The sequence below is a fragment of the Gnatocerus cornutus genome, unplaced genomic scaffold (assembly GCF_029298725.1).
Source record: "Gnatocerus cornutus isolate USDA-ARS CGAHR unplaced genomic scaffold, icGnaCorn1.1 ctg00000037.1, whole genome shotgun sequence".
Classification (NCBI taxonomy): domain Eukaryota; kingdom Metazoa; phylum Arthropoda; class Insecta; order Coleoptera; family Tenebrionidae; genus Gnatocerus; species Gnatocerus cornutus.
This window is the reverse complement of record NW_028275386.1, coordinates 655,546-727,634: the sequence shown is the minus strand read 5'-3', so window position 1 is coordinate 727,634 and position 72,089 is coordinate 655,546. Positions and strand designations below refer to the sequence as shown.

General features: G+C 36.0%; 3 protein-coding genes and 6 long non-coding RNA genes across 9 annotated transcripts; all 9 read left to right on the top strand.

The window, feature by feature from the left end:
• Nucleotides 1-13,635: 13,635 nt before the first annotated feature.
• On the top strand, nt 13,636-43,814 carry LOC148165998 (uncharacterized). The gene is made up of 2 exons (XR_015771073.1): nt 13,636-13,999; nt 43,787-43,814. It is a non-coding gene; the product is annotated as an uncharacterized LOC148165998 (long non-coding RNA).
• LOC148166002 (uncharacterized) lies at nt 19,972-20,715 on the top strand. The gene is made up of 3 exons (XR_015771070.1): nt 19,972-20,355; nt 20,413-20,504; nt 20,558-20,715. It is a non-coding gene; the product is annotated as an uncharacterized LOC148166002 (long non-coding RNA).
• LOC148166001 (uncharacterized) lies at nt 21,472-22,269 on the top strand. Its single transcript, XR_015771072.1, has 4 exons — nt 21,472-21,496; nt 21,549-21,758; nt 21,809-22,046; nt 22,103-22,269. It is a non-coding gene; the product is annotated as an uncharacterized LOC148166001 (long non-coding RNA).
• On the top strand, nt 26,934-31,779 carry LOC148166000 (uncharacterized). The gene is made up of 3 exons (XM_088049524.1): nt 26,934-26,973; nt 27,215-31,584; nt 31,633-31,779. Exons 1-3 carry the CDS (start codon nt 26,934-26,936, stop codon nt 31,777-31,779), a joined length of 4,557 nt encoding a protein of 1,518 aa, XP_087905650.1.
• On the top strand, nt 33,736-34,829 carry LOC148165999 (uncharacterized). Its single transcript, XR_015771068.1, has 2 exons — nt 33,736-33,853; nt 33,914-34,829. It is a non-coding gene; the product is annotated as an uncharacterized LOC148165999 (long non-coding RNA).
• A 4,243-nt stretch (nt 43,815-48,057) lies between the features above and the next one.
• Nucleotides 48,058-48,606, top strand: LOC148165997 (uncharacterized). Its single transcript, XR_015771074.1, has 3 exons — nt 48,058-48,141; nt 48,192-48,381; nt 48,432-48,606. It is a non-coding gene; the product is annotated as an uncharacterized LOC148165997 (long non-coding RNA).
• Nucleotides 48,607-52,533: 3,927 nt separating this feature from the next.
• On the top strand, nt 52,534-56,392 carry LOC148165996 (uncharacterized). The gene is made up of 6 exons (XM_088049522.1): nt 52,534-52,849; nt 52,918-53,145; nt 53,179-53,211; nt 53,272-54,311; nt 54,342-56,305; nt 56,371-56,392. Exons 1-6 carry the CDS (start codon nt 52,534-52,536, stop codon nt 56,390-56,392), a joined length of 3,603 nt encoding a protein of 1,200 aa, XP_087905648.1.
• On the top strand, nt 56,384-57,766 carry LOC148165995 (ATP-dependent DNA helicase PIF1-like). Its single transcript, XM_088049520.1, has one exon. The coding sequence runs from the start codon at nt 56,394-56,396 to the stop codon at nt 57,687-57,689; it is 1,296 nt and encodes a 431-aa protein (XP_087905646.1). The 5' UTR covers nt 56,384-56,393; the 3' UTR covers nt 57,690-57,766.
• Nucleotides 57,767-59,775: 2,009 nt separating this feature from the next.
• Nucleotides 59,776-60,882, top strand: LOC148165994 (uncharacterized). Its single transcript, XR_015771069.1, has 2 exons — nt 59,776-59,899; nt 59,960-60,882. It is a non-coding gene; the product is annotated as an uncharacterized LOC148165994 (long non-coding RNA).
• The last annotated feature ends 11,207 nt before the right edge of the window (nt 60,883-72,089 follow it).

Genomic DNA, 72,089 nt, shown 5'->3' with positions numbered 1-72,089 from the left:
AAAAAATGCGAAAATGTTTTGAGAAATTTCATCAAAATCAAGGAGGTCCTAAATTTGACAGTTCTCATCGTCGACGCGAGAGTGACGTTTCTTCCAGAAAATTGGATTTATTTGAAAGAAAATGGGGCTCTGAGGACTCACTGTTGCTGCTTGCGTCTACGAGAGAAAGCCCCCTTCGTCTGGGAGTGTTTGATTCATCGAGACAAGTGAATTTTGAGACAACCATGAGCCTACCGTAATTGAGCAAAAAATGCATTCAAGTCTATGGATTAGAGGTAAATTCGACCTCTTTACAATGAAAAACATCATCAAGGCCCCTTTTTAGATGGTTTGGAGCAGATGCAGTGCCTGAAAAAGGAATAATTTTTTTCATGGTCATGATGAAGCGAGAGGTCGCCTTGAATTAATTCAATCTGCGCTCGGACTTTTGTGCATTATTTGTTTTGGGACTTCTGGAGTTTTTCAAGATACAAGAATGGTATAGGAGAATGCAGAGAAAAATTACAAAACCATCGATGCCCGTCAATGTGGTGCGAGACCCAGCATTTCGGTAAAAAATGAGAAAATGTTTTGAAAAATTTCATCAAAATCAAGGAGGTTCTAAATTTGACAGTTCCCATCGTCGACGCGCCAGTGACGTTTGCTCGAGAAAATTGGATTTATTTGGAGGAAAATGGGGCTTTGGAAGACCACCATCGTTGTTTACGCCGACGGCAGAAAGCCCCCCTTCAATTGTGAATGTTTGATTCATGGAGAAAGATTATTAAAAACTACAAAATCCCCTCTGAAGTTAGCCTGAGTAAGTTGGTAACTCTGTTAAATAAATCGATATCGATCGAAGTTTCGTTGGATTTGTGCGCCGACTGCTTTTCAAGCATTTCAAGAAGACAACCGATAAGTTCCCCATTAAATTCTTTCACTGGCAGTCAAGGAGAGTCAACAAAAAGTGAGGTTATGTCATGATAGTTACAAGAATGCAGGAACAAGACTCTGCAGAGTAAACAATGGGGCTCTTTTGCATGAGACTGTCTTATATCCAAGGTATTTATTATCACTCAAGTTCCATGCAAATAGTAACGACGCCATTTTGTAGAAAATTGAAAGAACAACACGAGCTTCTATAAAGAAATCAACATTGGAGGGGCAACCATCGGGCAGTTTTTTAGAGGAGCGTCAAGGACTTTCTTATGCAGTGCAAGAAAATTAAGGCCAAGGGTCCAATTGAGGAGCCCCAATAAAAACTGGAATGACAAAACGAGGAACTGAAGCTATGGAAGTAGCAGGTTTTTAAGTTCTTCAATGTTTCAAGCTGTCTTAAGGTACTATCCAAATTGTTTTATTATTGGAAAGATGGGGGTTGCCTTACAAACTCACTTTTTTGTTTAATAATGACTTGAGACAGCCCCCATTTCTGCCTACTGGGATAAAATATATTATTTTAGAAAGTAGGAAAACCGTTTCTTTTTAATTCGAATTTCCCCACCTCCCCATGTCAACTTTCAACTGTCATCATTTCGTCGGTAGACGAGAGTAGGTAAACTCAAATATAGGGAAGGTAGGACAAAGTGGATTTACAGATAAATGACATCGGTTGGACCTTCTTTTTTTCTTTACATTATTGTTATGTATTGGTTAATTCACAGTTAAAGTCCAATTTGAATTTTGCTAGGGGAGGACTGCATTCTCCAAAATATAAAAAACGGTACGAATTAACACTTTTTCTTTTTTAAATTATAAATTAAGAAAAATTGAACATGAGACCAATTTAATAAATAGCAGGGGAAAGTAAGACATTTACGATGAATTAAAAAAATAGGTATGGAAAGGTGGGTAAATAAAAATAGAAAATTTACAATTAAAGACGTGGAAACAAAAATTCGAAATTTTTTTATTTTACTTCAAAGCAAATAGTAGGAAAAAGTAGGGCAATTTCGGTAAATTGAAAAATTAGGTATGGAAAGGTGGATAAAAGTGAAAACTCTAAAATTAAAGACATGCAGGAATATAATTTAAACGCGTTTTTCCTTTTATTTTAAAACAATAAATAGGGGAAAGTAGAGCATTTTTGGTATATAAAACAATTAGGTATGGGAAGGTGGACAAAAAGGAAAACTCCAAAATTAAAGACATGTAGGAATAAAAATTCAAAACTTTTTTCTTTGCCTTTGAAACAATAGTCAGGGAAAGTCGGACATTTTTGGCAAATTTAAATGTTAGGTATGGAAAGGTGGGTAAAAATTTAAACTACAAAAGACATGTGGGAATAAACAATCAAAATTTTCTTTGACTTTAAAACAGTTGCAAAGGAGGGTTGATCATTTTCCACAAATTGAAAAATTTGGTATGGGAGAGTGGGTAAAATTGGAAAATCCAAAATTAAAGACGTGTTGGAATAAAAATTTTGAATCTTAGTTTCTTTAAAATAAAAACTTACAAACAAGCAAAAGTAAGTAATCTTTGAGCGATATCGGGAAAGGTAGGTCCTAATGGATTTTGAACAAATAAATAATAAACTAAATATTAATTGGTAATTTTTACTACGACAACAGGCAAATAAGGAGTAAATAATCAATTTTAGAATATGTAGGGGAAGGTGGAGAAAAATGTCTTTCAATAAGTTACAAAACTGAGACTTTAATTTTTTAATTTTATAACTCCATACCATGCAAATAAAAACGAAATAAAAATTTAATTTGAATTTTAATAGGGGAAGGTGGGGCAGGTTGAATTCTAAAGAAAACAATAAGAATTACAATTTTTTTTTCATTTTTAAATTAAACCACGTGAAAATACAATTTCTACATCTCTATTCCCCCGACTGTCTTAATTAACAAATGGACTGATCATGCGCTTATTACCCCGACTGTTTTTTTTATTTTCAAATCGACAAATTATGCACAAAAAAATAAAGGAAATAAAAAAACAAAAACATAAATTAAACATAAAATTAAATAGATGCATCATGCGCTTATTATCCCGACTGTCTTAATTAACAGTAAGACTGGTCATGCGCTTATTATCCCGACTGTCTTAATTAACAGTAAGACTGATCATGCGCTTATTATCCCGACTGCCTTAATTAACAGTAAGACTGATCATGCGCTTATTATCCCGACTGTCTTAATTAACAAATAGACGGATCATGCGCTTATTATCCCGACTGTCGTAATTAGCAAATAGACGGATCATGCGCTTATTATCCCGACTGTCTTAATTAACAGTAAGACTGATCATGCGCTTATTATCCCGACTGTCTTAATTAACAGTAAGACTGATCATGCGCTTATTATCCCGACTGTCTTAATTAACAGTAAGACTGATCATGCGCTTATTACCCCGACTGTCTTAATTAACAAATAGACAGATCATGCACTTATTATCCCGACTGTCTTAATTAACAGTAAGACTGATCATGCGCTTATTATCCCGACTGTTTTAATTAACAAATAGACGGATTATGCGCTTATTATCCCGACTGTCTTAATTAACAAATGGATGAATCATGTTTTCCCCCCGACTGACTTAATTCACAAATAGACAAATCATGCGCTTATTCCCCCGACTGTCTTAATTAAGAAATAGACGAACCAAGCGATATTAAAAAAAAAAAAAAAAAAAAGATAAGTATACTTAAAAAACAAGCGAGTGCTATTAATCAAGACGGGCTAGTTAACACTTACTAAAACGTGCTGGGTGACTCTCACTTGGATAGTTGAGAGTTCCGAGTTTTCGTTGGGGGTTCCTACTCCTTGAAAGGTGTGAGTTTGAGGTGGTTGGCGTTTGTTTTTTTGGATAGAGGATGTCGAATTATAGAGTTTAGGATTTTTTTCGTATTTTTACATGTCTTTGGGGCTGCATTATTAATTTTTTTCCGATCCGACTTTACGTCGACCCCGTCGATTTTTAACGTGAAGCAAAATCATGAAATGTCACTGAAATTTTCAAATGACAGGTGTAAATATTTTTCGATTTTTCTCAAATGTTAAAGCTTTTCCACTACTGCAAGTGTTGACAGGACATTCTCTGAAGAGTTTAGAATGTGTTTTTGTACCCACGTCTGGGTTTAAAATTCGTTAAATGGGTAGATTCTGCACTTTTCCATCATCATGTCAAAGCTTTGACGTCGCATGTAATTATTCAAACTGCGCTCGGACTTTTTGCACATCATTGGTTTTGAAACTATTAAAGCTTTTCGAGGTACAAAAGTGGTATTGGGGGATAGAGAAAAAAATTACAAATCGACCGATAACCATCAATCTGGGACAAGACCCAGAATTTTGGTAAAAAATGCGAAAATGTTTTGAGAAATTTCATCAAAATCAAGGAGGTTATAAATTTGACAGTTCTCATCGTCGACGCGAGAGTGAAGTTTCTTCCAGAAAATTGGATTTATTTCCAAAAAAATGGGGCTTTGGAGAGGCTACTATTGCTGCTTGCGTCTACGAGAGAAAGCCCCCATCGACTGGGAGTGTTTGATTCATCGAGACAAGTGAATTTTGAGACAACGATGATCCTACCGTGGTCGAGCGAAAAATGCGTTCAAATCTATGAATTAGAGGTAAATTCGAGCTCTTTACAATGAAAAACATCATCAAGGCCCCATTTTAGATGGTTTGGAGCAGATCCAGTGGGTGAAAAAGAAATAATTTTTTTCATGGTCATGATGAAGCGAGTCGTCGCTCTGAATTAATTCAATCTGCGCTCGGACTTTTGTGCATTATTTGTTTTGGGACTTCTGGAGCTTTGCGAACTACACAAGTGGTATTGGTAGAAAGAGGAGAAAATGACAAAACGATCGATACCCATCAATCAGGTATGAGACCTAGCATTTTGGTAAAAAATGCGAAAATGTTTTGAGAAATTTCATCAAAATCAAGGAGGTTCTAAATTTGACAGTTCTCATCGTCGACGCGAGAGTGAAGTTTCTTCCAGAAAATTGGATTTATTTGAAAGAAAATGGGGCTCTGAGGACTCACTGTTGCTGCTTGCGTCTACGAGAGAAAGCCCCCTTCGTCTGGGAGTGTTTGATTCATCGAGACAAGTGAATTTTGAGACAACGATGATCCTACCGTGGTCGAGCGAAAAATGCGTTCAAATCTATGAATTAGAGGTAAATTCGAGCTCTTTACAATGAAAAACATCATCAAGGCCCCTTTTTAGATGGTTTGGAGCAGATGCAGTGCCTGAAAAAGGAATAATTTTTTTCATGGTCATGATGAAGCGAGAGGTCGCACTGAATTAATTCAATCTGCGCTCGGACTTTTGTGCATTATTTGTTTTGGGACTTCTGGAGTCTTTCAAGATACAAGAATGGTATAGGAGAATGCAGAGAAAAATTACCAAACCATCGATGCCCGTCAATGTGGTGCGAGACCCAGCATTTCGGTAAAAAATGAGAAAATGTTTTGAAAAATTTCATCAAAATCAAGGAGGTTCTAAATTTGACAGTTCCCATCGTCGACGCGCCAGTGACGTTTGCTCGAGAAAATTGGATTTATTTGGAGGAAAATGGGGCTTTGGAAGACCACCATCGCTGTTTACGCCGACGGCAGAAAACCTCCCTTCAACAATTGTGAATGTTTGATTCATGGAGAAAGATTATTAAAAACTACAAAATCCCCTCTGAAGTTAGCGTGAGTGTAAGTTGGTAACTCTGTTAAATAAATCGATATCGATCGAAGTTTCGTTGGATTTGTGTGCCGACTGCTTTTCAAGCATTTCAAGAAGACAACCGGTGAGTCCCCTATTAAATTCTTTTACTGGCAGTCATGGAAAGTCCAAAAAGTGAGGTTATGTCATGATAGCTACAAGAATGCAGTGTTAACTACAGAATAAACAAGGGGGCCCTTTTGCATGAGACTGTCTTATATCTAAGGTATTTATTAGCACTCAAGTTCCATGCAAATAGTAACGACGCCATTTTGTAGAAAATTGTAGAAAAACAACACGAGCTTCTATAAAAGAAATCAACATTGGAGGTGTTACAAGTGTACGGTGCAACCATCGGACAGTTTCTGTCAAGAGGAGCGTCAAGGACTTTCTTATGCAGTAAAAGCAAAATTAAGGCCGAAGGCCCCATTGAGGAGCCCCTATAAAAACTGGAATGACAAAACTAGGAATTGAAGCTATGGAAGTGGCAGGTTTTTAAGTTCTTCACTTTTTCAAGCTGTCTTAAGGTACCATTCAAATTGTTTCATTGTTGGAAAGATGGGGGTTGCCTTACAAACTCACTTTTCTGTTCAGTTAATGACTTCAGGCAGCCCCCATCTCTGCTTACTGGGATTAAATATATTTTAGATAATAGGAAATTCGTTTCTTTTTAATTCGAATTTCTCCAACTCTCCATGTCAACTTTCAACTGTCATTATTTCGTCGAAAGATGAGATTAGGTAAACTCGGACATAGGGGAAGGTAGGACAAATTGGATTTACAGATAAAAAACATAGATTAGACCTTCTGCTTTTCATTTTTTTCTATTCATTACTGTTATGAACTGATTGATTAAAAGTTCAATTTGAATTTTGCTAGGGGAAAGTGGGAGAAATTAGATTTTCCAATAGATTAAAAACGGGACCAAATAAAATTTTTTTCTTATGAATTATAAATTAAGAAATTTTGAATATGAGATTAATTTTATAAATAATAGGGAAGAGTAGAGCATTTACGACAAATTTAAAAATTAGGTACGGAAAGTCGGCTCAAAATGAAAAGTCCAAAATTAAAGACATGCAGGAATGAAAGTTAAAACATTTTTTTCTTATACCTTAAACCAATAGCAAAGGAGAGTAGAGCAGTTTCAGTAAATTAAAAAATTATGTATGGGAAAGTGGATCAAAGTAGAAATTCTAAAATTAAAGACATGTAGGAAAGAAAATTCAAAATCTTATTTCCTTAAAATTAAAAACCTACAAACAAGCAGTGCGCTTATTATTCCGACTGTCTAAAAATCGAAGAACACACAAAATCAAGTTATTCTAAAACTTTCTTTGCTTAATGCTAAATAAACAAATACAATTAACTGGGTGGACCTCGGGTATCTGTGGACCTCGCTTTTTTCGTGGACCTAACTTTTTCGAGGCTTTCTTTGTTTAATAGTATAACGAATAAGCAATCTTAAATTAAAACCCAACGCCCCGGAAAAGCGAGGTTCACGAAAAAAGCGAGGTCTACTGATCTCCGAGGGCCACCTAGTTAATACTTACTAAAACGTGTAGGGTAACCCTCACTTTAACACTTGAGAGTTCCGACTTTTCGATGGGAAATGCTTCTTCTCGAAAGGTGTAAGGTTGAGGTGGTTGGAGTGTGTTTTTGCGGATAGAGGATATCGTTTTACAGCGCATAGGATTTTTTACCTATTTTTACATGTCTTTGGGGCTGCATTATTAATTTTTTTCCGATCCGACTTTACGTCGACCCCGTCGATTTTTAACGTGAAGCAAAATCATGAAATGTCACTGAAATTTTCAAATGACAGGTGTAAATATTTTTCCATTTTTCTCAAATGTTGAAGCTTTTCCACTACTGCAAGTGTTGACCGGACCTTCTCTGAAGAGTTTAGAATGTATTTTTGTACCAACATCTGGGTTTAAAATTCGTTAAATGGGTAGATTCTTCACTTTTCCATCATCATGTCGAAGCTTTGACGTCGCATGTAATTATTCAAACTGCGCTCGGACTTTTTGCACATCATCGCTTTTGGGACTATTAAAACTTTTCGAAGTACAAAAGTGGTATTTGTGGATAGAGAAAAAAATTACAAATCGATCGATACCCATCAATCTGGGACAAGACCCAGAATTTTGGTAAAAATTGCAAAAGAGTTTTTTTGATTTTTGGTAAAATCAAGGAGGTTCTAAATTTGACAGTTCTCATCGACGCGAGAGTGAAGTTTGTTCGAGAAAATTGCCTTTTATTTGAAGAAATTGGGGCTCTGGGGGCCCATTATCGCTGTCTACGTTGACGCCAGAAAGCCCCTCATCAATTGTGAGTGTTTGATTCATCGAAATCATCGAGACAAATGAATTTTGAGTGAATAACGATCCTACCGTGCTCGAGCGAAAAATGCGTTCAAATCTATTTATTAAAGGTAAATTGGAGTTATTTCTAATAGAAAACATCATCAAGGCCCCTTTTTAGATGGTTTAGAGCAGATCCAGTGCGTGAAAAATAAATAATTTTTTTCATGGTCATGATGAAGCAAGAGGTCGCGCTGAATTAATTCAATCTGCGCTCGGACTTTTGTGCATTATTTGTTTTGGGACTTCTGGAGCTTTGCGAACTACACAAGTGGTATTGGTAGAAAGAGGAGAAAATTACAAAACGGTCGATACCCATCAATCAGGTACGAGACCCAGCATTTTGGTAAAAAATGCGAAAATGTTTTGAGAAATTTCATCAAAATCAAGGAGATTCTAAATTTGACAGTTCTCATCGTCGACGCGAGAATGACGTTTCTTCCAGAAAATTGGATTTATTTCCAAGAAAATGGGGTTTTGGAGAGGCTACAATTGCTGCTTGCGTCTACGAGAGAAAGCCCCCATCGACTGGGAGTGTTTGATTCATTGAGACAAGTGAATTTTGAGACAACGATGATCCTACCGTAATCGAGCAAAAAATGCGTTCAAATCTATGGATAGAGGTAAATTTGAGCTCTTTACAATCAAAAACGTAATCAAGACCCCTTTTTAGATGGTTTGGGGTAGATGCAGCTGCAGAAAAATTGTTTTCTTTCGTCATGTTGCGCGGAATTAATTCAATCTGCGCTCGGACTTTTGTGCATTATTTGTTTTGGGACTTCTGGAGTTTTTCGAAATACAAGAATGGTATAGGAGGATGCAGAGAAAAATTACAAAACCATCGATGCCCGTCAATGTGGTGCGAGACCCAGCATTTCGGTAAAAAATGAGAAAATATTTTGAAAAATTTCATCAAAATCAAGGAGGTTCTAAATTTGACAGTTCCCATCGTCGACGCGCCAGTGACGTTTGCTCGAGAAAATTGGATTTATTTGGAGGAAAATGGGGCTTTGGAAGACCACCATCGTTGTTTACGCCGACGGCAGAAAGCCCCCCTTCAATTGTGAATGTTTGATTCATGGAGAAAGATTATTAAAAACTACAAAATCCCCTCTGAAGTTAGCCTGAGTAAGTTGGTATGTAACTCTGTTAAATAAATCGATATCGATCGAAGTTTCGTTGGATTTGTGCGCCGACTGCTTTTCAAGCATTTCAAGAAGACAACCGATGAGTTTCCCATTAAATTCTTTCACTGGCAGTCATGGAGAGTCAACAAAAAGTGAGGTTATGTCATGATAGTTACAAGAATGCAGGAACAAGACTCTGCAGAGTAAACAAGGGGGCCCTTTTGCATGAGACTGTTTTATATCTAAGGTATTTATTATCACTCAAGTTTCATGCAAATTAGTAACGACGCCATTTTGTAGAAAATTGAAAGAACAACACGAGCTTCTATAAAGAAATCAACATTGGAGGTGCAACCATCGGGCAGTCTCTTAGAGGAGCGTCAAGGACTTTCTTATGCAGTGCAAGAAAATTAAGGCCAAGGGCCCAATTGAGGAGCCCCAATAAAAACTGGAATGTCAAAACGAGGAACTGGAGCTATGGAAGTGGCAGGTTTTTAAGTTCTTGAATGTTTCAAGCTGTCTTAAGTTACTATCCAAATTGTTTCATTATTGGAAAGATGGGGGTTGCCTTACAAACTCACTTTTTTGTTTAATAATGACTTGAGACAGCCCCCATTTCTGCCTACTGGGATAAAATATATTATTTTAGAAAGTAGGAAAACCGTTTCTTTTTAATTCGAATTTCCCCACCTCTCCATGTCAACTTTCAACTGTCATCATTTCGTCGGTAGACGAGAGTAGGTAAACTCAGATATAGGGGAAGGTAGGACAAATTGGATTTACAGATAAATGACATCGGTTGGACCTTCTTTTTTTCTTTACATTATTGTTATGTATTGGTTGATTCACAGTTAAAGTCCAATTTGAATTTTGCTAGGGGAGGACTGCATTCTCCAAAATATAAAAAAAAAAGGTACGAATTAACAATTTTTCCATTTTAAATTATAAATTAAGAAAAATTGAACATGAGACCAATTTAATAAATAGCAGGGGAAAGTAAGACATTTACGATAAATTAAAAAAATAGGTATGGAAAGGTGGGTAAATAAAAATAGAAAATTTAAAATAAAAGACGTGGAAACAAAAATTCGAATTTTTTTTATTTTACTTCAAAGCAAATAGTAGGAAAAAGTAGGGCAATTTCGGTAAATTGAAAAATTAGGTATGGAAAGATGGATAAAAGTGAAAACTCTAAAATTAAAGACATGCAGGAATATAATTTAAAAGCGTTTTTTCTTTTATTTTAAAACAATAGTAGGGGAAAGTAGAGCATTTTTGGTATATAAAACAATTAGGTATTAGTATTAATTAGGTATTAGGGTGGACAAAAATGAAAACTCCAAAATTAAAGACATGTAGGAATAAAAATTCAAAACTTTTTTCTTTGCCTTTGAAACAATAGTCAGGGAAAGTCGGGCATTTTTGGCAAATTTAAATGTTAGGTATGGAAAGGTGGGTAAAAATTTAAACTCCAAAAGACATGTAGAAATAAACAATCAAAACTTTTTTTCTTTGACTTTAAAACAGTTGCAAAGGAGGATTGATCGTTTTCCACAAATTGAAAAATTTGGTATAGGAAAGTGGGTAAAATTGGAAAATCCAAAATTAAAGACATGTTGGAATAAAAATTTAGAATCTTAGTTTCTTTAAAATAAAAACTTACAAACAAGCAAAAGTAAGTAATCTTTGAGCGATATAGGGAAAGGTAGGTCCTAATGGATTTTGAACAAATAAATAATAAACTAAATATTAATTGGTAATTTTTACTACGACAACAAGCAAATAAGGAGTAAATAATCAATTTTAGAATATGTAGGGGAAGGTGGAGAAAAATTTCTTTCAATAAGTTACAAAGCTGAGACTTTAATTTTTTAATTTTATAACTTCATACCATGCAAATAAAAACTAAATAAAAATTTAATTTGAATTTTAATAGGGGAAGGTGGGGCAGGTTGAATTCTAAAGAAAACAAAAAGAATTACAATTTTTTTTTCATTTTTAAATTAAACCACGTGAAAATAAAATTTCTACATCTCTATTCCCCCGACTGTCTTAATTAACAAATGGACTGATCATGCGCTTATTACCCCGACTGTTTTTTTTATTTTCAAATCGACAAATTATGCACAAAAAAATAAAGGAAATAAAAAAACAAAAACATAAATTAAACATAAAATTAAATAGATGCATCATGCGCTTATTATCCCGACTGTCTTAATTAACAATAAGACTGATCATACACTTATTATCCCGACTGTCTTAATTAACAGTAAGACTGATCATGCGCTTATTATCCCGACTGTCTTAATTAACAGTAAGACTGATCATGCGCTTATTATCCCGACTGTCTTAATTAACAGTAAGACTGATCATGCGCTTATTATCCCGACTGTCTTAATTAACAGTAAGACTGATCATGCGCTTATTATCCCGACTGTCTTAATTAACAGTAAGACTGATCATGCGCTTATTATCCCGACTGTCTTAATTAACAGTAAGACTGATCATGCGCTTATTACCCCGACTGTCTTAATTAACAAATAGACAGATCATGCACTTATTATCCCGACTGTCTTAATTAACAGTAAGACTGATCATGAGCTTATTATCCCGACTGTCTTAATTAACAAATAGACGGATTATGCGCTTATTATCCCGACTGTCTTAATTAACAAATGGATGAATCATGTTTTCCCCCCGACTGTCTTAATTCACAAATAGACAAATCATGCGCTTATTCCCCCGACTGTCTTAATTAAGAAATAGACAAACCAAGCGATATTAAAAAAAAAAAAAAAGAAAAAAAGATAAGTATACTTAAAAAACAAGCGAGTGCTATTAATCAAGACGGGCTAGTTAATACTTACTAAAACGTGTAGGGTAACCCTCACTTTAACACTTGAGAGTTCCGAGTTTTCGATGGGAAATGCTTCTTCTCGAAAGGTGTAAGGTTGAGGTGGTTGGAGTGTGTTTTTGCGGATAGAGGATATCGTTTTACAGCGCATAGGATTTTTTACCTATTTTTACATGTCTTTGGGGCTGCATTATTAATTTTTTTCCGATACGACTTTACGTCGACCCCGTCGATTTTTAACGTGAAGCAAAATCATGAAATGTCACTGAAATTTTCAAATGACAGGTGTAAATAATTTTCGATTTTTCTCAAATGTTAAAGCTTTTCCACTACTCCAAGTGTTGACCGAACCTTCTCTGAAGAGTTTAGAAGGTGTTTTTGTACCAACATCTGGGTTTAAAATTCGTTAAATGGGTAGATTCTTCACTTTTCCATCATCATGTCGAAGCTTTGACGTCGCATGTAATTATTCAAACTGCGCTCGGACTTTTTGCACATCGTCGGTTTTGGGACTATTAAAGCTTTTCGAGGTACAAAAGTGGTATTGGTGGATAGAGAAAAAAATTACAAATCGATCGATACCCATCAATCTGGGACAAGACCCAGAATTTTGGTAAAAATTGTAAAAGAGTTTTTGGGATTTTTGGTAAAATCAAGGAGGTTCTAAATTTGACAGTTCTCATCGACGCGAGAGTAAAGTTTGTTCGAGAAAATTGCCTTTTATTTGAAGAAATTGAGGCTCCGGGGGGCCCATTATCGCTGTCTACGTTGACGCCAGAAAGCCCCTCATCAATTGTGAGTGTTTGATTCATCGAAATCATCGAGACAAATGAATTTTGAGTGAATAACGATCCTACCGTGCTCGAGCGAAAAATGAGTTCAAATCTATGGATTAAAGGTAAATTCGAGTTATATCTAATAGAAAACATCATCAAGGCCCCTTTTTAGATGGTTTAGAGCAGATCCAGTGCGTGAAAAATAAATAATTTTTTTCATGGTCATGATGAAGCGAGACGTCGGCTCTGAATTAATTCAATCTGCGCTCGGACTTTTGTGCAGTATTTGTTTTGGGACTTCTGGAGCTTTTCGAGGTACACAAGTGGTATTGATGGACAAAGGGTAAAATTACGAAACGATTGATACCCATCAATCAGGTACGAGACCCAGGATTTTGGTAAAAAATGCGAAAATGTTTTGAGAAATTTCATCAAAATCAAGGAGGTTCTAAATTTGACAGTTCTCATCGTCGACGCGAGAGTGACGTTTCTTCCAGAAAATTGGATTTATTTGAAAGAAAATGGGGCTTTGGAAAGGCTACTGTTGCTGCTTGCGTCTACGAGAGAAAGTCCCCATCGACTGGGAGTGTTTGATTCATCGAGACAAGTGAATTTTGAGACAACGATGATCCTACCGTAATCGAGCAAAAAATGCGTTCAAATCTATGGATAGAGGTAAATTTGAGCTCTTTACATTAAAAAACATCATCAAGGCCCCTTTTTAGATGGTTTGGAGCAGATGCAGTGCCTGAAAAAAGAATAATTTTTTTCATGGTCATGATGAAGCGAGAGGTCGCACTGAATTAATTCAAACTGCGCTCGGACTTTTGTGCATTATTTGTTTTGGAACTTCTGGAGCTTTTCGAGGTACACAAGTGGTATTGGTTGATCAAGGGTAAAATTACGAAACGATCGATACCAATCAATCAGATAAGAGACCCAGCATTTTGGTAAAAAATGCGAAAACGTTTTGAAAAATTTCATCAAAATCAAGGAGGTTCTAAATTTGACAGTTCTCAACGTCGACGCAAGAGTGACGTTTCTTCCAGAAAATTGGATTTATTTTCAAGAAAATGGGGCGCTGAGGGCCCACTGTTGCTGCTTGCGTCTACGAGAGATAGCCCCCTTCGTCTGGGAGTGTTTGATTCATGGAGACAAGTGAATTTTGAGACAACGATGATTCTACCGTAATCGAGCAAAAAATGCGTTCAAATCTATGGATTAAAGGTAAATTCGAGCTCTTTACAATCAAAAACATCATCAAGGCCCCTTTTTAGATGGTTTAGAGCAGATGCAGTGCGTGAAAAAGAAATAATTTTTTTTTTGTTTTGGGACTTCTGGAGCTTTGCGAACTACACAAGTGGTATTGGTAGAAAGAGGAGAAAATTACAAAACGATCAATACCCATCAATCAGGTACGAGACCCAGCATTTTGGTAAAAAATGCGAAAATGTTTTGAGAAATTTCATCAAAATCAAGGAGGTTCTAAATTTGACAGTTCTCATCGTCGACGCGAGAATGACGTTTCTTCCAGAAAATTGGATTTATTTCCAAGAAAATGGGGTTTTGGAGAGGCTACAATTGCTGCTTGCGTCTACGAGAGAAAGCCTCCATCGACTGGGAGTGTTTGATTAATCGAGACAAGTGAATTTTGAGACAACGATGATCCTACCGTAATCGAGCAAAAAATGCGTTCAAATCTATGGATAGAGGTAAATTTGAGCTCTTTACAATCAAAAACGTAATCAAGACCCCTTTTTAGATGGTTTGGGGTAGATGCAGCTGCAAAAAAATTGTTTTCTTTCGTCATGTTGCGCGGAATTAATTCAATCTGCGCTCAGACTTTTGTGCATTATTTGTTTTGGGACTTCTGGAGTTTTTCGAAATACAAGAATGGTATAGGAAAATGCAGAGAAAAATTACAAAACCATCGATGCCCGTCAATGTGGTGCGAGACCCAGCATTTCGGTAAAAAATGAGAAAATATTTTGAAAAATTTCATCAAAATCAAGGAGGTTCTAAATTTGACAGTTCCCATCGTCGACGCGCCAGTGACGTTTGCTCGAGAGAATTGGATTTATTTGGAGGAAAATGGGGCTTTGGAAGACCACCATCGTTGTTTACGCCGACGGCAGAAAGCCCCCCTTCAATTGTGAATGTTTGATTCATGGAGAAAGATTATTAAAAACTACAAAAACCCCTCTGAAGTTAGCCTGAGTAAGTTGGTAACTCTGTTAAATAAATCGATATCGATCGAAGTTTCGTTGGATTTGTGCGCCGACTGCTTTTCAAGCATTTCAAGAAGACAACCGATGAGTTCCCCATTAAATTCTTTCACTGGCAGTCATGGGGAGCCAACAAAAAGTGAGGTTATGTCATGATAACTACAAGAATGCAGAAACAAGACTCTGCAGAGTAAACAAGGGGGCCCTTTTGCATGAGACTGTCTTATATCCAAGGTATTGATTATCACTCAAGTTCCATGCAAATAGTAACGATGCCATTTTGTAGAAAATTGAAAGAACAACACGAGCTTCTATAAAGAAATCAACATTGGAGGGGCAACCATCGGGCAGTTTCTTAGAGGAGCGTCAAGGACTTTCTTATGCAGTGCAAGAAAATTAAGGCCAAGGGTCCAATTGAGGAGCCCCAATAAAAACTGGAATGACAAAACGAGGAACTGAAGCTATGGAAGTAGCAGGTTTTTAAGTTCTTCAATGTTTCAAGGTACTATTCAAATTGTTTCATTATTGGAAAGATGGGGGTTGCTCTACAAACTTACTTTTTTGTTTAATAATGACTTGAGACAGCCCCCATCTCTGCCTACTGGGATTAAATATATTAGAAAATAGGAAAACCATTTCTTTTTAATTCGAATTTCCCCACCTCCCCATGTCAACTTTCAACTGTCATCATTTCGTCGGTAGACGAGAGTAGGTAAACTCAAATATAGGGGAAGGTAGGACAAAGTGGATTTACAGATAAATGACATCGGTTGGACCTTCTTTTTTTCTTTTTTTCTTTACATTATTGTTATGTATTGGTTAATTCACAGTTAAAGTCCAATTTGAATTTTGCTAGGGGAGGACTGCATTCTCCAAAATATAAAAAACGGTACGAATTAACACTTTTTCTTTTTTAAATTATAAATTAAGAAAAATTGAACATGAGACCAATTTAATAAATAGCAGGGGAAAGTAAGACATTTACGATGAATTAAAAAAATAGGTATGGAAAGGTGGGTAAATAAAAATAGAAAATTTACAATTAAAGACGTGGAAACAAAAATTCGAAAATTTTTTATTTTACTTCAAAGCAAATAGTAGGAAAAAGTAGGGCAATTTCGGTAAATTGAAAAATTAGGTATGGAAAGGTGGATAAAAGTGAAAACTCTAAAATTAAAGACATGCAGGAATATAATTTAAACGCGTTTTTCCTTTTATTTTAAAGCAATAGTAGGGGAAAGTAGAGCATTTTTGGTATATAAAACAATTAGGTATGGGAAGGTGGACAAAAAGGAAAACTCCAAAATTAAAGACATGTAGGAATAAAAATTCAAAACTTTTTTCTTTGCCTTTGAAACAATAGTCAGGGAAAGTCGGACATTTTTGGCAAATTTAAATGTTAGGTATGGAAAGGTGGGTAAAAATTTAAACTCCAAAAGACATGTGGGAATAAACAATCAAAATTTTCTTTGACTTTAAAACAGTTGCAAAGGAGGGTTGATCATTTTACACAAATTGAAAATTTTGGTATGGGAGAGTGGGTAAAATTGGAAAATCCAAAATTAAAGACGTGTTGGAATAAAAATTTTGAATCTTAGTTTCTTTAAAATAAAAACTTACAAACAAGCAAAAGTAAGTAATCTTTGAGCGATATAGGGAAAGGTAGGTCCTAATGGATTTTGAACAAATAAATAATAAACTAAATATTAATTGGTAATTTTTACTACGACAACAGGCAAATAAGGAGTAAATAATCAATTTTAGAATATGTAGGGGAAGGTGGAGAAAAATGTCTTTCAATAAGTTACAAAGCTGAGACTTTAATTTTTTAATTTTATAACTCCATACCATGCAAATAAAAACGAAATAAAAATTTAATTTGAATTTTAATAGGGGAAGGTGGGGCAGGTTGAATTCTAAAGAAAACAATAAGAACTACAATTTTTTTTTCATTTTTAAATTAAACCACGTGAAAATAAAATTTTTACATCTCTATTCCCCCGACTGTCTTAATTAACAAATGGACTGATCATGCGCTTATTACCCCGACTGTTTTTTTTTATTTTCAAATCGACAAATTATGCACAAAAAAATAAAGGAAATAAAAAAACAAAAACATAAATTAAACATAAAATTAAATAGATGCATCATGCGCTTATTACCCCGACTCTCTTAATTAACAATTAGACGGATCATGTACTTATTCCCCCGACTGTATTAATTAACAAATAGACAGATCATGCGTTTATTTCCCCGACTGTCTTAATTAACAAATAGACAGATCATGCGCTTATTATCCCGACTGTCTTAATTAACAGTAAAACTGATCATGCGCTTATTATCCCGACTGTCTTAATTAACAGTAAGACTGATCATGCGCTTATTATCCCGACTGTCTTAATTAACAGTAAGACTGATCATGCGCTTATTATCCCGCCTGTCTCAATTAACAGTAAGACTGATCATGTGCTTATTATACCGACTGTCTTAATTAACAGTAAGACTGATCATGCGCTTATTATCTCGACTGTCTTAATTAACAAATAGACAGATCATGCACTTATTATCCCGACTGTCTTAATTAACAGTAAGACTGATCATGCGCTTATTATCCCGACTGTCTTAATTAACAAATAGACAGATCATGCACTTATTATCCCGACATGTACTCCCTCGACTGTCTTAATTAAGGAATAGACGAACCAAGCGACATTAAACTTAAAAAAAAAAGATAAGTAAACTTAAAAAAGAAGCGAGTGCCAAAGCAATCAAGACGGGCTAGTTAATACTTACTAAAACGTGCTGGGTGACTCTCACTTGGATAGTTGAGAGTTCCGAGTTTTCGTTGGGGGTTCTTACTCCTTGAAAGGTGTGAGTTTGAGGTGGTTGGCGTTTGTTTTTTTGGATAGAGGATGTCGAATTATAGAGTTTAGGATTTTTTTCGTTTTTTTACCTGTCTTTGGGGCTGCATTATTAATTTTTTTCCAATCCGACTTTACGTCGACCCCGTCGATTTTTAACGTGAAGCAAAATCATGAAATGTCACTGAAATTTTCAAATGACAGGTGTAAATATTTTTCGATTTTTCTCAAATGTTAAAGCTTTTCCACTACTGCAAGTGTTGACCGGACATTCTCTGAAGAGTTTAGAATGTGTTTTTGTACCCACATCTGGGTTTAAAATTCGTTAAATGGGTAGATTCTGCACTTTTCCATCATCATGTCGATGCTTTGACGTCGCATGTAATTATTCAAACTGCGCTCGGACTTTTTGCACATCGTTGGTTTTGAAACTATTAAATCTTTTCGAGGTACAAAAGTGGTATTGGTGGATAGAGAAAAAAATTACAAATCGATCGATACCCATCAATCTGGGACAAGACCCAGAATTTTGGTAAAAATTGCAAAAGAGTTTTTTTGATTTTTGGTAAAATCAAGGAGGTTCTAAATTTGACAGTTCTCATCGACGCGAGAGTAAAGTTTGTTCGAGAAAATTGCCTTTTATTTGAAGAAATTGGGGCTCTGGGGGCCCATTATCGCTGTCTACGTTGACGCCAGAAAGCCCCTCATCAATTGTGAGTGTTTGATTCATCGAAATCATCGAGACAAATGAATTTTTTTGAGTGAATAACGATCCTACCGTGCTCGAGCGAAAAATGCGTTCAAATCTATGGATTAAAGGTAAATTCGAGTTATTTCTAATCAAAAACATCATCAAGGCCTCTTTTTAGATGGTTTAGAGCAGATCCAGTGCGTGAAAAAGAAATAATTTTTTTCATGGTCATGATGAAGCGAGCTCTGAATTAATTCAATCTGCGCTCGGACTTTTGTGCATTATTTGTTTTGGGACTTCTGGAGCTTTTCGAGGTACACAAGTGGTATTGGTGGAAAGAGGAAAAAATTACAAAACGATCGATACCAATCAATCAGGTACGAGATCCAGCATTTTGGTAAAAAATGCGAAAATGTTTTGAGAAATTTCATCAAAATCAAGGAGGTTCTAAATTTGACAGTTCTCATCGTCGACGCGAGAGTGACATTTCATCCAGAAAATTGGATTTATTTGAAAGAAAATGGGGCTTTGGAGAGGCTACTGTTGCTGCTTGCGTCTACAAGAGAAAGCCCCCATTGACTGGGAGTGTTTGATTCATCGAGACAAGTGAATTTTGAGTAAACAACTATCCTACCGTGCTCGAGCGAAAAGTGCGTTCAATTCTATGGATTAGAGGTAAATTCGAGCTCTTTACAATCAAAAACATCATCAAGGCCCCTTTTTAGATGGTTTGGAGCAGATACAGTGCCTGAAAAAGGAATAATTTTTTTCATGGTCATGATGAAGCGAGAGGTCGCCTTGAATTAATTCAATCTGCGCTCGGACTTTTGTGCATTATTTGTTTTGGGACTTCTGGAGTTTTTCAAGATACAAGAATGGTATAGGAGAATGCAGAGAAAAATTACAAAACCATCGATGCCCGTCAATGTGGTGCGAGACCCAGCATTTCGGTAAAAAATGAGAAAATGTTTTGAAAAATTTCATCAAAATCAAGGAGGTTCTAAATTTGACAGTTCCCATCGTCGACGCGCCAGTGACGTTTGCTCGAGAAAATTGGATTTATTTGGAGGAAAATGGGGCTTTGGAAGACCACCATTGCTGTTTACGCCGACGGCAGAAAGCCCCCCTTCAATTGTGAATGTTTGATTCATCGAGACATTTGAATTTTGACTTTATGACCATTTCACCGTGCTCAAATGTGTCCAAATCTATGAATTAGAGGTAAATTCGAGCTCTTTACAATCAAAAACATCATCAAGTCCCCTTTTTAGATGGTTTGGTTCAGATGCAGAGCATAATGAAGCTGAAAAGTCGCACCCAATTATTTCAAACTGCACTCGGACATTTGCGCATTATTTGTTTTGGGACTTCTGGAAATTGTTTGATGTACACAAGTGATACTGGCGGATGGAGCACGGGGGCGTCACTCTATAGACCCTTGTGGTACCTTGTGGAGATTGATCGACGGTGGCGGACTCTGTGTTTAAGTCACATAAGTTTTGCAATTTTGATGATGAAAGAATACAGATTTCTAATTTACCTTAATTGAGGAGGATGCATATAATTCAAAAAGAGAAACAAATACAATGTTTATGTTTTGTTCAACGGAAAGTTTTAACATGTGTTGTGTTGAATTTTAAGTTTTTAGTTTTTTCTCGAGTTTTCTTCAGTTGTAGTGTTGAAGTTTATAAGAACGGTTAAGGTTCCACTGGTCATCTTGTTTTGTTGTTTCAATAGAACTGAATTTATTTAATAATAATAATAATTAGTTCAGGAATGACCATATTTAATACCAAGCCAAGATCGGTGAGTATTATTAATCTAAAATGTATATACATATTTCATTTATTTATTAATTTGTAGAATTATTTACACTGGAGTCTAATAAAGAGACCAGCTATTCTCATTTTTTACCAGAGATGCACCAACTTGCAACACTTCAGAAAAATTATTTGGTAAATTTAACATTGTAAAACTTTAGTTAATATTACAAATAATTGTATTTTAGATACAATAGAAAAGATGCAACAACCAGAATTAAGAGTTCAACACAATTCAAGAAACCTTTATGAAGAGTATGTGGAATATTGAAAATTCAGCTCTTTTTAAGTGACAACATTCCAACATCTTAAACATCAATGTTTGGGGACACTCTTGTGAAATTTTGCTTCTGCATTCGTCATTGAAACATACATTTTCAACGTCGCTACAAAAAAATAGGTATGCTTATGAATTGTTGTAATGTGTATTTATATGTTGGGTATTTATTGTTATTTATGTCTCTATGTATAATTGTATAATAAATATGTTACATTGAAATAGGGTTTTCAATTGAAATTAAATTATTACAACCAGTGAAAAAATGCCCATAGTGGTTCGTGTCTTAGCTAAGGTAGCTGGTTTGTGTCTTCGGGAATAAGTAAAACTTCTGTGACTTTTTTATAGATGTCGCCTCCGCGCGTCATTTCCAAAAATTTACTATAGAGTGGGCTATCTATTTACTCCTTCATCTAAGGGATGGAGGTTATAAATTTGACGGTTCTCATTGTCGACGCGAGATTGACGTTTGTTCGAGAAAATTGGATTTATTTGGAAGAAAATGGAGCTCTGATGGGATCACCATCGCTGCTTACGTCCACAACAGGAAGCCCCCATTCGATTGTGAATGTTGTGATTCATCATGGAGAAAGATTATTAAAAACTACAAAGTCCCGTCTGAAGTTAGCTTGAGCAGGTTAGGAACTCTGTTTATTTATGTCAACTAAAAATCGATATCGATCGAAGTTTCGTTGAATTTGTGTGCCGACTGCTTTTATTCATTTCAGGAAGTCATGAAAAGTCAAGAAAGAGTGAGGTAATGTCATGATAGCTACAAGAATGTAGGAACCAGACTCTGCAGAGTAAACAAGAGGACGACCCTCTTGCATGAGAATATCTTTTATTCAAGGTATTTATTAGCACTTGAATTCCATGCAACCAATAATGCCGCCATTTTGTAGGAAATTGAAAGAACTACATGAGCTTCTATAAAGAACATTTTGGAGGTGATTGAAGTTGTATGGTGCAACCATCGGGCAAATTCTATGAGGAGCGTAAAGGACTCTCTTTAAGCAGGGAAAGAAATTTACAGCCCAGGGCCCCATTGAGAAACCCCACCCAAAATTGGAGTTTTAAAACGAGGAAAGGAGGAAGCCCCCCGTCGATTGTGGGTAAACGCAATCTCTTTACACCTTACAACATTCTCAAGACCTCTTTTTAGATTGTTTATGCCGATGCAAAATGTCGATCGATTATCGAATTTGCGTTGTTCAATCAATTAATAACGTCGGTACGAGGTTTGTTGGAGAAAATTGGATTTATTTGAAGAAAATGAGACGATACAATTAGCTGTGATAATAATGAGACGATGATGATGGTGATAATGAACAACATTAGAGTCATACTCAGAGATTAAACGAGATGTACAAGTGAAGGAATTGACTACAAATTGTCATGAGGTGATTTCACAATTTTTTTTTATAGTTTTGAAATTATTATCAAGTGTAATTTTTAGATTCGTTTTCTTTTCGCGGTCGTCGCCATCAACATCAACTAGAATAACTTTGATGATCGTCCACATTGCGCGATAATGTTTCAACGAGACCACATTGGAAGAGGAAAAATTAACATTTCATATCTTCGTTAACATATAATATTCGCGTTTAAACTTGAAATCTGTACACAATGAATATTTTTATTTTGTCAAAAGTTTATTATTATTTACTGTAATTTAAAATGTGTTTGCGCTAATATTCCTGTAATGTTTTTCTTTGTTTAATAATGACGCGATGGCTGTATAAGATACAAATTTCAATTTCAAATAATATACATTTTGTATTTAATAAAAAATTAAAAAGTGACATTGTTTTTTTTATTGTTGTACATATATGTATGTTCATATTAAACTGAAATTTTCGAACTTATTATTAATAGTTTAAGGACGCTCTATGCTTCTCTATCAACATAATGTAATGAAAATTTTCCCGATTTACACAGTCGCACTTTTTACTGCTGACAAAAAATGCAAAATTTAAAAAATGTACATGAAAAGGGAAAAAAAAAGATATTTTTTAAAAAATTTTTGTTTATTAAAAATTAAATGTAAGATTCGTTGCGTTGTTAATAATTATAACATCTTTTTTTTGTCTTGGTGCAGGAGGAAGAGGAAGCACCGGGGGAACTGCTGCTGTTGCAGCGACTTCGATAGCGGCTTTTGCGGCGCGCTTTTTTAATTTGGCAATTTGTTTTCTGTAAACGTAAATGTTTAATTTTTAAATTACCGAAATACTCTATAAAAGAAAAACACACTTTTTTTTCTTTTCTTCTTTTGTTAGGGCTCGCCACCACGAGCCCTTTCCGCCACTTTTGTTTTTTTTATGGCCACCAACGCTGCCGCCGCCACTACCGCTGCTGCCGCCACCGCCGCCACCGCCGCTGCTGCCGCCACCGCCGCCACCGCCGCTGCTGCCGCCACCGCCGCTGCCTCCCCCGCCGTCATTGTATCCTGTTCTTAATATATATATATATATATATAAATAATGATATCTTTCCGTTAATGAATTTTTTTTAGCAAAATAATACTTACGATTGTTCATTACTTTCATTTCAGGAAAAAAATGTATTTGTAAAGTAATTTGAAATTATAATTACAAGTATACTTACTTATTCTCCGTTTCGGATGGGTTTTTCTGCAAAATAAATTTTTAGTATTATAAAAATTGTTAAATTAAAAGTAAAAACAACTTACTTCGGCCATGTTTTATTTTGGAAAGAAAGACGCATTATTTTTTTCATCCAAAGCCACCTTCGTTAACAAATGAAAATCACTATCTACGATGTAAATTTAATTATTGAAAAAAAAAAATACATTCAAACATACTTTCATTTATTCGTTAGTTTTTCGATCAATTTGAATGGTGCGGCATTTTTTGAATTATATTTTTGATTTATAAATTTTTCAAATGCGAAATTTTTAAAAGCCGCTATTACAGTTTCCTACTTTTTATATTTTACAATTTTCTACTTTTGACAGTTCGATCGATATTTTTCATCGATCGCTTAATTAACCAATTATTATGATAGAAGCTGAGAATAATAAATGCCATCGTTTAAATAACTACGGGCAAGTCTATCGCGACAGGTAATCAACTATTTTCATTTAAGCATTCATCTCTAATCTTTTTAATTTGAGGTTAACCTTTCAACATTTTTTTTCTCATCAAAGATCGCGCGACTCACCAATAATTGAAAGAAATTGATAAACGGAAGAAGATCATGAAGACTTTATTATTACTACCGTCATCATCAGTTTCTAACTGGTAGCAAAGTTTACGCATAAAAATCATCGCATCAACAGCAGTCGATGATGAAATAATCTGGCTGCATGTGAAACATCCAAGTTGAGTTCAGACAGACTGACGAGATGGTTCATACAAAAGACAAACATCACCTTCATTGCTGGACATTGTTGCAGTAGACCTAAAATGAACGTGAAATGTCACGGTTTACTGTTAAAACCATCATTGAGGAGGGGTGATTTTTTACTTTTTCCAATTTTCAACTCTACATTTTAGAGAAAATTCAACTTTCGATTGGAAAAGCCGTTAACAACGAGATGACAAAAACATCGCAATTAGCTCAGTACATTTTGAAGGCACACCTTTAAATATTTCAGAAACGTCCAAGTTTATCACCAAAAATGCCATCGAGAACTTTCATTAGATCATAACAACAAAGAAATGTGATAGCTCTAAGAAGGTGAAAACTTTAAAAAATCACTTTTATGTTATGAAAAAAATCAATGATCTTTTAATTTTTTCAGATTTCGTCGTGTTGTACAGTTAGTTTGAAGACGTCTTGAGTCAACCATCCTCGACGAGCGATAGTTTCAAAAATAAGAAATAAGAAAAGCAATTTCAAGCACGCATTTTTTATATACGATCGTTGTAACCATGTAAAGGCAACAATGTTCATTGGCAACTTTTACAATAAAAAAAACCTTTCTATTGGTGTCGTTTTTAACAATTCTTATAAGTGTCCGTTCAATTTATGGAATTGGCTGCTGGTATCGTAAACACCGTAATTGAAACTTTTTATCCTGAACATGGTCTAAAAGGTTTAACGTCATTAACTTTGTTGTAATATCCCATTTTATAATATAATCCAAATCAGCTACCAAGACTGTAATAATATAATAGCATCAAGTCATCAACTTTATAAATTATAAATAAATTAGACATTTCAAACATTTAAATTTCCCGCCTTCGCATACGTCAATTACTACCCCTCTAAAGAAGTAATGAAAAAAAAATTTCTACAGTTGGCTTTGCGAAAAAGTTATAATAAATCGCAAAACCACACCCAACTATTTTTGTGCTTAAAGTGTTTTGTGTGTTCAAAATGTAAGTTAAAACATTCAAATTGATTTCGTAATTCTATAAATTAGCTCTGATTCACGCATTTAGCTCATTTCGAACCGAAATTGCTCAAATTTATAGTTGAGATAAAATTCAGGTGTTTTCATGCTCTGATTACAATTTGTACGTTCTTTACGGTCTCATAATGAAATGAACACTATCACTCATTCCATTTCGGTTTGATATGAGTATCGATAAATCGTTTTCTCATTTATTGCCGATTTTTTGCCCACTAGGGTGTTTCAATATGTAAGGTTGGTAATTGCAAAAATTTAAATTTACCGCTTTTGCATACGTCAATCACTACTCTTCTAAAGTTGGCTATGCAAAAAAATTGTAAAATAACAGATTCAACGTTTGTTGTGCGTTGTGTGTTTCCAAACTGTTTCGAGTGATTAAAATGTAAGTTGAAATGTTCATATTTATTTGGTGATTATAGAAATTAGTCTTGATTCGCACATTTTGCTCTTTAGTAATTGACAGTGCAAGTAATAGAGTGTCCATAGATCACATTTTTATTTGTCAAAACAAACACCAGCAGTTATTATTTTACTAAATTAAATTTAAATTTTCAGGAAAACAAGTAAAAATGCCCAGGAAGGGAAGATCCCGATTAACGAGACGAAAGGGCGTCAAAAAAAGTAAAACAGCTGCCGTTGACGAACCCCACTCAGAGGTTTCTTCGGTCGCAGGCAGCGACTCTGAGGAGGAAGTTGTCGAAATCGGGACAACGACGACAAAGACTAAGAGGCAGCACCCGTCTGATCAACAAGAGTCACCCTGTCCATCACCAATCAAGTTGCCGAGACATGTGAGCGAAACGTTACCAGAGGCAGCAGTAGCGACCACCAGCTCAACGTGTCAGACCGACCTGGGGACCATTAATAACAACCGGTCGAGCAAAGGTACTTACTTATAAATACGGAGATTGAAAACAAAATTTTCTATTCGATTAATAATACATTCCTTATTACAGATTGGTCGGACGACGGTGACGAAGACGGTTTAATGCCTCCTCCGCCTCCAAAGAAACCAGAGATAGTCGCAGATGAGCAGCAACAAGCGGTACCTGATGAAGGCGCCGCTGTTGCAGAAAATTCCAAGAAGAAATCACTTGAGGAACCGTCAACTTCGCGAGGAGTGTCGAGAAGCGGTCCACCGTTAGTTAGATACGTGGACCCTAACGGTGAGTAAATTATGATAGTGATGATCTTTTGAGACATTTCAAACATTTGTAGTGTATCAAAGCAAAAACTGAAAATCGAATATATATTCTTTCTCAAATTATAACATATAAAAGAATCGAACGCTAAATCCTTAAGTTTTTGTTTTCACAACTTAACAACTTAAGCCGACAATATTCACAATCTTAAATATTTACATAATTAACTGTTTAAAAAAAAATGTTTAAAATGAATTGCATTTTCTTTATTTTCAAGTAATTACATTTTTCGGCTTTTTGCAATATCTACATAATTTCTTTAAAAATAATCAATAGTTCGTTTAAATTTTGTACACAGCTCTTTTCGACACGAAACATGAGCGAGGTAAAGAATTTAATTTCAAAACGTAAAGTCTTAAAATCTATTTTACAGTGAATCTATCTAAAGCAATTTGAAAAACATTGTATTAAGAAAACCTTATTCTTATGTTCAAACTCAAAAGAAGATAAATTTTCGAACTTGACATTTTTAAACCTTAAACGATTTTTGAATTTAGGTCATTTTTAAACTAAGCCCTCAATTTATTAATAAATATCACTTTTTATTTTTTGTTATGCTGTTTTTTGATTGTTTAAAATTTTTGAGAAGAAAATTTTCTGTGTACAACTTTGTCTTACCGCCATCAACTTTGATACGTTGATACGGTAACGACACTTTGCTTCACGAATCCATACTTGGATAACATAAATATAAAAAATATAAAATTATGATAATAACGGACGCGATAAATTTTGAAAATTCAAATAGTTTTTTTCTTATTACTCTCTTTGAACCTGATAAAAAATTTGATTGTACTAAACTCTTCTATTAAATAATTTTTAAATTTTCAACTCTAATTTATTTTGGACAAGAAATAAACAACATCGACGAAATAATTCGTGATCTCCCATTATTCAGATATGTTACCACATTTTATTTTTATAAATAAACTTTTATAACTCATGTTAAATTGAATAACAAATTAATTTTTGGGTTATTTTTTTTCAGAAAACACCGACACCAGCGATGACGATGAGAACCAAGTCATGGTCGAGGTACCATCACCATCACCACCACCTTCTTCTCATTTTCAAGTGACTCCAAACGACCCGGATCCATTCGATTTGATCGACATTCAAAATGCCATTGAGGCGTTTGTTCAAGATCTCGAAGAGAATTCCGATGCTGGTTTTAATGATGAGTTCGACGATGTCATCGTCGACATTGTGCGCCCAAATCTTCCACCGGCAGCACGTGTCGACATCATTAATGACAACGAACAAGAACGCATACTACAAAACATCGACCAGCAACAACGTGACAATTTTCCGGGTCAAAGGGCGACGTATCTACAAGCAACAGAAAGACATGTAGAAAACGTCAGTTACATTGGGGAAATGAACCAGACATGTGAACATTGCAACGCGAGGTTTTTTGAGAAAGAAAGACCTTGGCGTGGAAGTTACACAAGATGCTGTTCCAATGGCAAAGTTCAACTGCCTCCGTTGGACCGCTTTCCCCAAGAGTTGCATCGACTTTTCACCGAGAACGACGCAACAAGTAGAGAGTTTCGCAGAAATATCAACGTGTACAACAACGCGTTTCAATTCGCCTCGATCCAATCGAACTTGCGCCAGTTACGAGGGAACGGGCCATACGTATACGCAATCCAGGGACAGATTTACCATCATTACTCTGACATCAACGTCAACCGTGATAATGCGTTATGTTGCCCCCTGTACTTCTTGGATCCCGAACAGGCAACCAATCGACGCGTCGAAAACGCTGCCCATTACCAGGTCAACGCGGAAACGATGAGATTGATTGGTCAAGTGATGAACGAGGTGAATCCTTTTGCGAGACAATACAGACATCTCCGCGAAGTTTACGACGAACAACGCAGAGAGAATCCAAACGCAGTTCCACGAGTCTACGTAGAATTTCAGCCGAGAGGAAACAATCCACGAGAGTTTGATGACGTTCAAGCAAGGGAGGTGTGCGCCATCTATCGTTACAACGAGAATGAAATGCCCGCTCCGACGATGCGGGTGTTTCTTCGAAACGAGGACGCCCGCTTGCGAACTATCGACCTCGAGAGCGAGTTTTGCGATCCACTCGCTTTTCCTCTCCTTTTCCCACATGGTGAACTCGGCTGGCATCGAAACATTCCCTTGAACGATGGGAACAGACGCCAGCGAGTCACGCTGAAACAATTCTACAGTCATCGACTTGCGATTCGTGGAAACGACAACGAGATCGACGGTGGGTTCGACGCTTTGAGATGTTCCGGCAAACTGGGACAGAAACACATCGTCTCGGCGTACCTAAAAGTAGAGAAAAACCGAATGAACTACTTTTTGACCCATCAAGATCAACTTCGAGCAGAAGAGTATCAAGGCCTGGCGGACTATGTGAGACGAAGGGGCGAAATCGAAGATCTACCCATCGGGCGGATGGTCATTTTGCCGTCGACATTCAACTCTGGTCCGCGAAGTCAGATGCAACGTTATCAAGATGCGATGGCCATCGTCGCCAAACTAGGCTTTCCATCACTTTTCATTACGATGACGTGCAATCCACAATGGCCAGAAATCATGGAGAATCTGCCTCCACACGATCGTGATCCTTCGAATCATCCAATGCTCATTTGCAGAGTTTTCGAGGAAAAGGTCAAGGAGCTGATTCGAGATTTGAAAAACAACCAAATCATGGGAGTGGTCGTCGCGTATCTCTACGTCATTGAGTTCCAGAAAAGAGGGCTGCCACACGCTCATATTCTCATCACTCTGAGGAACGAGGACAAACCACTAGACGCCGCCAGAATTGATCAATTGGTTTCTGCCGAAATCCCAGATCCGGACGAAGAACCAGAGCTGTATCAGTTGGTTGGCAAACACATGATTCATGGACCATGCGGCCCCATGTATCCCAATTCGGTCTGCATGGATAACGGAAGGTGCTCGAAAAAGTTCCCCATGTATCCAGCGAACGAAACGTCCATCATCAACGGTGTCGTACGTTTGCGGAGGCGAAATCAAGGGCGAACGATTCAAGTTACAAGAAACAACCAGGTGTTTCAGGTGAGCAACCAATTCGTAGTACCTTATAATCCATATTTATTGTTGAAATACCAAACGCACATAAATGTGTTGATTGTAACGGGACAAGGCACAATCAAATATTTGTACAAGTACTTTTTCAAAGGCTACGACCAAGCTGTTTTACGCGTTGTTGAACGTCCGGAACAACAGCAGCAACAGGTCGATGCCCAGATGCGAATCGAGTACAATGAAATTACATCTTTTTTGAGTGGCCGATACATGACTCCCTGCGAAAGCGCTTGGCATTTGTTGGGCTTCCCGCTTCACGAGAACAGCCATCATGTCGAGCGGCTACCGGTGCATTTGCCAAACAGGCAAAATGTCATCTTCGTGGAGGGTCATGAACAAGACGCCGTCGAGAATAATAACGTTCGAACGAGCAAGCTATTGCAATGGCTTGAAACGAACCGAGTCGATCCGACCGGGAGACATCTTTTGTATCCCGAATTTCCTGAATTTTTCACGTGGAATCCAACTCTAAAACGATGGCAGAGACGACAACGCACTACGAAACCGATCGTATCCAGAATGTTTAACGTTAGTTTGCGAGCAGGAGAGCTTTACTATCTACGTTTACTACTCTTGCACGTGCGCGGTGCGACGACGTTTGAAGAAATTCGAACAGTCGAAGGTCATTTGTGCGTAACATTTGAAGAAGCGTGTCGCGAGCGTAATCTACTCGCCGAGGACCAAGAATGGAGGCGAAGCCTTGCCGAAGCTCGCGAACGAGACATGCCCTTTCAAATGAGGGACATGTTCGCGTACATTCTGGTCTTTGGTCAAGTGATCAACGCTATCGGGTTGTGGAACGAATTTCGTGTTCACATCTTTGAAGATTACACGCGTCGCGGAATCAATGACGAGAGAGCGCAGAACGCGGCGCTCAGACGAATCCGTTTCATTTTGGGCATCAACGGTCGTCGTCTCGCGGATTTCGGCTTGCCGGAACCGACCGACGAACACGACAATCAAGACGATCACGATGATGATGACAACAATGAACCAGCGGAAGAGATCAATCCACGTGAGATGGTCGCCCAGTTAAATGCCGATCAAAGGCGCGCTTTTGACGTCGTGATGGCCGCCATCGACGACGACACCGACCAGCAACGATACTTTTTCGTTTGCGGTCGAGCCGGCACGGGCAAGACTTTCTTTTACAACACGGTGATCGCACATTTGAACGGCAGAAATCAACAAGTGATAGCGATCGCTTGGACCGGTCTCGCAGCTTCCCTCTTGAAAGATGGCAAAACGGTGCACAGCACTTTCCGTTTGCCCCTCGGTCTCGCTGAGAATTCGACGTCTTTCCTCAAACAAAATTCACCGGAAGCCGAAGCAATTCGTCGTTCCAAACTAATCATTTGGGACGAGGTCAGCATGTCAACCAATTTGGCTTTTGTCATTGTGGAAAGAACGTTGCGTTTCATTTGTCACAATGACAGGCCACTCGGCGGCAAATGCGTCATCATCGGGGGCGATTTCAAACAATGCTTGCCGATCGTCATCGGCGGCAATCGAGGATCCGTGATTAGCGCCTGCGTCAAAAGCGGACAGCTTTTCGGCATGTTTCGCAAATTGACGCTGCGAATCAACATGCGCGTTCTGGCCCCCGAAGTCGAATTTGCCGATTGGTTGGACAGGCTGGGAAAAGGTACGTTGACGATCGACCGAGATGATATGGTACCGATGGCCGCCCGACTTGGCATCGTTCCGATCATTCAACGTTGCGTCGTCAACAACTTGAATGAATTGATTGCGAGAGTTTTCGGAGATTTGAGAGCCGGCGATGTTCCCAACAAGGCCATCTTGACTCCGCTAAACGACACCTGCCACGCAATCAATCAGTCAATCATGGACACAATCGCCGATCACGAACAACGCGTGTATCTCAGTGCTGATTCTATCCAAGACGACGATCAAGCCGACGAAATTGCCGTCGAAATTCTCAATTCGATGACGCCGTCCGGATTCGCTCAGCACCGACTTGCACTCAAACAGGGCGTTGTCGTGATGCTGTTGAAAAATCTAAATTTACGTAGAAATTTGTGCAACGGCACGCGATTGTTGGTTCGAACACTGGGCGAGCACATGATCGAATGCGAACGGATCGATTCGCGCGGCAGACTCACCGGAAATGCGGTCTTCGTTCCGCGAGTGGACTTTGTGTCCGAGAACGATCCAACATTGCCCTTCGTCATGAGAAGGCGACAATTTCCTCTGAGACTCGCCTATGCGATCACGATCAACAAGTCACAAGGACAGACTTTCGACGCGGTCGGAATTCATTTGCCTCAACCGGTGTTTGAACACGGGCAGTTGTAGTTCGCCTTTTCGAGGGCACGTTCAGCTGACAGTGTACATGTTTGCGTTTTGCCCACTGGCTGCCAGGGGAAACTCAGTGCGGTTAGGCAGAATGCGACGTACACAAAAAACATTGTCTACCACGAAGTCGTCGATCAAGACGAGTGATGAGTGGTGGTTGATGTGTGTGATCTTACATTGCTAGCGATCCGAGCATCGAGTACTTTACAGTACAACAGATAGCTGAGAACGCTTAAAGCGACCGTAAGAGTTTGTTACAAGTCCCGAGTATAAAGTGAGAGAATTGCTTACGTTATAGAACCTTTCGGCTTTGTTTGAAGTATCAGTTGCTACGTTATAGAACCTGGGGGGCACCCCTGTGTTTGAAGTAACAATTGTACGTTATAGAACAAGTCGTCTGAGTTTGAAGTAAGAATTCTAATAAATTCCTTACGTTATAGAACCTTTCGGTTTAGTTTGAGGTATCAGTTGCTACGTTATAGAACCGGGGGGGCACCCCTGTGTTTGAAGTAACAATTGTACGTTATAGAACAAGCCGTCTGCGTTTGAAGTAACAATTTATACCACTTTTTTTTATATTTCATTTAACCTTTTTTTTTTTTCATTTAACCTTTACAAGCACAATAAATCAGTTTCAATTTGACATCAACAAACATTTATCAATTGACATCAACAAACATTTATCAACGAGTTATTTATTTTTTTAATATATTTTTTTTTTTTGGAAATCTTTCAATGGTACCACTCCGTCTAAAACTAAAATAAGCTTTGTCTTTTTCTTCGCTAAAAAATAAAAACCGGATTACCGTGCTTAAAATAAATGGTGCATTTTTCGGACCATGACTAAGACATTTATTTATTTTAATAATTCTTTAAATTTGAAATAACAACACGACTTAGTTTGAAGTATCAGTTGCTACGTTATAGAACCGGGGGGGCACCCCTGTGTTTGAAGTAACAATTGTACGTTATACAACAAGTCGTCTGCATTTAAAGTAACAATTTATACCACTTTGTTTTATATTTTATTTAACCTTTATTACAAGCACAAGAAATGAGTTTCAATTTGACATCAACACACATATGTCAACGAGTTAATAATTTTTTTACAAATATTTTTCTTTGGAAATCCTTCAGGACATGGTAGTAGATTTTCTGTGCCACTTTGTCTAAAAGTCTAAAATAAGCTTTTTCTTTTTTCTAACAAAAAAAACACCACTGATAAATGGTACATTTTTCATCATTTATTAAAACAGTTTACTCTCAGCAAAACCTTTTATTATAATATTTTAATCGTACTACAATTTTTTATTTTAATTCTTTAATTGTGTCACAACTTTTTATGATTAATCGGGACACTTGGTGGAATTCACTTACATTGCTGGCGACCCGCGAGCTTCGCATATCAAACCACATCACTGTATTTGGGGTGCATGTTCAATTTATTTGTTGTTCATACATAATGAATGTTTGCTGGATGCCCACATAGCGATTGTAAGAAAATACATGACTCGAGCTTGAAGTGACAATTGTGACGGTATAGAGCCGAATGTCGATGTATTTTATTTCACTTTGTTTTAATCTTAAATAGTGTGACATTTGATAATCTTTGCTCTCATGGTCTGAAAACTTAAAACAAATTTTATTCAATTTTGTATTAGTTTAATTTTTATTAATTTACCACAAAAGCTCAACATTTTCGATTGCTTCGCAACGCTGGTATGTATTAAGGAAAAATTGGTAAATTTTTTTATTAATTATATTTTGCAGTTGAACGAAAGATTTTATCGAGCACGCGTCACGAAATCATGCTGCAGTATCATTTCGAATTTTAGAAAAAAAAAAAAAAAAGAAAAACATTTTATGGTGGACGATGATTATGCAGAAAGAAATACTTTTACGACTGTGACACTTGAGCAAAGGCGCAAATCGTATTTGTTTTTATTTTATTTTTTCATATTATGTTAATTAATATCATTTTTTACAGAAAAATTGATACAATGTTGATTTGACAACTTTTGACCACTTTTGTGTTGACAAGAAGCAATTATTTATTTCGAAGTAACTGTGTTTTAATTTTTTTTTTTTTACAGTAATTTTTTCAATTTTTAGTAAAACCACCACGACCACACACAAGAGTATATTGAAGATTCCCAACGATCTATTCAAATTGTAAAAACCGCAATGATTGCTACCGTGTTGTCTCTACTATCAAAAAAAGGTAAAAACGTTTATTATATGTTAAAATATATGGTAATTTTTTTCACATTGGATATTACAGTTGCCACGTAGAAAAGGATCTTCGTTCCGACCAGTTCAGACTATCTACGCTCTTCCAATTCATGACTACAAGTTTTGACCGAAACATGCGATGTCAACGCTTATTTCCAAGCTGACATCAGGAAAATTTCCCGGTCATCTTTGCAAATTGGAAAAACCACAATCATTGTCGTGTTTCTCTACTATCAAAAAAAAAGGTAAAATCGTTAATTATTATTTATTAAAAGACATGTTATTTTTTTTAATTTGACATTACAGTTGTCATGATCTTCGTTTCGACCACGCCGCTCTACCCCTACCCCAATTCATCAGTACAAGTTTGCACCGAAAAACTGCGACCTCAACCTTCAACACATGAATCTACTCTGACTGTGAAAAACAATGAACAACTGTCGTACTTTCTGCAAATCGATGCTTCTCCAAAACTTTACAGCTGAACCGCGTCTATTAAAGGTAATTTCAATTTTTTCATTTACTTTTTTACATCTTTTAACCTGTCAATTTTCAGTTGCGTAATCTTTCGTTCAAATTATTATTCTGCTATTGAGCAATCGAATAAGAAAATGAGTTTAATTAACATTTTTATAATTAGTTAGCAAACAACTGTTTATGTTTTAAGATTATCGCTTTTGTGACAGAGTTTAATTTTACTTATAAAACATTTAAATCATCTTTAAAAATTCAATTGTTGTAACATTAAACTCTGCAATACTTTTCCATTATTTTCATTCTCATTTATGTTTTGTTAGAATTCAAATTCATCTTTGGATTTTTTTCTCTTGAAACCCTTTTCTTTTATATAACAATATTTTCTCGCATTGAACTTATCAAGTATTCGTTCGCTAATGCATAATATGTGTAATCATGTAAATTCAGTAAATGATTTTAATTTATTTTTTGCTTTCCAGTCTGAGCAATAAGCTAGCATCGCATACACTTTTTGCGTTGTCACAAAGTTGGAATAGCAATTTCTCAAATTTCCCACAATTTTCTTTTCGGAAATAAATTCTATTTTTGATCATTTTTGTCAACACCAAGATTTGATCCAATAACTTTCTTTAATTTTTTCAACTACATTTTTTTCTTTCATAATATTGCATGTTTCAGTTGAACAATTGATCAAGTGTTAAATATTATATAAATACTACTAACCATCACATTTAGTTTTTTGTACGAATTAGCCAAGGAGGCATTTTTTTGTTTTGATTGCCTTGAGCAATTAAATACTGTCCTAAATATTTCATAAATATGACAAACAAAGTTTAATTTGTTGTTTTCAACCACACTTTTTTCTTTCATATAACGATATTGCGTATGTTTCAATTGAGCTTCTTCTCGCATTGAACTTCTGAAGTATTGGTCAATTCATAATATCTTTTGCAAAGTCCATTTTGAATTTTTTTGACGAAAATTAATAAATCTCAATTTTTTCACATATTTGCCGTCCAATTATAACACAAAAGAATCGAACGCTACATTTTTTGGCTTTAGTTTTTACAAAATCGAAAACGCATTTATTCCAAAAATGGACTTGGCAACTTCACATGTAATTATGTAAATTCGGTAAACCATAAATTTAATTTTTTAATTATCAAAAACACAATTTATTTCCAAACATCAAATTTATTTAGTCAAAAAATGCTGACCGGCTACCATCATTAGAGCAATAATTGAACATCAGCATTTTTTGACGAAATTTGGTGTTTGGGATTAAATTGTATTTTTGATAATTTTTGCCAACACCAAGATTTGATCCAATAAATTTCTTTAATTTTTTCAACAACATTTTTTTCATTCATAATATTGCATATTTTAATTGAACAATTAATTGATCAAGTCCTAATTATTATATAAATACAACTAACCATCAAATTATAAATATCAAGTATAAAAATGTTGTAAGTTAATACTTTAACAAATCAAAAAAATATTAATAGATCCTGTCATTTTTTTATAAATACTTAATAAATTAAAGAGATATCACTGATCGTTAGAACCTTATAGCTGTCAGGTCGCGATATAACGACATTACATTTCTATTTGTAATAGGCAATTGAAAAAGTTCCAACTATTAAAATGTTTAATTTTTAAGAAGATTTTATCACTTTTGTGACCGAGTTTAATTTTATAATCTTCATAAATAAAAATTTTAAGTCATCTTTAAAAATTTGATTGTAACATTAAACTCTGAAATATTTTTCCATTGTTTGTTCTCATTCATGTTTTGCTGTAATAGAATTCGAATTCATCATTGGAATTTCCTTTTTTAAAAACAGTCACTTGAAAATTTCTTTGATGAAATTAAATTCTATTTTTCTTTCAGTATTAAATATTGTTACTAATAAATATAACCTATTTCATAATCTGACTAATTCTTTTCTATATAAAAACTATTATTTTCAAAATAAAGAAAACAAACAGCAATAAGTCTTTCATTTTTTATTAAAAATCGAAAAAAATAGAAAAAAAACAACCAAAAAAAAACAAAAGAAAAGTTATAAAAAAAACAACAAAAAATTAAAAAGAAAAAAAACAAAAAAAAACAAAGAAACAACTACCTATTAAAAAAATAACTACCTACTCTATTTTTTACAAGGCTATTTTTCCGACTGTCTTATTTATTTACAACTAAACAAATCATGTACTTATTATCTCAACTGTCTTAATAAACAAATAGACAGATCATGCACTTATTATCCCGACTGTCTTAATTAACAGTAAGACTGATCATGCGCTTATTATCCCGACTGTCTTAATTAACAGTAAAACTAATCATGCACTTATTGTCCCGACTGTCTTAATTAACAGTAAGACTAATCATGCGCTTATTATCCCGACTGTCTTAATTAACAGTAAGACTAATCATGCGCTTATTATTCCCGACTGTCTTAATTAACAGTAAGACTGATCAAGCGCTTATTATCTCGACTGTCTTAATTAACAGTAAGACTGATCATGCGTTTATTATCCCGACTGTCTTAATTAACAGTAAGACTGATCATGCGCTTATTATCCCGACTGTCTTAATTAACAGTAAGACTGATCAAGCGCTTATTATCCCGACTGTCTTAATTAACAGTAAGACTGATCATGCGCTTATTATCCCGACTGTCTTAATTAACAGTAAGACTAATCATGCGCTTATTATCCCGACTGTCTTAATTAACAGTAAGACTGATGATGCGCTTATTATCCCGACTGTCTTAATTAACAGTAAAACTAATCATGCACTTATTGTCCCGACTGTCTTAATTAACAGTAAGACTAATCATGCGCTTATTATCCCGACTGTCTTAATTAACAGTAAGACTAATCATGCGCTTATTATTCCCGACTGTCTTAATTAACAGTAAGACTGATCAAGCGCTTATTATCTCGACTGTCTTAATTAACAGTAAGACTGATCATGCGTTTATTATCCCGACTGTCTTAATTAACAGTAAGACTGATCATGCGCTTATTATCCCGACTGTCTTAATTAACAGTAAGACTGATCAAGCGCTTATTATCCCGACTGTCTTAATTAACAGTAAGACTGATCATGCGCTTATTATCCCGACTGTCTTAATTAACAGTAAGACTAATCATGCGCTTATTATCCCGACTGTCTTAATTAACAGTAAGACTGATGATGCGCTTATTATCCCGACTGTCTTAATTAACAAATAAACAGATCATGCGCTAATATCCCGACTGTCTTAGTTAACAAATAGGCGGATCATGCGCTTAATATCCCAACTGCCTTAATTAACAAATAGACAGATCATGCACTTATTATCCCGACTGTCTTAATTAAGAAATAGACGAACTAAGCGACATTAAAAAAAAGAAAAAAAAAAAAAAAGATAAGTATACTTAAAAAACAAGCGAGTGCCATTAATCAAGACGGGCTATTAATACTTACTAAAACGTGTACTCGCCCTCTCACTTGGATAGTTGAGAGTTCCGAGTTTTTGTTGGGGGATCCTACTTCTTGAAAGGTGTGAGTTTGAGGTGGTTGGAATGTGTTTTTGCGGATAGAGGATATCGTTTTACAGCGCGTAGGATTTTTTTCGTATTTTTACCTGTCTTTGGGGCTGCGTTATTAATTTTTTTCCGATCCGACTTTACGTCGACCCCGTCGATTTTATTAACGTGAAGCAAAATCATGAAATCATGAAATGTCACTGAAATTTTTAAATGACACGTGTAAATATTTTTCCATTTTTCTCAAACGTTAAAGCTTTTCCACTACTGCAAGTGTTGACCGGACATTCTCTGAAGAGTTTAGAATGTGTTTTTGTACCAACATCTGGGTTTAAAATTCGTTAAATGGGTAGAATCTGCACTTTTCCATCATCATGTCGAAGTTTTGACGTCGCATGTAATTATTCAAACTGCGCTCGGACTTTTTGCACATCATTGGTTTTGAGACTATTAAAGCTTTTCGAGGTACAAAAGTGGTATTGGTGGATAGAGAAAAAAATTACAAATCGATCGATACCCATCAATCTGGGACAAGACCCAGAATTTTGGTAAAAATTGTAAAAGAGTTTTTTTGATTTTTGGTTAAATCAAGGAGGTTCTAAATTTGACAGTTCTCATCGACGCGAGAGTAAAGTTTGTTCGAGAAAATTGCCTTTTATTTGAAGAAAATGGGGCTTTGGGGCCCCACCATCGCTGTTTAACTTGACGCCAGAAAGCCCCCCATCAATTGTGAGTGTTTGATTCATCGAAATCATCGAGACAAGTGAATTTTGAGCGAATGACGATTCTACCGTGCTCGAGCGAAAAATGCATTCAAATCTATGGATTAAAGGTAAATTAGAGTTATTTCTAATGGAAAACATCATCAAGGCCCCTTTTTAGATGGTTTAGAGCAGATCCAGTGCGTGAAAAATAAATAATTTTTTTCATGGTCATGATGAAGCGAGACGTCGGCTTTGAATTAATTCAATCTGCGCTCGGACTTTTGTGCATTATTTGTTTTGGGACTTCTGGAGCTTTTCGAAGTACACAAGTGGTATTGGTGGAAAGAGAAAAAAATTACAAAACGATCGATACCCATCAATCAGGTACGAGACCCAGCATTTTGGTAAAAAATGCGAAAATGTTTTGAGAAATTTCATCAAAATCAAGGAGGTTCTAAATTTGACAGTTCTCATCATCGACGCGAGAGTGACGTTTCTTCCAGAAAATTGGATTTATTTCCAAGAAAATGGGGTTTTGGAGAAGCTACAATTGCTGCTTGCGGCTACGAGAGAAAGCCTCCATCGACTGGGAGTGTTTGATTTATCGAGACAAGTGAATTTTGAGACAACGATGATCCTACCGTGGTCGAGCGAAAAATGCGTTCAAATCTATGGATTAAAGGTAAATTCGAGTTATTTCTAATAGAAAACATCATCAAGGCCCCTTTTTAGATGGTTTAGAGCAGATCCAGTGCGTGAAAAATAAATAATTTTTTTCATGGTCATGATGAAGCGAGACGTCGGCTCTGAATTAATTCAATCTGCGCTCGGACTTTTGTGCAGTATTTGTTTTGGGACTTCTGGAGCTTTTCGAGGTACACAAGTGGTATTGATGGACAAAGGGTAAAATTACGAAACGATCGATACCCATCAATCAGGTACGAGACCCAGGATTTTGGTAAAAAATGCGAAAATGTTTTGAGAAATTTCATCAAAATCAAGGAGGTTCTAAATTTGACAGTTCTCATCGTCGACGCGAGAGTGACGTTTCTTCCAGAAAATTGGATTTATTTCCAAGAAAATGGGGCTTTGGAGAGGCTACTATTGCTGCTTGCGTCTACGAGAGAAAGCCCCCATCGACTAGGAGTGTTTGATTCATCGAGACAAGTGAATTTTGAGACAACGATGATCCTACCGTAATCGAGCAAAAAATGCGTTCAAATCTATGGATAGAGGTAAATTTGAGCTCTTTACAATCAAAAACGTAATCAAGACCCCTTTTTGGATGGTTTGGGGTAGATGCAGCTGCAGAAAAATTGTTTTCTTTCGTCATGTTGCGCGGAATTAATTCAATATGCGCTCGGACTTTTGTGCATTATTTGTTTTGGGACTTCTGGAGTTTTTCGAAATACAAGAATGGTATAGGAGGATGCAGAGAAAAATTACAAAACCATCGATGCCCGTCAATGTGGTGCGAGACCCAGCATTTCGGTAAAAAATGAGAAAATATTTTGAAAAATTTCATCAACATCAAGGAGGTTCTAAATTTGACAGTTCCCATCGTCGACGCGCCAGTGACGTGTGCTCGAGAAAATTGGATTTATTTGGAGGAAAATGGGGCTTTGGAAGACCACCATCGTTGTTTACGCCGACGGCAGAAAGCCCTCCTTCAATTGTGAATGTTTGATTCATGGAGAAAGATTATTAAAAACTACAAAATCCCCTCTGAAGTTAGCCTGAGTAAGTTGGTAACTCTGTTAAATAAATCGATATCGATCGAAGTTTCGTTGGATTTGTGCGCCGACTGCTTTTCAAGCATTTCAAGAAGACAACCGATGAGTTCCCCATTAAATTCTTTCACTGGCAGTCATGGAGAGCCAACAAAAAGTGAGGTTATGTCATGATAACTACAAGAATGCAGAAACAAGACTCTGCAGAGTAAACAAGGGGGCCCTTTTGCATGAGACTGTCTTATATCCAAGGTATTGATTATCACTCAAGTTCCATGCAAATAGTAACGATGCCATTTTGTAGAAAATTGAAAGAACAACACGAGCTTCTATAAAGAAATCAACATTGGAGGGGCAACCATCGGGCAGTTTCTTAGAGGAGCGTCAAGGACTTTCTTATGCAGTGCAAGAAAATTAAGGCCAAGGGTCCAATTGAGGAGCCCCAATAAAAACTGGAATGACAAAACGAGGAACTGAAGCTATGGAAGTAGCAGGTTTTTAAGTTCTTCAATGTTTCAAGGTACTATTCAAATTGTTTCATTATTGGAAAGATGGGGGTTGCCTTACAAACTTACTTTTTTGTTTAATAATGACTTGAGACAGCCCCCATCTCTGCCTACTGGGATTAAATATATTAGAAAATAGGAAAACCGTTTCTTTTTAATTCGAATTTCCCCACCTCCCCATGTCAACTTTCAACTGTCATCATTTCGTCGGTAGACGAGAGTAGGTAAACTCAAATATAGGGGAAGGTAGGACAAAGTGGATTTACAGATAAATGACATCGGTTGGACCTTCTTTTTTTCTTTTTTTCTTTACATTATTGTTATGTATTGGTTAATTCACAGTTAAAGTCCAATTTGAATTTTGCTAGGGGAGGACTGCATTCTCCAAAATATAAAAAACGGTACGAATTAACACTTTTTCTTTTTTAAATTATAAATTAAGAAAAATTGAACATGAGACCAATTTAATAAATAGCAGGGGAAAGTAAGACATTTACGATGAATTAAAAAAATAGGTATGGAAAGGTGGGTAAATAAAAATAGAAAATTTCAAATTAAAGACGTGGAAACAAAAATTCGATTTTTTTTTATTTTATTTCAAAGCAAATAGTAGGAAAAAGTAGGGCAATTTCGGTAAATTGAAAAATTAGGTATGGAAAGGTGGATAAAAGTGTAAACTCTAAAATTAAAGACATGCAGGAATATAATTTAAACGCGTTTTTCCTTTTATTTTAAAACAATAATAGGGGAAAGTAGAGCATTTTTGGTATATAAAACAATTAGGTATGGGAAGGTGGACAAAAAGGAAAACTCCAAAATTAAAGACATGTAGGAATAAAAATTCAAAACTTTTTTCTTTGCCTTTGAAACAATTGTCAGGGAAAGTCGGACATTTTTGGCAAATTTAAATGTTAGGTATGAAAAGGTGGGTAAAAATTTAAACTCCAAAAGACATGTGGGAATAAACAATCAAAATTTTCTTTGACTTTAAAACAGTTGCAAAGGAGGGTTGATCATTTTCCACAAATTGAAAAATTTGGTATGGGAGAGTGGGTAAAATTGGAAAATCCAAAATTAAAGACGTGTTGGAATAAAAATTTTGAATCTTAGTTTCTTTAAAATAAAAACTTACAAACAAGCAAAAGTAAGTAATCTTTGAGCGATATAGGGAAAGGTAGGTCCTAATGGATTTTGAACAAATAAATAATAAACTAAATATTAATTGGTAATTTTTACTACGACAACAGGCAAATAAGGAGTAAATAATCAATTTTAGAATATGTAGGGGAAGGTGGAGAAAAATGTCTTTCAATAAGTTACAAAGCTGAGACTTTAATTTTTTAATTTTATAACTCCATACCATGCAAATAAAAACGAAATAAAAATTTAATTTGAATTTTAATAGGGGAAGGTGGGGCAGGTTGAATTCTAAAGAAAACAATAAGAATTACAATTTTTTTTTCATTTTTAAATTAAACCACGTGAAAATAAAATTTCTACATCTCTATTCCCCCGACTGTCTTAATTAACAAATGGACTGATCATGCGCTTATTACCCCGACTGTTTTTTTTATTTTCAAATCGACAAATTATGCACAAAAAAATAAAGGAAATAAAAAAACAAAAATATAAATTAAACATATAATTAAATAGATGCATCATGCGCTTATTATCCCGACTGTCTTAATTAACAATAAGACTGATCATACACTTATTATCCCGACTGTCTTAATAAACAGTAAGACTGATCATGCGCTTATTATCACGACTGTCTTAATTAACAGTAAGACTGATCATGCGCTTATTATCCCGACTGTCTTAATTAACAAATGGATGAATCATGTTTTCCCCCCGACTGTCTTAATTCACAAATAGACAAATCATGCGCTTATTCCCCCGACTGTCTTAATTAAGAAATAGACGAACCAAGCGATATTAAAAAAAAAAAAAAAAAAATAAGTATACTTAAAAAACAAGCGAGTGCTATTAATCAAGACGGGCTATTAATACTTACTAAAACGTGCTGGGTGACTCTCACTTAGATACTTGAGAGTTCCGAGTTTTCGATGGGAAAAGCTTCTCCTCGAAAGGTGTAAGGTTGAGGTGGTTGGAGTGTGTTTTTTTGGATAGAGGATATCGTTTTACATCACATAGGATATTTTTCGTATTTTTACCTGTCTTTGGGGCTGCATTATTAATTTTTTTCCGATCCGACTTTACGTCGACCCCGTCGATTTTTAACGTGAAGCAAAATCATGAAATGTCACTGAAATTTTCAAATGACAGGTGTAAATATTTTTCCATTTTTCTCAAACGTTAAAGCTTTTCCACTATTGCAAGTGTTGACCGAACATTCTCTGAAGAGTTTAGAATGTATTTTTGTACCAACATCTGGGTTTAAAATTCGTTAAATGGGTAGATTCTTCACTTTTCCATCATCATGTCGAAGCTTTGACGTCGCATGTAATTATTCAAACTGCGCTCGGACTTTTTGCACATCATTGCTTTTGGGGTTTCTGAACATTTTTGAGGTACAAAAGTGGTATTGATGGATAGAGAAAAAAAATTACAAAACGATCGATACCCATCAATCTGGGACAAGACCCAGAATATTGGTAAAAATTGCGAAAGAGTTTTTTTGATTTTTGGTAAAATCAAGGAGGTTCTAAATTTGACAGTTCTCATCGAGAACTCACGCGAGTTCTCACGCGAGAGTAAAGTTTGTTCGAGAAAATTGCCTTTTATTTGAAAAAATTGGGGCTCTGGGGGCCCACTATCGCTGTCTACGTTGACGCCAGAAAGCCCCTCATCAGTTGTGAGTGTTTGATTCATCGAAATCATCGAGACAAGTGAATTTTGAGCGAATGACGATCCTACCGTGCTCGAGCGAAAAATGCGTTCAAATCTATGGATTAAAGGTAAATTCGAGTTATTTCTAATCAAAAACATCATCAAGGCCCCTTTTTAGATGGTTTAGAACAGATGCAGTGCGTGAAAAATAAATAATTTTTTTCATGGTCATGATGAAGCGAGACGTCGGCTCTGAATTAATTCAATCTGTGTTCGGACTTTTGTGCATTATTTGTTTTGGGACTTCTGGAGCTTTTCAAAGTACACAAGTGGTATTGGTGGAAAGAGGAAAAAATTACAAAACGATCGATACCCATCAATCAGGTACGAGACCCAGCATTTTGGTAAAAAATGCGAAAATGTTTTGAGAAATTTCATCAAAATCAAGGAGGTCCTAAATTTGACAGTTCTCATCGTCGACGCGAGAGTGACGTTTCTTCCAGAAAATTGGATTTATTTCCAAGAAAATGTGGCTCTGAGGGCTCACTGTTGCTGCGTGCGTCTACGAGAGAAAGCCCCCTTCGTCTGGGAGTGTTTGATTCATCGAGACAAGTGAATTTTGAGACAACGATGATCGTACCGTTATTGAGCAAAAAATGCATTCAAGTCTATGGATTAGAGGTAAATTTGAGCTCTTTACAATCAAAAACATCATCAAGGCCCCTTTTTAGATGGTTTGGAGCAGATGCAGTGCCTGAAAAAGGAATAATTTTTTTCATGGTCATGATGAAGCGAGAGGTCGCCTTGAATTAATTCAATCTGCGCTCGGACTTTTGTGCATTATTTGTTTTGGGACTTCTGGAGTTTTTCAAGATACAAGAATGGTATAGGAGAATGCAGAGAAAAATTACAAAACCATCGATGCCCGTCAATGTGGTGCGAGACCCAGCATTTCGGTAAAAAATGAGAAAATGTTTTGAAAAATTTCATCAAAATCAAGGAGGTTCTAAATTTGACAGTTCCCATCGTCGACGCGCCAGTGACGTTTGCTCGAGAAAATTGGATTTATTTGGAGGAAAATGGGGCTTTGGAAGACCACCATTGCTGTTTACGCCGACGGCAGAAAGCCCCCCTTCAATTGTGAATGTTTGATTCATCGAGACATTTGAATTTTGACTTTATGACCATTTCACCGTGCTCAAATGTGTCCAAATCTATGAATTAGAGGTAAATTCGAGCTCTTTACAATCAAAAACATCATCAAGTCCCCTTTTTAGATGGTTTGGTTCAGATGCAGATGCATAATGAAGCTGAAAAGTCGCACCCAATTATTTCAAACTGCACTCGGACATTTGCGCATTATTTGTTTTGGGACTTCTGGAAATTGTTTGATGTACACAAGTGATACTGGCGGATGGAGGTTATAAATTTGACGGTTCTCATTGTCGACGCGAGATTGACGTTTGTTCGAGAAAATTGGATTTGTTTGGAAGAAAATGGAGCTCTGGTGGGATCACCATCGCTGCTTACGTCCACAACAGGAAGCCCCCATTCGATTGTGAATGTTGTGATTCATCATGGAGAAAGATTATTAAAAACTACAAAGTCCCGTCTGAAGTTAGCTTGAGCAGGTTAGGAACTCTGTTTATTTATGTCAACCAAAAATCAATATCGATCGAACTTTCGTTGAATTTGTGGCCCGACTGCTTTTATTCATTTCAGGAAGTCATGAAAAGTCAAGAAAGAATGAGGTAATGTCATGATAGCTACAAGAATGTAGGAACCAGACTCTGCAGAGTAAACAAGAGGACGACCCTCTTGCATGAGAATATCTTTTATTCAAGGTATTTATTAGCACTTGAATTCCATGCAACCAATAATGCCGCCATTTTGTAGGAAATTGAAAGAACTACATGAGCTTTTATAAAGAACATTTTGGAGGTGATTGAAGTTGTATGGTGCAACCATCGGGCAAATTCTATGAGGAGCGTAAAGGACTCTCTTTAAGCAGGAAAAGAAATTTACAGCCCAGGGCCCCATTGAGAAACCCCACCCAAAATTGGAGTTTTAAAACGAGGAAAGGAGGAAGCCCCCCGTCGATTGTGGGTAAACGCAATCTCTTTACACCTTACAACATTCTCAAGACCTCTTTTTAGATTGTTTATGCCGATGCAAAATGTCGATCGATTATCGAATTTGCGTTGTTCAATCAATTAATAACGTCGGTACGAGGTTTGTTGGAGAAAATTGGATTTATTTGAAGAAAATGAGACCATACAATTAGCTGTGATAATAATGAGACGATGATGATGGTGATAATGAACAACATTAGAGTCATACTCAGAGATTAAACGAGATCTACAAGTGAAGGAATTGACTACAAATTGTCATGAGGTGATTTCACAATTTTTTTTATAGTTGAAATTATTAACAAGTGTAATTTTTAGATTCGTTTTCTTTTCGCGGTCGTCGCCATCAACATCAACTAGAATAACTTTGATGATTGTCCACATTGCGCTATAATGTTTCAACGAGACCACATTGGAAGAGGAAAAACTAACATTTCATATCTTCGTTAACATATAATATTCGCGTTTAAACTTGAAATCTGTACACAATGAATATTTTTATTTTGTCAAAAGTTTATTATTATTTACTGTAATTTAAAATGTGTTTGCGCTAATATTCCTGTAATGTTTTTCTTTGTTTAATAATGACGCGATGGCTGTATAAGATACAAATTTCAATTTCAAATAATATACATTTTGTATTTAATAAAAAATTAAAAAGTGACATTGTTTTTTTATTGTTGTACATATATGTATGTTCATATTAAACTGAAATTTTCGAACTTATTATTAATAGTTTAAGGACGCTCTATGCTTCTCTATCAACATAATGTAATGAAAATTTTCCCGATTTACACAGTCGCACTTTTTACTGCTGACAAAAAATGCAAAATTTAAAAAATGTACATGAAAAGGAAAAAAAAAAAAAATTTTAAAAATTTTTTGTTTATTAAAAATTAAATGTAAGATTCGTTGCGTTGTTAATTATTATAACATCTTTTTTTTTGTCTTGGTGCAGGAGGAAGAGGAAGCACCGGGGGAACTGCTGCTGTTGCAGCGGCTTCGATAGCGGCTTTTGCGGCGCGCTTTTTTAATTTGGCAATTTGTTTTCTGTAAACGTAAATGTTTAATTTTTAAATTACCGAAATACTCTATAAATGAAAAACACACTTTTTTTTCTTTTCTTCTTTTGTTAGGGCTCGCCACCACGAGCCCTTTCCGCCACTTTTGTTTTTTTTATGGCCACCAACGCTGCCGCCGCCACTACCGCTGCTGCCGCCACCGCCGCTGCTGCCGCCACCGCCGCTGCTGCCGCCACCGCCGCTGCCTCCCCCACCGTCATTGTATCCTGTTCTTAATATATATATATATATATATATATAAATAATGATATCTTTCCGTTAATGAATTTTTCTTAGCAAAATAATACTTACGATTGTTCATTACTTTCATTTCAGGAAAAAAATGTATTTGTAAAGTAATTTGAAATTATAATTACAAGTAAACTTACTTATTCTTCGTTTCGGATGGGTTTTCCTGCAAAATAAATTTTAGTATTTATAAAAATTGTTAAATTAAAAGTAAAAACAACTTACTTCGGCCATGTTTTATTTTGGAAAGAAAGACGCATTATTTTTTTCATCCAAAGCCACCTTCGTTAACAAATGAAAATCACTATCTACAATGTAAATTTAATTATTGAAAAAAAAAATTACATTCAAACATACTTTCATTTATTCGTTAGTTTTTCGATCAATTTGAATGGTGCAGCATTTTTTGAATTATATTTTTGATTTATAAATTTTTCAAATGCGAAATTTTTAAAAGCCGCTATTACAGTTTCCTACTTTTTATATTTTACAATTTTCTACTTTTGACATTTCGATCGATATTTTTCATCGATCGCTTAATTAACCAATTATTATGATAGAAGCTGAGAATAATAAATGCCATCTTTTAAATAACTACGGGCAAGTCTATCGCGACAGGTAATCAACTATTTTCATTTAAGCATTCATCTCTAATCTTTTTAATTTGAGGTTAACCTTTCAACATTTTTTTTCTCATCAAAGATCGCGCGACCCATCAATAATTGAAAGAAATTGATAAACGGAAGAAGATCATGAAGACTTTATTATTACTACCGTCATCATCAGTTTCTAACTGGTAGCAAAGTTTACGCATACAAATCGTCGATAATAAAATAGTTCAGCTACGTGTAAAACAACAAAGTTGAAGACAGACAGGCTGACGAGATGGCTGATACAAGAAACAAACATAAATTTCTTTTTTAAGGTTCTTTTTGAATGAAGAAAATGGCGCGCAATACTGTAGATTTTCTTATTTATATTTAGAGAGTGAATAACGCTATCCCAAAATTGTTGCATTGGACAAAATGAAGTTGAAACGAACGTGAAATGTCACATGTCACAATTTACTACTCTGTGAGAGTCATCATTGTGAGGTAACTCCTCATCACGTTTTCAATTTTAATGACTTTAAATTTTTTTTCAGATTTTTAATCGTCATTATCATCATCAAGAAAATAAGACTCTAAGAGTCCAATAACGCTGCTTGCGTCCAGAGCTGGTAGCCACCCTTCGATTCTAAATGTTTGATTCATCGAGACAAGTAAATTTTGAAAGTCTGGACAAATTCACAGTGCTCCAACGAATAATAATGCGTTCAAATCAATGGAGTCGAGGTAAAATCGAATATTTTACAATTAAAAACATCATCAAGATCTCTTTTTAGATGGCTAGAAAAATTTGGAAAATTTTCGAAACAATTTTCAGATGAGGAGCCCTCTTTTGACAACTTGAAATGGACCGCAGAAACACAAACAATTATGACAATTGACAACTTTCATTATTATGAATGTGCGCTGTCGAAAATATGAATGGCGGTCACACAAAATATCAATGTTATTTCTAAGGTGAGATCAACAAATGTATTTAATTAAAATTTACGTTATTCTTTCATCGCTTTGTTCAGAGGCAGTTTGAAGAACCCCAAATGAAGTTGATGTCTTTTTGGTTGTCTCATCAAGATAATTAATGGTATGCTGCTGCCTTCGTCGAACGACATTATCGATCGATTATCGAATTTGCGTTGTTCAACGAGTTGACGTCGGTAAGAGATTTGTTGGAGAAAATTGGATTTATTTGAAGAAACCATACAATAATTGCGAAAGTTATGGAAGATGATGGTGATAATAGACAACATTAGAGTCATACTCAGAGATTGAACGAGATGTATGTACAAGTGAAGGAATTGACTACAAATTGTCATGAGGTGATTTCACAATTTTTTTTTATAGTTGAAATTATTAACAAGTGTAATTTTTAGATTCGTTTTCTTTTCGCGGTCGTCGCCATCAACATCAACTAGAATAACTTTGATGATCGTCCACATTGCGCGATAATGTTTCAACGAGACCACATTGGAAGAGGAAAAATTAACATTTCATATCTTCGTTAACATATAATATTCGCGTTTAAACTTCAAATTTGTACACAATGAATATTTTTATTTTGTCAAAAGTTTATTATTATTTACTGTAATTTAAAATGTGTTTGCGCTAATATTCCTGTAATGTTTTTCTTTGTTTAATAATGACGCGATGGCTGTATAAGATTCAAATTTCAATTTCAAATAATATACATTTTGTATTTAATAAAAAATTAAAAAGTGACATTGTTTTTTTATTGTTGTACATATATGTATGTTCATATTAAACTGAAATTTTCGAATTTATTATTAATAGTTTAAGGACGCTCTATGCTTCTCTATCAACATAATGTAATGAAAATTTTCCCGATTTACACAGTCGCACTTTTTACTGCTGACAAAAAATGCAAAATTTAAAAAATGTACATGAAAAGGAAAAAAAAAAGATATTTTTAAAAAAAAATTTATTTATTAAAAATTAAATGTAGGATTGGTGGCGTGGTGTATAATTATAACGTCTTTTTTCTGCTTTGGTGCAGGAGGAGGAGGAACCACAGGAACCACCGGAGAAACTGGTGCTGTCGCAGCGGCTTCGATGGCGGCTTTTTTTGCAATTTCTTTTCTGTAAACGTAAATGTTTAATTTTTAAATTACCGAAAAAGAAAAACATACTTTTTTTTTCGAAGGCGTGGTGGGAGAGCTCTCTTTCTTTTGCCTCTCCCACCGCCGCTGCCGCCTCTCCCGCCGCCGCGGCCACCGCCTCTGCCGCCGCGGCCACCGCCGCTGCCGCCACCGTCGTCACCGCCACCGCCGCCACCACCGCTGCTGCCGCTGCCGCCACCGCCGCTGCTGCCGCCACCGCCGCTGCCTCCCCCAACGTCATTGTCTCCTGTTCTTAATATATATATATATAAATATTGATATCTTTCCGTTAATGAATTTTTCTTAGCAAAATAATACTTACGATTGTTCATTACTTTCATTTCAGGAAAAAAATGTATTTGTAAAGTAATTTGAAATTATAATTACAAGTAAACTTACTTATTCTTCGTTTCGGATGGGTTTTCCTGCAAAATAAATTTTAGTATTTATAAAAATTGTTAAATTAAAAGTAAAAACAACTTACTTCGGCCATGTTTTATTTTGGAAAGAAAGACGCATTATTTTTTTCATCCAAAGCCACCTTCGTTAACAAATGAAAATCACTATCTACGATGTAAATTTAATTATTGAAAAAAAATATTACATTCAAACATACTTTCATTTATTCGTTAGTTTTTCGATCAATTTGAATGGTGCAGCATTTTTTGAATTATATTTTTGATTTATAAATTTTTCAAATGCGAAATTTTTAAAAGCCGCTATTACAGTTTTCTACTTTTTATATTTTACAATTTTCTACTTTTGACATTTCGATCGATATTTTTCATCGATCGCTTAATTAACCAATTATTATGATAGAAGCTGAGAATAATAAATGCCATCGTTTAAATAACTACGGGCAAGTCTATCGCGACAGGTAATCAACTATTTTCATTTAAGCATTCATCTCTAATCTTTTTAATTTGAGGTTAACCTTTCAACATTTTTTTTTCTCATCAAAGATCGCGCAACCCACCAATAATTGAAAGAAATTGATAAACGGAAGAAGATCATGAAGACTTTATTATTACTACCGTCATCATCAGTTTCTAACTGGTAGCAAAGTTTACGCATAAAAATCATCGCATCAACAGCAGTCGATAATGAAATAATCTGGCTGCATGTGAAACATCCAAGTTGAGTTCAGACAGACTGACGAGATGGTTCATACAAAAGACAAACATAACCTTCATTGCTGGACATTGTTGCAGTAGACCTAAAATGAACGTGAAATGTCACGGTTTACTGTTAAAACCACCATTGAGGAGGGGTGACTTTTTACTTTTTCCAATTTTCAACTCTACATTTTAGAGAAAATTCAACTTTCGATTGGAAAAGCCGTTAACAACGAGATGACAAAAACATCGCAATTAGCTCAGTACATTTTGAAGGCACACCTTTAAATATTTCAGAAACGTCCAAGTTTGTCACCAAAAATGCCATCGAGAACTTTCATTAGATCATAACAACAAAGAAATGTGATAGCTCTAAGAAGGTGAAAACTTTAAAAAATCACTTTTATGTTATGAAAAAAATCAATGATCTTTTAATTTTTTCAGATTTCGTCGTGTTGTACAGTTAGTTTGAAGACGTCTTGAGTCAACCATCCTCGACGAGCGATAGTTACAAAAATAAGAAATAAGAAAAGCAATTTCAAGCACGCATTTTTTATATACGATTGTTGTAACCATGTAAAAGCAACAAACAATGTTCATTGGCAACTTTTACAATAAAAAAAAAACCTTTCTATTGGTGTCGTTTTTAACAATTCTTATAAGTGTCCGTTCAATTTATGGAATTGGCTGCTGGTATCGTAAACACCGTAATTGAAACTTTTTATCCTGAACATGGTCTAAAAGGTTTAACGTCATTAACTTTGTTGTAATATCCCATTTTATAATATAATCCAAATCAGCTACCAAGACTGTAATAATATAATAGCATCAAATCATCAACTTTATAAATTATAAATAAATTAGACATTTCAAACATTTAAATTTCCCGCCTTCGCATACGTCAATTACTACCCCTCTAAAGAAGTAATGAAAAAAAAATTTCTACAGTTGGCTTTGCGAAAAAGTTATAATAAATCGCAAAACCACACCCAACTATTTTTGTGCTTAAAGTGTTTTGTGTGTTCAAAATGTAAGTTAAAACATTCAAATTGATTTCGTAATTCTATAAATTAGCTCTGATTCACGCATTTAGTTCATTTCGAACCGAAATTGCTCAAATTTATAGTTGAGATAAAATTCAGGTGTTTTCATGCTCTGATTACAATTTGTACGTTCTTTACGGTCTCATAATGAAATGAACACTATCAATCATTCCATTTCGGTTTGATATGAGTATCGATAAATCGTTTTCTCATTTATTGCCGATTTTTTGCCCACTAGGGTGTTTCAATATGTAAGGTTGGTAATTGCAAAAATTTAAATTTACCGCTTTTGCATACGTCAATCACTACTCTTCTAAAGTTGGCTATGCAAAAAAATTGTAAAATAACAGATTCAACGTTTGTTGTGCGTTGTGTGTTTCCAAACTGTTTCGAGTGTTTAAATTGTAAGTTGAAATGTTCATATTTATTTGGTGATTATAGAAATTATTGATTCACGCATTTTTTGCTCTTTAGTTGTTAACATGGCAAGTTACATTTTTATTTATGCTTCAAGTTTTAAACATTTTTTTTCTACTCGAATTTTACAACTACAGAATTTTTTGACCACTTTAAATTAAATTTAAATTTTTAGAAAAAAAACTAATAATGCCCAGGAAGGGAAGATCCCGATTGTCGAGACAAAAAGGTGCCCGGTATAATAAAAAAGCTGCCATTCCGGAACCCCACTCAGAGGTTTCTTCGGTCGCAGACAGCGACTCTGAGGAGGAAGTTGTCGAGATCGGGACAACGACGACAAGGTCTAAGAGGCAGCACCCGTCTGATCAACAAGAGTCACCCTGTCCATCACCAATCAAGTTGCCGAGACATCTGAGCGAAACGTTACCAGAGGCAGCAGTAGCGACCACCAGCTCAACGTGTCAGACCGACCTGGGGACCATTAATAACAACCGGTCGAGCAAAGGTACTTACTTATAAATACGGAGATTGAAAACAAAATTTTCTATACGATTATTAATACCTTCTTTACAGATTGGTCGGACGACGGTGACGAAGACGGTTTAATGCCTCCTCCGCCTCCAAGGAAACCCGAGATAGTCTCAGATGAGCAGCAACAAGCGGTACCTGATGATGTCGGAGAAAAGCAACAAGGCGCCGCTGTTGCAAAAAATTCCAAGAAGGAATCGCTTGAAAAACCGTCAACTTCGCGAGGAGTGTCGAGAAGCGGTCCACCGTTAGTTAGATACGTGGACCCTAACGGTAAGTAAATTATGATTGTGATGATCTTTTGAGACATTTCAAACATTTGTAATGTATCAAAGCAAAGTTCACAAATTATACTAGACTCAAAAACAACAAATTAATTTTTGGATTATTCTTTTTCAGAAAACACCGACACCAGCGATGACGATGAGAACCAAGTCATGGTCGAGGTACCATCACCATCACCACCACCTTCTTCTCATTTTCAAGTGACTCCAAACGACCCGGATCCATTCGATTTGATCGACATTCAAAATGCCATTGAGGCGTTTGTTCAAGATCTCGAAGAGAATTCCGATGCTGGTTTTAATGATGAGTTCGACGATGTCATCGTCGACATTGTGCGCCCAAATCTTCCACCGGCAGCACGTGTCGACATCATTAATGACAACGAACAAGAACGCATACTACAAAACATCGACCAGCAACAACGTGACAATTTTCCGGGTCAAAGGGCGACGTATCTACAAGCAACAGAAAGACATGTAGAAAACGTCAGTTACATTGGGGAAATGAACCAGACATGTGAACATTGCAACGCGAGGTTTTTTGAGAAAGAAAGACCTTGGCGTGGAACTTACACAAGATGCTGTTCCAATGGCAAAGTTCAACTGCCTCCGTTGGACCGCTTTCCCCAAGAGTTGCATCGACTTTTCACCGAGAACGACGCAACAAGTAGAGAGTTTCGCAGAAATATCAACGTGTACAACAACGCGTTTCAATTCGCCTCGATCCAATCGAACTTGCGCCAGTTACGAGGGAACGGGCCATACGTATACGCAATCCAGGGACAGATTTACCATCATTACTCCGACATCAACGTCAACCGAGATAATGCGTTATGTGGCCCTCTGTACTTCTTGGATCCCGAACAGGCAACCAATCGACGCGTCGAAAACGCTGCCCATTACCAGGTCAACGCGGAAACGATGAGATTGATTGGTCAAGTGATGAACGAGGTGAATCCTTTTGCGAGACAATACAGACATCTCCGCGAAGTTTACGACGAACAACGCAGAGAGAATCCAAACGCAGTTCCACGAGTCTACGTAGAATTTCAGCCGAGAGGAAACAATCCACGAGAGTTTGATGACGTTCAAGCAAGGGAGGTGTGCGCCATCTATCGTTACAACGGGAATGAAATGCCCGCTCCGACGATGCGGGTGTTTCTTCGAAACGAGGACGGCCGCTAGCGAACTATCGACCTCGAGAGCGAGTTTTGCGATCCACTCGCTTTTCCTCACCTTTTCCCACATGGTGAACTCGGCTGGCATCGAAACATTCCCTTGAACGGCGGGAACAGACGCCAGCGAGTCACGTTGAAACAATTCTACAGTCATCGACTTGCGATTCGTGGAAACGACAACGAGATCGACGGTGGGTTCGACGCTTTGAGATGTTCCGGCAAACTGGGACAGAAACACATCGTCTCGGCGTACCTAAAAGTAGAGAAAAACCGAATGAACTACTTTTTGACCCATCAAGATCAACTTCGAGCAGAAGAGTATCAAGGCCTGGCGGACTATGTGAGACGAAGGGGCGAAATCGAAGATCTACCCATCGGGCGGATGGTCATTTTGCCGTCGACATTCAACAATGGTCCGCGAAGTCAGATGCAACGTTATCAAGATGCGATGGCCATCGTCGCCAAACTAGGCTTTCCATCACTTTTCATTACGATGACGTGCAATCCACAATGGCCAGAAATCATGGAAAATCTGCCTCCACACGATCGTGATCCTTCGAATCATCCAATGCTCATTTGCAGAGTTTTCGAGGAAAAGGTCAAGGAGCTGATTCGGGATTTGAAAGACAACCAAATCATGGGAGTGGTCGTCGCGTATCTCTACGTCATTGAGTTCCAGAAAAGAGGGCTGCCACACGCTCATATTCTCATCACTCTGAGGAACGAGGACAAACCACTAGACGCCGCCAGAATTGATCAGTTGGTTTCTGCCGAAATCCCAGATCCGGACGAAGAACCAGAGCTGTATCAGTTGGTTGGCAAACACATGATTCATGGACCATGCGGCCCAATGTATCCCAATTCGGTCTGCATGGATAACGGAAGGTGCTCGAAAAAGTTCCCCATGTATCCAGCGAACGAAACGTCCATCATCAACGGTGTCGTACGTTTGCGGAGGCGAAATCAAGGGCGAACGATTCAAGTTACCAGAAACAACCAGGTGTTTCAGGTGAGCAACCAATTCGTAGTACCTTATAATCCATATTTATTGTTGAAATACCAAACGCACATAAATGTGTTGATTGTAACGGGACAAGGCACAATCAAATATTTGTACAAGTACTTTTTCAAAGGCTACGACCAAGCTGTTTTACGCGTTGTTGAACGTCCGGAACAACAGCAGCAACAGGTCGATGCCCAGATGCGAATCGAGTACAATGAAATTACATCTTTTTTGAGTGGCCGATACATGACTCCCTGCGAAAGCGCTTGGCATTTGTTGGGCTTCCCGCTTCACGAGAACAGCCATCATGTCGAGCGGCTACCGGTGCATTTGCCAAACAGGCAAAATGTCATCTTCGTGGAGGGTCATGAACAAGACGCCGTCGAGAATAATAACGTTCGAACGAGCAAGCTATTGCAATGGCTTGAAACGAACCGAGTCGATCCGACCGGGAGACATCTTTTGTATCCCGAATTTCCTGAATTTTTCACGTGGAATCCGACTCTAAAACGATGGCAGAGACGACAACGCACTACGAAACCGATCGTATCCAGAATGTTTAACGTTAGTTTGCGAGCAGGAGAGCTTTACTATCTACGTTTACTACTCTTGCACGTGCGCGGTGCGACGACGTTTGAAGAAATTCGAACAGTCGAAGGTCATTTGTGCGTAACATTTGAAGAAGCGTGTCGCGAGCGTAATCTACTCGCCGAGGACCAAGAATGGAGGCGAAGCCTTGCCGAAGCTCGCGAACGAGACATGCCCTTTCAAATGAGGGACATGTTCGCGTACATTCTGGTCTTTGGTCAAGTGATCAACGCTATCGGGTTGTGGAACGAATTTCGTGTTCACATCTTTGAAGATTACACGCGTCGCGGAATCAATGACGAGAGAGCGCAGAACGCGGCGCTCAGACGAATCCGTTTCATTTTGGGCATCAACGGTCGTCGTCTCGCGGATTTCGGCTTGCCGGAACCGACCGACGAACACGACAATCAAGACGATCACGATGATGATGACAACAATGAACCAGCGGAAGAGATCAATCCACGTGAGATGGTCGCCCAGTTAAATGCCGATCAAAGGCGCGCTTTTGACGTCGTGATGGCCGCCATCGACGACGACACCGACCAGCAACGATACTTTTTCGTTTGCGGTCGAGCCGGCACGGGCAAGACTTTCTTTTACAACACGGTGATCGCACATTTGAACGGCAGAAATCAACAAGTGATAGCGATCGCTTGGACCGGTCTCGCAGCTTCCCTCTTGAAAGATGGCAAAACGGTGCACAGCACTTTCCGTTTGCCCCTCGGTCTCGCTGAGAATTCGACGTCTTTCCTCAAACAAAATTCACCGGAAGCCGAAGCAATTCGTCGTTCCAAACTAATCATTTGGGACGAGGTCAGCATGTCAACCAATTTGGCTTTTGTCATTGTGGAAAGAACGTTGCGTTTCATTTGTCACAATGACAGGCCATTCGGCGGCAAATGCGTCATCATCGGGGGCGATTTCAAACAAAGCTTGCCGATCGTCATCGGCGGCAATCGAGGATCCGTGATTAACGCCTGCGTCAAAAGCGGACAGCTTTTCGGCATGTTTCGCAAATTGACGCTGCGAATCAACATGCGCGTTCTGGCCCCCGAAGTCGAATTTGCCGATTGGTTGGACAGGCTGGGAAAAGGTACGTTGACGATCGACCGAGATGATATGGTACCGATGGCCGCTCGACTTGGCATCGTTCCGATCATTCAACGTTGCGTCGTCAACAACTTGAATGAATTGATTGCGAGAGTTTTCGGAGATTTGAGAGCCGGCGATGTTCCCAACAAGGCCATCTTGACTCCGCTAAACGACACCTGCCACGCAATCAATCAGTCAATCATGGACACAATCGCCGATCACGAACAACGCGTGTATCTCAGTGCTGATTCTATCCAAGACGACGATCAAGCCGACGAAATTGCCGTCGAAATTCTCAATTCGATGACGCCGTCCGGATTCGCTCAGCACCGACTTGCACTCAAACAGGGCGTTGTCGTGATGCTGTTGAAAAATCTAAATTTACGTAGAAATTTGTGCAACGGCACGCGATTGTTGGTTCGAACACTGGGCGAGCACATGATCGAATGCGAACGGATCGATTCGCGCGGCAGACTCACCGGAAATGCGGTCTTCGTTCCGCGAGTGGACTTTGTGTCCGAGAACGATCCAACATTGCCCTTCGTCATGAGAAGGCGACAATTTCCTCTGAGACTCGCCTATGCGATCACGATCAACAAGTCACAAGGACAGACTTTCGACGCGGTCGGAATTCATTTGCCTCAACCGGTGTTTGAACACGGGCAGTTGTAGTTCGCCTTTTCGAGGGCACGTTCAGCTGACAGTGTACATGTTTGCGTTTTGCCCACTGGCTGCCAGGGGAAACTCAGTGCGGTTAGGCAGAATGCGACGTACACAAAAAACATTGTCTACCACGAAGTCGTCGATCAAGACGAGTGATGAGTGGTGGTTGATGTGTGTGATCTTACATTGCTAGCGATCCGAGCATCGAGTACAACAGATAGCTGAGAACGCTTAAAGCGACCGTAAGAGTTTGTTACAAGTCCCGAGTATAAAGTGAGAGAATTGCTTACGTTATAGAACCTTTCGGCTTTGTTTGAAGTATCAGTTGCTACGTTATAGAACCTGGGGGGCACCCCTGTGTTTGAAGTAACAATTGTACGTTATAGAACAAGTCGTCTGAGTTTGAAGTAAGAATTCTAATAAATTCCTTACGTTATAGAACCTTTCGGTTTAGTTTGAAGTATCAGTTGCTACGTTATAGAACCGGGGGGGCACCCCTGTGTTTGAAGTAACAATTGTACGTTATAGAACAAGCCGTCTGCGTTTGAAGTAAGAATTTATACCACTTTTTTTTATATTTCATTTAACCTTTTTTTTTTTTTCATTTAACCTTTACAAGCACAATAAATCAGTTTCAATTTGACATCAACAAACATTTATCAATTGACATCAACAAACATTTATCATAGAGTTATTTATTTTTTTAATATATTTTTTTTTTTGGAAATCCTTCAATGGTACCACTCCGTCTAAAACTAAAATAAGCTTTGTCTTTTTCTTCGCTAAAAAATAAAAACCTGATTACCGTGCTTAAAATAAATGGTGCATTTTTCGGACCATGACTAAGACATTTTTTTATTTTAATTCTTTAAACTTGAAATAACAACACGACTTAGTTTGAAGTATCAGTTGCTACGTTATAGAACCGGGGGGGCACCCCTGTGTTTGAAGTAACAATTGTACGTTATACAACAAGTCGTCTGCATTTAAAGTAACAATTTATACCACTTTGTTTTATATTTTATTTAACCTTTATTACAAGCACAAGAAATGAGTTTCAATTTGACATCAACACACATATGTCAACGAGTTAATAATTTTTTTACAAATATTTTTCTCTGGAAATCCTTTAGCACATGGTAGTAGATTTTCTGTGCCACTTTGTCTAAAAGTCTAAAATAAGCTTTGTCTTTTTTCTAACAAAAAAAAAAACACTGATAAATGGTACATTTTTCATCATTTATTAAAACAGTTTACTCTCTGCAAAACCTTTTATTATAATATTTTAATTAATCGTACTACAATTTTTTATTTTAATTCTTTAATTGTGTCACAACTTTTGATGATTAATCGGGACACTTGGTGGAATTCACTTACATTGCTGGCGACCCGCAAGCTTCGCATACCAAACCACATCACTGTATTTGGGGTGCATGTTCAATTTATTTGTTGTTCATACATAATGAATGTTTGCTGGATGCCCACATAGCGATTGTAAGAAAATACATGACTCGAGCTTGAAGTGACAATTGTGACGGTATAGAGCCGAATGTCGATGTATTTTATTTCACTTTGTTTTAATCTTAAATAGTGTGACATTTGATAATCTTTGTTCTCATGGTCTGAAAACTTACTTAAAACAAATTTTATTCAATTTAGTATTAGTTTCATTTTTATTAATTTACCACAAAAGCTCAACATTTTCGATTGCTTCGCAACGCTGGTATGTATTAAGGAAAAGTTGGGAATTTTTTTATTTTTAACTTATATTTTGCAGTTGAACGAAAGATTTTATCGAGCACGCGTCACGAAATCATGCTGCAGTATCATTTCGAATTTTAGAAAAAAAAAGAAAAACATTTTATGGTGAACGATAATTATGCAGAAAGAAATACTTTTACGACTGTGACACTTGAACAAAGGCGCAAATCGTATTTGTTTTTATTTTATTTTTTCATATTATGGTAATTAATATCATTTTTTACAGAAAAATTGATTCAATGTTGATTTGACAACTTTTGGAAATTGTGTGGACAAGAAGCAATTATTTATTTTGAAGTAACTGTGTTTTAATTTTTTTTTTTTTTACAGTAATTTTTTCAATTTTTAGTAAAACCACCACGACCACACACAAGAGTATATTGAAGATTCCCAACGATCTATTCAAATTGTAAAAACCGCAATGATTGCTACCGTGTTGTCTCTACTATCAAAAAAAGGTAAAAACGTTTATTATATGTTAAAATATATGGTAATTTTTTTCACATTGGATATTACAGTTGCCACGTAGAAAAGGATCTTCGTTCCGACCAGTTCAGACTATCTACGCTCTTCCAATTCATGACTACAAGTTTTGACCGAAACATGCGATGTCAACGCTTATTTCCAAGCTGACATCAGGAAAATTTCCCGGTCATCTTTGCAAATTGGAAAAACCACAATCATTGTCGTGTTTCTCTACTATCAAAAAAAAAGGTAAAATCGTTAATTATTATTTATTAAAAGACATGTTATTTTTTTTAATTTGACATTACAGTTGTCATGATCTTCGTTTCGACCACGCCGCTCTACCCCTACCCCAATTCATCAGTACAAGTTTGCACCGAAAAACTGCGACCTCAACCTTCAACACATGAATCTACTCTGACTGTGAAAAACAATGAACAACTGTCGTACTTTCTGCAAATCGATGCTTCTCCAAAACTTTACAGCTGAACCGCGTCTATTAAAGGTAATTTCAATTTTTTTATTTACTTTTTTCCATCTTTTAACCTGTCAATTTTCAGTTGCGTAATCTTTCGTTCAAATTATTATTCTGCTATTGAGCAATCGAATAAGAAAATGAGTTTAATTAACATTTTTATAATTAGTTAGCAAACAACTGTTTATGTTTTAAGATTATCGCTTTTGTGACAGAGTTTAATTTTACTTATAAAACATTTAAATCATCTTTAAAAATTCAATTGTTGTAACATTAAACTCTGCAATACTTTTCCATTATTTTCATTTTCTCATTTATGTTTTGTTAGAATTCAAATTCATCTTTGGATTTTTTTCTCTTGAAACCCTTTTCTTTTATATAACAATATTTTCTCGCATTGAACTTATCAAGTATTCGTTCGCTAATGCATAATATGTGTAATCATGTAAATTCAGTAAATGATTTTAATTTATTTTTTGCTTTCCAGTCTGAGCAATAAGCTAGCATCGCATACACTTTTTGCGTTGTCACAAAGTTGGAATAGCAATTTCTCAAATTTCCCACAATTTTCTTTTCGGAAATAAATTCTATTTTTGATCATTTTTGTCAACACCAAGATTTGATCCAATAACTTTCTTTCATTTTTTCAACTACATTTTTTTCTTTCATAATATTGCATGTTTCAGTTGAACTATTGATCAAGTGTTAAATATTATATAAATACAACTAACCATCAAATTTAGTTTTTTGAACGAATTAGCCAAGGAGGCAATTTTGGGTTTTGATTGCCTTGAGCAATTAAATACTGTCCTAAATATTTCATAAATATGACTAACAAAGTTTAATTTGTTGTTTTCAACCACACTTTTTTCTTTCATATAACGATATTGCGTATGTTTCAATTGAGCTTCTTCTCGCATTGAACTTCTAAAGTATTGGTCAATTCATAATATCTTTTGCAAAGTCCATTTCGAATTTTTTTGACGAAAATTAATAAATCTCAATTTTTTCACATATTTGCCGTCCAATTATAACACAAAAGAATCGAACGCTACATTTTTTGGCTTTTGTTTTTACAAAATCGAAAACGCATTTATTCCAAAAATGGACTTGGCAACTTCACATGTAATTATGTAAATTCGGTAAACCATAAATTTAATTTTTTAATTATCAAAAACACAATTTATTTCCAAACATCAAATTTATTTAGTCAAAAAATGCTGACCCGCTACCATCATTAGAGCAATAATTGAACATCAGCATTTTTTGACGAAATTTGGTGTTTGGGATTAAATTGTATTTTTGATAATTTTTGCCAACACCAAGATTTGATCCAATAAATTTCTTTAATTTTTTCAACTACATTTTTTTCTTTCATAATATTGCATATTTTAATTTTGAACAATTGATTGATCAAGTCCTAATTATTATATAAATACAACTAACCATCAAATTATAAATATCAAGTATAAAAATGTTGTAAGTTAATACTTTAACAAATCAAAAAAATATTAATAGATCCTGTCATTTTTTTATAAATACTTAATAAATTAAAGAGATATCACTGATCGTTAGAACCTTATAGCTGTCAGGTCGCGATATAACGATATTACATTTCTATTTGTAATAGGCAATTGAAAAAGTTCCAACTATTAAAATGTTTAATTTTTAAGAAGATTTTATCACTTTTGTGACCGAGTTTAATTTTATAATCTTCATAAATAAAAATTTTAAGTCATCTTTAAAAATTTGATTGTAACATTAAACTCTGAAATATTTTTCCATTGTTTGTTCTCATTCATGTTTTGCTGTAATAGAATTCGAATTCATCATTGGAATTTCCTTTTTTAAAAACAGTCACTTGAAAATTTCTTTGATGAAATTAAATTCTATTTCTCTTTTAGTATTAAATATTGTTACTAATAAATATAACCTATTTCATAATCTGACTAATTCTTTTCTATATAAAAATTATTATTTTCAAAATAAAAAAAACAAACAGCAATAGGTCTTTCATTTTTTATTAAAAATCGAAAAAAATAGAAAAAAAACAACCAAAAAAAAAACAAAAGAAAAGTTATAAAAAAAACAACAAAAAATTAAAAAGAAGAAAAAACAAAAAAAAAACAAAGAAACAACTACCTATTAAAAAAATATCTACCTACTCTATTTTTTACAAGGCTATTTTTCCGACTGTCTTATTTATTTACAACTAAACAAATCATGTACTTATTATCCCGACTGTCTTAATAAACAAATAGACAGATCATGCGCTTATTATCCCGACTGTCTTAATTAACAGTAAGACTGATCAAGCGCTTATTATCCCGACTGTCTTAATTAACAAATAGACAAATCATGCGCTTATTATCCCGACTGTCTTAATTAACAGTAAGACTGATCAAGCGCTTATTATCCCGACTGTCTTAATTAACAGTAAGACTGATCATGCGCTTATTATCCCGACTGTCTTAATTAACAGTAAGACTAATCATGCGCTTATTATCCCGACTGTCTTAATTAACAGTAAGACTGATGATGCACTTATTATCCCGACTGTCTTAATTAACAGTAAGACTGATCATGGGCTTATTATCCCGACTGTCTTAATTAACAGTAAAACTAATCATGCACTTATTATCCCGACTGTCTTAATTAACAAATAGACAAATCATGCGCTTATTATCCCGACTGTCTTAATTAACAGTAAAACTAATCATGCACTTATTGTCCCGACTGTCTTAATTAACAGTAAGACTAATCATGCGCTTATTATCTCGACTGTCTTAATTAACAAATAGACGGATCATGCGCTTATTATCCCGACTGTCTTAATTAACAATAAGACTGATCATACACTTATTATCCCGACTGTCTTAATTAACAGTAAGACTGATCATGCGCTTATTATCCCGACTGTCTTAATTAACAGTAAGACTGATCATGCGCTTATTATCCCGACTGTCTTAATTAACAGTAAGACTGATCATGCGCTTATTACCCCGACTGTCTTAATTAACAAATAGACAGATCATGCACTTATTATCCCGACTGTCTTAATTAACAGTAAGACTGATCATGCGCTTATTATCCCGACTGTCTTAAGTAACAAATAGACGGATTATGCGCTTATTATCCCGACTGTCTTAATTAACAAATGGATGAATCATGTTTTCCCCCCGACTGTCTTAATTCACAAATAGACAAATCATGCGCTTATTCTTCCGACTGTCTTAATTAAGAAATAGACGAACCAAGCGATATTAAAAAAAAAAAAAAGAAAAAAAGATAAGTATACTTAAAAAACAAGCGAGTGCTATTAATCAAGACGGGCTAGTTAATACTTACTAAAACGTGTAGGGTAACCCTCACTTTAACACTTGAGAGTTCCGACTTTTCGATGGGAAATGCTTCTTCTCGAAAGGTGTAAGGTTGAGGTGGTTGGAGTGTGTTTTTGCGGATAGAGGATATCGTTTTACAGCGCATAGGATTTTTTACCTATTTTTACATGTCTTTGGGGCTGCATTATTAATTTTTTTCCGATCCGACTTTACGTCGACCCCGTCGATTTTTAACGTGAAGCAAAATCATGAAATGTCACTGAAATTTTCAAATGACAGATGTAAATATTTTTCGATTTTTCTTTATGATTAAAGCTTTTCCACTACTGCAAGTGTTGACCGGACATTCTCTGAAGAGTTTAGAATGTGTTTTTGTACCCACATCTGGGTTTAAAATTCGTTAAATGGGTAGAATCTGCACTTTTCCATCATCATGTCGAAGCTTTGACGTCGCAAAAGTGGTATTGGTGGATAGAGAAAAAAATTACGAATCGATCGATACCCATCAATCTGGGACAAGACCCAGAATTTTGGTAAAAATTGCAAAAGAGTTTTTTTGATTTTTGGTAAAATCAAGGAGGTTCTAAATTTGACAGTTCTCATCGACGCGAGAGTAAAGTTTGTTCGAGAAAATTGCCTTTTATTTGAAGAAATTGGGGCTCTGGGGGCCCACTATCGCTGTCTACGTTGACGCCAGAAAGCCTCCCATCGACTGTGAGTGTTTGATTCATCGAAATCATCGAGACAAGTGAATTTTGAGCGAATGACGATCCTACCGTGCTCGAGCGAAAAATGCGTTCAAATCTATGGATTAAAGGTAAATTCGATTTATTTCTAATCAAAAACATCATCAAGGCCCCTTTTTAGATGGTTTAGAGCAGATCCAGTGCGTGAAAAAGAAATAACTTTTTTCATGGTCATGATGAAGCGAGAGGTCGCGCTGAATTAATTCAATCTGCGCTCGGACTTTTGTGCATTATTTGTTTTGGAACTTCTGGAGCTTTTCGAGGTACACAAATGGTATTGGTAGAAAGAGGAGAAAATTACAAAACGATCGATACCCATCAATCAGGTACGAGACCCAGCATTTTGGTAAAAAATGCGAAAATGTTTTGAGAAATTTCATCAAAATCAAGGAGGTTCTAAATTTGACAGTTCTCATCGTCGACGCGAGAGTGACGTTTCTTCCAGAAAATTGGATTTATTTGAAAGAAAATGGGGCTTTGGAGAGGCTACTGTTGCTGCTTGCGTCTACAAGAGAAAGCCCCCATTGACTGGGAGTGTTTGATTCATCGAGACAAGTGAATTTTGAGACAACGATGATCCTACCGTGGTCGAGCGAAAAATGCGTTCAAATCTATGAATTAGAGGTAAATTCGAGCTCTTTACAATCAAAAACATCATCAAGGCCCCTTTTTAGATGGTTTGGAGCAGATGCAGTGCCTGAAAAAAGAATAATTTTTTTCATGGTCATGATGAAGCGAGAGGTCGCACTGAATTAATTCAAACTGCGCTCGGACTTTTGTGCATTATTTGTTTTGGGACTTCTGGATCTTTTCGAGGTACACAAGCGGTATTGGTGGAAAGAGGAAAAAATTACAAATCGATCGATGCCCATCAATCAAGTACAAGACCCAGGATTTTGGTAAAAAATGCGAAAATGTTCCGAGAAATTTCATCAAAATCAAGGAGGTTCTAAATTTGACAGTTCTCATCATCGACGCGAGAGTGACGTTTCTTCCAGAAAATTGGATTTATTTCCAAGAAAATGGGGCTTTGGAGAGGCTACTGTTGCTGCTTGCGTCTACGAGAGAAAGCCCCCATCGACTAGGAGTGTTTGATTCATCGAGACAAGTGAATTTTGAGACAACGATGATCCTACCGTAATCGAGCAAAAAATGCGTTCAAATCTATGGATAGAGGTAAATTTGAGCTCTTTACAATCAAAAACGTAATCAAGACCCCTTTTTAGATGGTTTGGGGTAGATGCAGCTGCAGAAAAATTGTTTTCTTTCGTCATGTTGCGCGGAATTAATTCAATATGCGCTCGGACTTTTGTGCATTATTTGTTTTGGGACTTCTGGAGTTTTTCAAGATACAAGAATGGTATAGGAGAATGCAGAGAAAAATTACAAAACCATCGATGCCCGTCAATGTGGTGCGAGACCCAGCATTTCGGTAAAAAATGAGAAAATGTTTTGAAAAATTTCATCAAAATCAAGGAGGTTCTAAATTTGACAGTTCCCATCGTCGACGCGCCAGTGACGTTTGCTCGAGAAAATTGGATTTATTTGGAGGAAAATGGGGCTTTGGAAGACCACCATTGCTGTTTACGCCGACGGCAGAGAGCCCCCCTTCAATTTTGAATGTTTGATTCATGGAGAAAGATTATAAAAAACTACAAAAACCCCTCTGAAGTTAGCCTGAGTAAGTTGGTAACTCTGTTAAATAAATCGATATCGATCGAAGTTTCGTTGGATTTGTGCGCCGACTGCTTTTCAAGCATTTCAAGAAGACAACCGATAAGTTCCCCATTAAATTCTTTCACTGGCAGTCAAGGAGAGTCAACAAAAAGTGAGGTTATGTCATGATAGTTACAAGAATGCAGGAACAAGACTCTGCAGAGTAAACAAGGGGGCTCTTTTGCATGAGACTGTCTTATATCCAAGGTATTTATTATCACTCAAGTTCCATGCAAATAGTAACGACGCCATTTTGTAGAAAATTGAAAGAACAACACGAGCTTCTATAAAGAAATCAACATTGGAGGGGCAACCATCGGGCAGTTTCTTAGAGGAGCGTCAAGGACTATGCAGTGCAAGAAAATTAAGGCCAAGGGTCCAATTGAGGAGCCCCAATAAAAACTGGAATGACAAAACGAGGAACTGAAGCTATGAATGTAGCAGGTTTTTAAGTTCTTCAATGTTTAAAGGTACTATTCAAATTGTTTCATTATTGTAAAGATGGGGGTTGCCTTACAAACTTACTTTTTTGTTTAATAATGACTTGAGACAGCCCCCATCTCTGCTTACTGGGATTAAATATATGTTAGAAAATAGGAAAACCGTTTCTTTTTAATTCGAATTTCCCCACCTCCCCATGTCAACTTTCAACTGTCATCATTTCGTCGGTAGACGAGAGTAGGTAAACTCAGATATAGGGGAAGGTAGGACAAATTGGATTTACAGATAAATGACATCGGTTGGACCTTCTTTTTTTCTTTTTTTCTTTACATTATTGTTATGTATTGGTTAATTCACAGTTAAAGTCCAATTTGAATTTTGCTAGGGGAGGACTGCATTCTCCAAAATATAAAAAACGGTACGATTTAACACTTTTTCTTTTTTAAATTATAAATTAAGAAAAATTGAACATGAGACCAATTTAATAAATAGCAGGGGAAAGTAAGACATTTACGATGAATTAAAAAAATAGGTATGGAAAGGTGGGTAAATAAAAATAGAAAATTCACAATTAAAGACGTGGAAACAAAAATTCGAAAAATTTTTATTTTACTTCAAAGCAAATAGTAGGAAAAAGTAGGGCAATTTCGGTAAATTGAAAAATTAGGTATGGAAAGGTGGATAAAAGTGAAAACTCTAAAATTAAAGACATGCAGGAATATAATTTAAAGGCGTTTTTCCTTTTATTTTAAAACAATAGTAGGGGAAAGTAGAGCATTTTTGGTATATAAAACAATTAGGTATGGGAAGGTGGACAAAAAGGAAAACTCCAAAATTAAAGACATGTAGGAATAAAAATTCAAAACTTTTTTCTTTGCCTTTGAAACAATAGTCAGGGAAAGTCGGACATTTTTGGCAAATTTAAATGTTAGGTATGGAAAGGTGGGTAAAAATTTAAACTCCAAAAGACATGTGGGAATAAACAATCAAAATTTTCTTTGACTTTAAAACAGTTGCAAAGGAGGGTTGATCATTTTACACAAATTGAAAATTTTGGTATGGGAGAGTGGGTAAAATTGTAAAATCCAAAATTAAAGACGTGTTGGAATAAAAATTTTGAATCTTAGTTTCTTTAAAATAAAAACTTACAAACAAGCAAAAGTAAGTAATCTTTGAGCGATATAGGGAAAGGTAGGTCCTAATGGATTTTGAACAAATAAATAATAAACTAAATATTAATTGGTAATTTTTACTACGACAACAGGCAAATAAGGAGTAAATAATCAATTTTAGAATATGTAGGGGAAGGTGGAGAAAAATGTCTTTCAATAAGTTACAAAGCTGAGACTTTAATTTTTTAATTTTATAACTCCATACCATGCAAATAAAAACGAAATAAAAATTTAATTTGAATTTTAATAGGGGAAGGTGGGGCAGGTTGAATTCTAAAGAAAACAATAAGAACTACAATTTTTTTTCATTTTTAAATTAAACCACGTGAAAATAAAATTTTTACATCTCTATTCCCCCGACTGTCTTAATTAACAAATGGACTGATCATGCGCTTATTACCCCGACTGTTTTTTTTTATTTTCAAATCGACAAATTATGCACAAAAAAAGAAAGGAAATAAAAAAACAAAAACATAAATTAAACATAAAATTAAATAGATGCATCATGCGCTTATTACCCCGACTCTCTTAATTAACAATTAGACGGATCATGTACTTATTCCCCCGACTGTATTAATTAACAAATAGACAGATCATGCGCTTATTTCCCCGACTGTCTTAATTAACAAATAGACAGATCATGCGCTTATTATCCCGCCTGTCTTAATTAACAGTAAGACTGATCATGCGCTTATTATCCCGACTGTCTTAATTAACAGTAAAACTGATCATGCGCTTATTATCCCGACTGTCTTAATTAACAGTAAGACTGATCATGCGCTTATTATCCCGACTGTCTTAATTAACAGTAAGACTGATCATGCGCTTATTATCCCGACTGTCTTAATTAACAGTAAGACTGATCATGTGCTTATTATCCCGACTGTCTTAATTAACAGTAAGACTGATCATGCGCTTATTATCTCGACTGTCTTAATTAACAAATAGACAGATCATGCACTTATTATCCCGACTGTCTTAATTAACAGTAAGACTGATCATGCGCTTATTATCCCGACTGTCTTAATTAACAAATAGACAGATCATGCACTTAATATCCCGACATGTACTCCCTCGACTGTCTTAATTAAGGAATAGACGAACCAAGCGACATTAAACTTAAAAAAAAAAGATAAGTAAACTTAAAAAACAAGCGAGTGCCAAAGCAATCAAGACGGGCTAGTTAATACTTACTAAAACGTGCTGGGTGACTCTCACTTGGATAGTTGAGAGTTCCGAGTTTTCGTTGGGGGATCCTACTCCTTGAAAGGTGTAAGGTTGAGGTGGTTGGAATGTGTTTTTTTGGATAGAGGATATCGTTTTACAGCGCGTAGGATTTTTTTCGTATTTTTACCTGTCTTTGGGGCTGCGTTATTAATTTTTTTCCGATCCGACTTTCCGTCGACCCCGTCGATTTTATTAACGTGAAGCAAAATCATAAAATCATGAAATGTCACTGAAATTTTCAAATGACAGGTGTAAATATTTTTCCATTTTTCTCAAACGTTAAAGCTTTTCCACTACTGCAAGTGTTGACCGGACATTCTCTGAAGAGTTTAGAATGTGTTTTTGTACCAATATCTGGGTTTAAAATTCGTTAAATGGGTAGATTCTGCACTTTTCCATCATCATGTCGAAGCTTTGACGTCGCATGTAATTATTCAAACTGCGCTCGGACTTTTTGCACATCATTGCTTTTGAGACTATTAAAGCTTTTCGAGGTACAAAAGTGGTATTGGTGGATAGAGAAAAAAATTACAAATCGATCGATACCCATCAATCTGGGACAAGACCCAGAATTTTGGTAAAAATTGCAAAAGAGTTTTTTTGATTTTTGGTAAAATCAAGGAGGTTCTAAATTTGACAGTTCTCATCGACGCGAGAGTAAAGTTTGTTCGAGAAAATTGCCTTTTATTTGAAGAAATTGGGGCTCTGGGGGCCTATTATCGCTGTCTACGTTGACGCCAGAAAGCCCCTCATCAATTGTGAGTGTTTGATTCATCGAAATCATCGAGACAAGTGAATTTTGAGCGAATGACGATCCTACCGTGCTCGAGCGAAAAATGCGTTCAAATCTATGGATTAAAGGTAAATTCGAGTTATTTCTAATGAAAAACATCATCAAGGCCCCTTTTTAGATGGTTTAGAGCAGATCCAGTAGGTGAAAAAGAAATAATTTTTTTTCATGGTCATGACGAAGCAAGAGGTCGCGCTGAATTAATTCAATCTGCGCTCGGACTTTTGTGCATTATTTGTTTTGGGACTTCTGGAGTTTTTCAAGATACAAGAATGGTATAGGAGAATGCAGAGAAAAATTACAAAACCATCGATGCCCGTCAATGTGGTGCGAGACCCAGCATTTCGGTAAAAAATGAGAAAATGTTTTGAAAAATTTCATCAAAATCAAGGAGGTTCTAAATTTGACAGTTCCCATCGTCGACGCGCCAGTGACGTTTGCTCGAGAAAATTGGATTTATTTGGAGGAAAATGGGGCTTTGGAAGACTACCATCGCTGTTTACGCCGACGGCAGAAAACCTCCCTTCAATTGTGAATGTTTGATTCATGGAGAAAGATTATTAAAAACTACAAAATCCCCTCTGAAGTTAGCCTGAGTAAGTTGGTAACTCTGTTAAATAAATCGATATCGATCGAAGTTTCGTTGGATTTGTGTGCCGACTGCTTTTCAAGCATTTCAAGAAGACAACCGGTAAGTCCCCTATTAAATTCTTTTACTGGCAGTCATGGAAAGTCCAAAAAGTGAGGTTATGTCATGATAGCTACAAGAATGCAGTGTTAACTACAGAATAAACAAGGGGGCCCTTTTGCATGAGACTGTCTTATATCTAAGGTATTTATTAGCACTCAAGTTCCATGCAAATAGTAACGACGCCATTTTGTAGAAAATTGAAAGAACAACACGAGCTTCTATAAAGAAATCAACATTGGAGGGGCAACCATCGGGCAGTTTCTTAGAGGAGCGTCAAGGACTTTCTTATGCAGTGCAAGAAAATTAAGGCCAAGGGTCCAATTGAGGAGCCCCAATAAAAACTGGAATGACAAAACGAGGAACTGAAGCTATGGAAGTAGCAGGTTTTTAAGTTCTTCAATGTTTCAAGGTACTATTCAAATTGTTTCATTATTGGAAAGATGGGGGTTGCCTTACAAACTTACTTTTTTGTTTAATAATGACTTGAGACAGCCCCCATCTCTGCCTACTGGGATTAAATATATGTTAGAAAATGGGAAAACCGTTTCTTTTTAATTCGAATTTCCCCACCTCTCCATGTCAACTTTCAACTGTCATCATTTCGTCGGTAGACGAGTGTAGGTAAACTCAGATATAGGGGAAGGTAGGACAAATTGGATTTACAGATAAATGACATCGGTTAGACCTTCTTTTTTTCTTTACATTATTGATATGTATTGGTTGATTCACAGTTAAAGTCCAATTTGAATTTTGCTAGGGGAGGACTGCATTCTCCAAAATATAAAAAATGGTACGAATTAACAATTTTTCCATTTTAAATTATAAATTAAGAAAAATTGAACATGAGACCAATTTAATAAATAGCAGGGGAAAGTAAGACATTTACGATAAATTAAAAAAATAGGTATGAAAAGGTGGGTAAATAAAAATAGAAAATTTAAAATTAAAGACGTGGAAACAAAAATTCGAAAAAATTTTTTATTTTACTTCAAAGCAAATAGTAGGAAAAAGTAGGGCAATTTCGGTAAATTGAAAAATTTGGAATGGAAAGGTGGATAAAAGTGAAAACTCTAAAATTAAAGACATGCAGGAATATAATTTAAAAGCGTTTTTCCTTTTATTTTAAAACAATAGTAGGGAAAGGTGGACAAAAATGAAAACTCCAAAATTAAAGACATGTAGGAATAAAAATTCAAAACTTTTTTCTTTGCCTTTGAAACAATAGTCAGGGAAAGTCGGGCATTTTTGGCAAATTTAAATGTTAGGTATGGAAAGGTGGGTAAAAATTTAAACTCCAAAAGACATGTAGAAATAAACAATCAAAACTTTTTTTCTTTGACTTTAAAACAGTTGCAAAGGAGGATTGATCGTTTTCCACAAATTGAAAAATTTGGTATAGGAAAGTGGGTAAAATTGGAAAATCCAAAATTAAAGACATGTTGGAATAAAAATTTAGAATCTTAGTTTCTTTAAAATAAAAACTTACAAACAAGCAAAAGTAAGTAATCTTTGAGCGATATAGGGAATGGTAGGTCCTAATGGATTTTGAACAAATAAATAATAAACTAAATATTAATTGGTAAT

Bases quoted from the DNA above. Each gene is read 5' to 3' on its own strand.
- LOC148165995 (XM_088049520.1), top strand. From the start codon at position 56,394: ATGGTCGCCCAGTTAAATGCCGATCAAAGGCGCGCTTTTGACGTCGTG.
- LOC148165996 (XM_088049522.1), top strand. From the start codon at position 52,534: ATGCCCAGGAAGGGAAGATCCCGATTGTCGAGACAAAAAGGTGCCCGG. The intron at 53,146-53,178 runs GTAAGTAAATTA...TGATCTTTTGAG, and splicing joins TAGATACGTGGACCCTAACG to ACATTTCAAACATTTGTAAT. The intron at 56,306-56,370 runs GCCGGAACCGAC...ACAATGAACCAG, and splicing joins CGTCTCGCGGATTTCGGCTT to CGGAAGAGATCAATCCACGT.
- LOC148166000 (XM_088049524.1), top strand. From the start codon at position 26,934: ATGATAATAACGGACGCGATAAATTTTGAAAATTCAAATA. The intron at 26,974-27,214 runs GTTTTTTTCTTA...ATTTTTTTTCAG, and splicing joins AAATTTTGAAAATTCAAATA to AAAACACCGACACCAGCGAT. The intron at 31,585-31,632 runs GTCGGAATTCAT...GGGCAGTTGTAG, and splicing joins AAGGACAGACTTTCGACGCG to TTCGCCTTTTCGAGGGCACG.